This window comes from Quercus robur, chromosome 6 (assembly GCF_932294415.1).
Source record: "Quercus robur chromosome 6, dhQueRobu3.1, whole genome shotgun sequence".
In the NCBI taxonomy this organism is placed as follows: domain Eukaryota; kingdom Viridiplantae; phylum Streptophyta; class Magnoliopsida; order Fagales; family Fagaceae; genus Quercus; species Quercus robur.
This window is the reverse complement of record NC_065539.1, coordinates 23,263,578-23,335,666: the sequence shown is the minus strand read 5'-3', so window position 1 is coordinate 23,335,666 and position 72,089 is coordinate 23,263,578. Positions and strand designations below refer to the sequence as shown.

Here is a 72,089-nt window from a genome sequence, read left to right as displayed (position 1 = left end):
GAAAGCTTCAAGATAAGGATACAATTCATTGTTAGTATAGAATGAAAAAAGTGTTGATTGATTTATGGTTTCCTCGTGATTATTATGATATATTACATTATACCTCTATTGATTATAGATTTGTAAATTCATATGAAGAGGAATATATTCAAAGTATTATAAGTCAACCACAAAATCAAGATTATCACATCTAAGTTCATGTTTCAAGAGAAGATAAAGGTATGGGGGTCGACAATACAACGCCAATTCTAAAGAAAATAAAAAGGCTGGAAAAGATCAAGTTTTACCATAACAAGTTGAAAATTTTTATGAAGATAATTTGCATGAAAATTATTTTAAAGTCAAAGAGGAAATGAGGATTTTCTTGAGAATTTGATAAAGATTACAATGAAGCAAAAAAATAAATAAATAAATAAAAAAAAATGAGGAAAAAATGGTAGAGAAAATTGTCAAAGATCTCAATGAAATCAAATTAGATAATTGCAAAGCTTAAGATTATACTATTTTAGTGGAAGACAACACATCAAATTTTATAGATTTATTAGGGTTGAAAGATTTGGTTAGATGGTCAACTCTTATTTGGTAAATCTTGTTATTTTCATGAAGACCAAGGAAAGAGAAGTTCAAGTTGCTGAATTGATGAATTGCAAATTTGGAAAAAAGACAAAATGCTTGAAGTATTCATAATATTTGTTCATTGGGTATGAAAGGTTTCAAATCTCGAATATTAACTCAAGACAAGTTTTTTTCAAGTGGAGGAGTATGATGTAGAATAGAATTTGCAGTTTAATTTTTGTTATTTATTGATTTTGGCATTTTTATATAATTTTCAGAACTTTAGGTTTAGGGTTATTATTTCCTTGATTTTAGGTGCTTTTAATGATTTTCTAGTTAAATTAGAGTCCTATTATGGTAGGGTATCAAGTAGGATGTATTTTAGAATATTTTTACTTGCTAATCAAGTTTTATGGAGCCTTTAAATTGGCTCTAAAGTATGTAAACAAAAATTGAAGTTCAATATTCGATTTAATAAAGTTTTAGAGTTTTATCTTTTTATTTTATTCTTGTAACTCTCCTAGTGGATTTAAGGTTATTTTTCCTTGAAGCAAACGTGATTTGCTTCTTGTGACTCCCCATTTGCATCAATTTATAAATTCATTAGATCAAACTATCCACCTTTATCCAAACCAAATCAAACACCCAGATCTCTCATTAATCTTTAGATCAAACTAACCATTCTATCATAATCAAGCATCTAACCCAAATAAAGCACTCAAAAGTTTGAAGCGTCAATGTAATTGGGTCAAAAACTTCTTGTGGGTTTGGATATAGGAGAATGAGGACATCGACAGAGGCGGTGACAATGAGTTTGGGGGGGTTCTCATATATGGAAAAATAAGGGTTTTTTTTAACATGATAAATTTTTTTATTAAGGGTATACATGGTATTACACCCCCCCCCCCCCCCCCCCCCCTTAATAAGAGATAATGAGAGTGGGAGAAGTAGGGTTCAAATCACAGATATAGGAAACTACAAACAAGGTGGCTACTACTATTGAATTATCACTTGAACCCGAGATGAGACAAATGATTGATGATTCTAGAATTGGATTAAAATATTTTAGAAGCTAGAAAGTGCAACTTAAATGGAAAGCAAGATAAGAAAGCTGCCCATAGTCTAATAAGACATCCTGCACGTAGATGATGCGTAATTTTGGATCAAGGATGCACCAAACTTCTTGATAGCATAGTTACAATCTAGTAGCAGTTGAATGAATAAAAATCTTCCAATCTTTTCATTTAAAAAAAAAAAAAAAAATCTCTGATTATAAAGAAAAAGTGGTCTTACATGGATTCACTTTAAGATTTCATCCCAAATGCCCGTGCATCTATAAGAAGGGCAACAAATTTTTTCTTGATCATTCTAAGCAGTGTCAAATAATTATCAACTGTAGCAATTAGCACTTGATAAAAATTGATCTTGGAATTTCATATTTTGTAAAGGTGACCAGTAAATTCATCACTTTTTTTTCCCTGAACAACTCACAATCTGATGGATAAGTAAACAGTGATTACAAGTTTACATGACTACTAAACAGAAGCCACATATCCGTATCCCATTGTAAGACGTTTACGCAAGAAGTCATTATTAAATCTTAGCTTAAAATTTACTTTTGCACTAGGACCAAAAAAAAAAAATTTTACTTTTGCACTGTGATTTCTCGCCATATTCATAAACCCATAATTGTTAAATCATAAAAACCCTACTTATAGACCCATTAGCAACGAAATGATGTACTTCTTAGAAGTTCAATGTCGAGCAGAAAGACATATTCGGAAGATTGAAAACCTTCCAGTGGCAGTGCCAAAAAGAGCCTGGTTACTATACTTATTATTGTTAGATATATTATGGCGCAAGTGACTCAAACCAATTGTAGGCCCATATATTTGTAAAACAAGCAATTTAATATTGAATTAGTCTAAAGTTGGTCAATATTCTCTAGTATATAAATATTGATAATTGTAAATTGAAAAGCTAGAATATGTAGTCATGGACTTTACCATCATAGACATAGGCCATTAGATCAAACCACATAAGCTTTTGTGTGTGTTATCTCTTTCATGTTTTTGCCTATCGTTCATTACACACAATCATACAACAACTTTGATGAATATATTTTTTTTTGAAATATTGCATGATCTTCAGTGTATTACAATGACTACAAAAACGATGGTTGGTATATCCATCCAATTTATTATCACTAGTAGTTACTCAATGTTTGTTTATGAGTATTATTTCGACAACTTTAAAGTGTCAATTAAGAAAAGAGTAGCTGCTTTTTTTATCATGGTCTGCTACCCAAATATGGTTTGCCACTAACAGTGCAGGGGACAATCCCACCTTTTAGAAGTTTAGATTATAAAAAATAAAAAATAAAAAATTATTCTGTCATTATTATGACAAAAGTGACCCTTCCCTTTTTTTTTTCTTTTTTTTCTTTTTTTTTTCTTTGGTACACGAAGTGGCCCTTGCCTATAGTGCTATACGGCATGCCACCAAAGGTGACATTTCAAACCAAATAATGCAAACTTTAGATGATCTGGAATTTGTTTAAAAGTTCAAGGTAGATCCTCTTTTCCCATGCTCTCTCTAAATGCCCAAAATATATATTAGGTGCCAACCCTACAGTTCCCAACCAACTGCCCTCCAAGTTCATTGATGTATATAAAAAACATGGTTGTACTTTGACACATGTAAGCACATGCAATAGCTTAAAGGCAGAAGGGAGCTAATATATATATATATATGATCTATATTTCTCCATCAACTTTATGCTACAATGGCATAAAATCTATCGATAAAGGATGCAAGTAATTAAAGGGAAATTGACCCTTCTTAACATTCTTCTTTTTTTTCTTCTTCTTCTTCTTCTTCTTCTCCTCCTCCTCTCTCTCTCTCTCTCTCTCTCTCTCACAGATACATTATAATTTGAAATCTATGATGTCTGCTGATTTTATTCAATAATAATTGTTTTTTATCATTAGGTTAATACATTAATGGTTTCTTCTTTAAGTATGCAAGATTCAAGTCTAAATCATTTATTTCAAAACTAGCATGTAGTCCGTGCTTACGCACGGAAATATTAACAATTGTGATGATAAGATGTTTATCTTAGTAGATTCAATTTCCACATTGAGCATTATGAATGGAAGTAACTTAACACCAACATTTAAAAATCAAATTGGACACATAGCACAAAATTAAACTACAATTAGAAATTAATTTGATTCAATTTGAATTCTAAAATTGAACTTCAACTTAATATAATATATATGATTATATTTTTGTCACTTTTAACAAATTAACAAAATCTTAATCCAGACACAGTAAAAACTATTAAAAAATAAGAACTAATCATTGAGCTTAGAATCTTCTTGGAGGCGCCAATGAAGCGCTAATGTATGAGAGTGTGAAGCAAGGAAGAGTGGGATTGAACATTGTGTTTGAACCCGGCCTTGCTCTAAAAAATCCGTAAGGAGGAGGAGAGGGCAGTGTGTGGATCTAGTTGGTAGAGGTTGAGAGAGGAGGAGACATGGGATGAAGATATGGAATTAGGAGGAGATGATGTTTTACTTTTATAGTCTTTCTCGTTGGACTCCTTGGTTCTGGTTGTGGGATTAGAAGAGCTCCAGACTCTATTGAGATCACCCATAAAAGTGTGCAGGTGAGATGTTCTTGCTTAGGCCAATGAATATTATTATTGTGGTTTTCTTAGCTTCCGTGTTAAATGTTAATGCATCATTTATTTGGGCACAAAAATTAGAAAATTTAGATAAGATACATGACACAAAATTGGAGTCCAATTTATAATCTTCTTGAAAGTGTGCAGGTAAGATGTTTTTGCTTAGGCCAATGAGCATTATTATTGTGGTTTTATTGGCTTCCGTGTTAAATGTTAATGCATTATTTATTTGGGCACAAAAATTAGAAAATTTAGATAAGATACATGACACAAAATTGAAGTCAAATTTATAATCCAATTAAATTTTTTTTTGAGTTTTGGTTAGGACAAGTGGCGCAAAATTGAGAATCCAATTGAAATCTAATTGGATTTTCTCTCTGCTTCACCTATTATTATATATATAGATAAGATATTTTATCAGTTAAGATATATAACTGAAAGTTTTGGAATCCACTCAATATCTTACCTTTCCTCATGGTGAATATATTGACATAGATTATAAATTTAATGGTAAAAAGAAAATTGACTGCAAAATATGAGGTTTTTTATTATTAACTAAAAAAAAAAACTCTTCCAGGCACCAATTTGATGGCTAATTTGGGTTTAAATTTGGTTTCCTAATACCACAACTAACACCGATAAAATTTAGGATAAAAAATTTTGATAAAAAAATTTCTAAAAAGTTTGGATCAATTTCAAACCCCTTGCACCATCAAGTTAGTGTTATTGACCATGAGGTTTTAGTATTTAAAATGGCAAAATTGACACATCCGTCTCACTTTTGTCAGTAATAATATAATCAATAAAAATTATTTAATAATATAATCAATAAAATTAAAATTTTGAATTAAAAACCTACTTTTTTATTTTTATTTTTATTTAGAAACATAACATTTTTTACTAACCAAGAAGAGAAACAGATCAAGAACCAGTTGAGAAAAAAAATAAAACAAGGAAAAAAAAACTATAAAATGTCATGACCAACGGTCTCATAAATAAAAGGAGGAGTTTTTTCTAACTATATCATTTCGGATTTAATAAATTGGGCAGGATGTGGTAGTTTATGGGTGTGGGTGCAAGCGCCTGCAACCGTCCCTTTTGGAGAGTACGCCTTGGCTTAGGGTGAACCATGATGGAGAGTGTAAATGGAGTCGCCGCTTAGTTTAGGTTAGAGGCGGTTTGATGCATTTGGGGGCCTAAAGCGAAACTAACATTGAGGCCTTATATATATATATATATATGACTTTAAAAAATTAAATATTACTTAAACTCTACTATCTTGTTTTATATGCAAAATTATTATTAATTAACATGAACCACATAAAGTCTATAGACACAAAAAATTTGACAAAACTTTTCATACTTATTGATGTGGTCGATTAATAGTGGTAAGTAAAAGAATGATGTTAATGGTGGACTTAAGTGAGAACTAGTAAAAGTTTTCCAACTCAACTATTATGAAAAATGTTGTGAACTTTTTTTTTTTATTGTGTATTTGCTCTCTTTTTCATTTTTTGAGAAGTGCTACCTACATTCATAATATTTTTCACAACAAATTCTAGGGGTTAAATTGTTACTAATTCTAATATGAACCTACAACTAGAATTATTTTTTTCCATCAATAACGGCCTGTAATAATTTGTTACTTAGAATTTTTTGTAAAAATGTTGTGGACGTAACATTTTTCTCTCTTTTTTTCTTGTCTTTCATTTGTTTAAAAAAAATTATTTTATTTGTTAGCTAATATTTGGGCTTAATTCATTAAAAAATAACCCTATTGGTTAAAATTTGGGGGTCTTTTTTCTATTTAGGACCTTAAGCGACCGCATCAACTACATCTACTATAGGGCCAGCATTGGTTTAGGTCTAAGAACCATAAATATAATGCCCTTATGGAAGGATTGATCTTTACTAAAGTATGTGTCTGGAGTTTAGGTATGGAAATGGGAAGGTGTTAAGCACCCAACCTCACCTAACCTGTAAGTTAGCCTCCACTCATTGTGTTCTAAGTCTTAATCTCATTAAAGGCAAATTTAGCACGTTATTCTAACTCATACACACACTAACAAGCATCTAAAAGCAAACAATATAGCATAATCATCCCCAAGCCTAACATTCATCTATCATGGCATTTAAACATACATCACCAAAGGCAGAAAAATTTCAAGGTAGATTTGAACAAAAAAATCTAAACATACAAACATCAAAACTCATGGTATTCAACCAAGCATTTTAGGCAACTTATATTCAACCACTCGAATGCATGTTCATACGTTCTATGCATGACTTACATCGCTTACTTCACTGTAACATAGCACCTATGCATCAATGCATGTTCAGATTGATATGCATGTCCATGGTATTCAAACAATCTAAAACCCTAATAAGCATTAAAAGGATAAAACAAAACAAAACAAAACAAAACAGAAAGATGAATACTTAAAGATATGAAAACTAGGTTAAACAGAGGCTAAACATATAGAAGAAAACAAAGAAAAACCAAATAGAAGTGAATCAAGGTTTCTGGGCATGAGTATGTGTACGCATACATAGGGTATGCGTGCGCATCCCAACTGAATGCGTATGCATGCATAGAGCATGCGCATGCATACACGCCCAAAACCCCAACCCAAAAAACAAACAAACAAACAACAAAGAAAGCAGGGAAATCTAACAACCTAGTATGCTTCTAACATAAACACAAAGTAAACCTATACTAAACAAGCATTTTATAAACGCATAAACATATATACAAACAACAAAAGCAAAGAAAAAAGTGAAGAGCCAATGTTAGAACCTTTATCTCAACACTAGAACTCTTTAAAGCTTGATTTTGACCATTTCCCTTAGTCAATCTATTCACAAACAAATCAAAATAGGTTAGAAAACTTTAGAACTAAGAGATCAAGACCAGAGAATGTCTCAATTAAATAAAACTTGACTTCAGAATGCTTTGTGAAAAACTCCCTCTTTGATTCAGTATTTTCTAGTGAATCTTGGCCTTTTTTTGTCTATTTTTTGCTTGTTTGAAAAAGTATCTTTTATGGCTTTTTATAGTGGTAAAATAGGGTGTGGGGTGACTTTCAAACGATGTGAGATTCGTTCCAAACCAGAATTAAGTGCAAAAAACTTTCCTTACATAGTTTTTGGAACCTTAGCTGCGTACACATGCTCGTGAATGCATGCGCATGTCATAAGCTTTCCAGACAATGTATGATTCATTCCAAACTAGAATTAAGTGCAAAAAGCTTTCTTTACATAATTTTTAAACCCTAGTTGAGTATGCATGCCCGTGCATGCATGCGCATGCAATAAGCATGCGTAGCCATAAGCATGCGTACGCATGGCTTGAGTGTGCGTATACATATGCATGTATGTGTGCGCACATGTAGGGTTTTCTGCAGCCTTTTTTTTTTTTTTTTTCAAATAATAGTTTATTTCTTCCAAAAATAAGTTTATATTTTCCATGAATATTTCCTTAAGTTAATTTTCATCAGATAAGGCCTTAAACTAACCCTCGATCTTAGAGTACTTCCATCATTTGGGTAACGGGGGCCCGAGTTATAAGGGATACAAAATGAGGTGTCTACAATAGGCAGCATGGTTTGCTTCTCACCCTATGTGCGTAAAAGACTATGGCCCTAAGGAAAGTTGCTTCTACTTTCGTATCTTCAATCACTAAATCACTTTCCACTATCACATTGTGAAAACAAGTTTCTGCTGCAAAGCACACTCTTTTTCTCACTACCAAAGCTTCAATGGTGTCCACATCACAGACTTTGGGAGGTATTTCTAAGAGAGCAACCATTACATCCCCATTCAAATCTATAATTACTGATCCAATGCCACCTTGTTGAGGCTCTTTAAAGAGAGTGTCATCCACATTGAGCTTGTACTAGCCTTAGGGAGGAGCCTTCCATTTCCATTCTTTTTTTTTTTTTTGATTTCCTATTAGGGATTTGTTTTTAACTAATTGGAAATCTACCGATTGGTCAAAAGAAATTTATTTCTCTGTTATCTTCATAGCATTTTATTTCTCTTTTACTGTAATACTATTGACCACAATCAGCCTTCACCAAAGACCCATAAACCAACCTACACAATCCATCAAATTCCAAACAATGTTGATACTGAACTGGCCATATCAAAGGCAACATAGCAATCACATCAACCTATACAACTCATTAGTGTTTCAATTAGGCAAACCATAAAACTCGACCCCATTTTGGTTACTTCTATACAATTCCAAGTCTTGTTCAACAACTCTGTGATGTTCGCACCGTGAAGATTCATTGATGGAGATCTCATCGTCCTTGGAAATTTTTGCTCAATCTTTTCTCATACAATTGTGATGCTTAACTCTCTCTCTCTCTCTCTCTCTCTCTCATACACACACACACACACACACACACACACACACACACAACAATAGCTCACTATCTTGATAAAATAGTATATTTATCAAAACCTAGATCAATGAGAGAGAGAAGTTCTCTGTTTGGTTGGTGTTTGGTGCTTATTGATGGTCATTTTCACGAAAGAATTCTACATGTCCAGTGCAAGATAAACCCACCTATTTTTTGTCCGATTTAATGTATTTTGTAACATTTTAGCTTCCAATTAACATTAATTACATCAATTATTCGTTGAATAATTAATGTTTGAAAATCTAATTAATCAGGTGTGTGCAACCTTACCATAAGTTGTAGTCCTAGCCAATTGAATTATGACACGTCATTAATTTCAAATTGATTATGATTATATCCAATCGGAATTAAGTTTTCATAATCACATATAGTTAGAGTTAATTTATGAGAGAGCATTTTGGCCATTAAAAACTTGATTTGGTGATAAATTTCAATCGGATGGTCTGTTAAGGCTTGTGACCAGTCGTTTCAATTATTACAACATTAAGATCACTTTGATGATATGACATTAACGATCTAAGTCATCTAATGGCCCGAATTAAGATGCTATCTCCGAGTGTGAAATTACTCTTTTTCATAATCACATATAGTGAAGCTTAATTTGTGAGAGAGCATATTGGCCATTAAAACTTGATTTGACAATAACTTTCAATTGGATAGTCTGATCAAGGCTCATGATCAGTCGTTTTGATTGTTGTGACATCGAGATCACTTTAATGATATGACATTAACGATCCAACAGCCCGAATTAAGATGTTATCTCTGAGTGTGAAATTACTCTTTTACCCTCTATATGAGGTTAAATATGACTTGTAAAATGGGGTGTCAATACTCAAGTCTCTTTCACTTTTATTTCTCTCCTTTTAGTCCTCAGGATTCTCTCATCTTAATAGTCTCTCCTCTTAACCCTCAACTCCCTTTCTCCTCTCAGATCTCTCTCATCTTAACTCTCTCAAAGACCTATATATATATATATATATATATATATATATAAAGGCTTGTATTTGTTATATCTCTTTCATTCGGTTTCAGACCTTCTGCCACCATTGGGTTTGGGTCTTGAAAACCAATGGGTTGTTTGTGTTGTTGACTCAAGGTTTGGGTTATGGGTTAATTTTTTGTTGATGGTTTGGCTTATGGGTTGATTTTCTGTTCATGGTTTGATTTTGGGATGGGTTTTCCGATGAGTTTGGGCTTATTTTGAAAATACAAAATTATAGTAACTGTGTATATTTAAATGGTTATTGTAACAAAAATCTAAATATACAATGTTAAAGCATTTGCAATGGTGGAGGCAAAATGCTAAAATGTTATTTTTAGCACCATAATATACAAAAAATGTGCTACATTGGTGGTGGTATTGGCAAAAATTTTAACTACTCAGCTACAGTGCACATTCATCTATAGTTATGCATTGTAGCTCAAATGTTAAAACCAAATAATATACTTTATTCTCCCTCCCATTAAAATAATATTTATTTCTTTTCTTTTCTCTTTCTTTTTTTTCCTATTCTCGATTCACTCATTCTCTTCATATTCTCATCCAAGCTCTCTCTTTGATTTGCCATGTTCGTTCCTTCTTGCCGACCCAAGCCGCATTGCCGCTGTCTTTGGTCAGCCATCTTCAGTCAAGCCATCTTCATTCCTTCTTACCGACCCAAGCCATCTTCATTCCTTCTCACCGACACATGTACAAGGCACTGCTAGATGCATCGCGAGACCGATCAAAGAAGGAGCGAGGCAGAGGTGTGTGCACTGTGTAGTGCAGTTAGGTTGGGCGTGGGTTTGTGTGGTTAGGTTGTATTGATTGTGTGGTATGCGTTTTGGCGATGGTTTCCATGGCTATGGTGGTGGTTGTAGTCATTGTTTATTGTAGTGGATATATTATTTTATTATGTTGTTTATATTATTTTAATGTATTGAATGTTAAAATAAAACTATTAATATTAGGTGTTTTGTAAAGTGAAGTGATAAAATAGATAAAATAGTTTTTTATGGTGCCAAAAGTTAAAATTTTTGGCCCCACCAATGCTGATGCTCTTATAGATGGATTGATAAGGGTAGTTTTTGAGAAAAAAAAAAGTGTAAATTTGACACTATTATATTATATACTTACTTATGTGAGTACTCTTATACTCCTGTGACTAAACCAATTTCCTAAAAATGTACTATTGTGACTTGGTTGGGCATTATCGTAAACACCTACTGTGTTAACTATAAACTAGCTGTGAAAAATCTAGATTCGAAACCCCAAGAGCTTGTTAGTAAGAACATTTTTGTTTTTGATTTCAAAACAATGTGAAAACAATTTTTTTAAAATTGGATTGGAAAACTGGTTTTAGGGAACTCATAATGCAAAAATGTATATTTGGCTCCATTTTTCTAAAACAGTTTTTTAAGAATTGAAAACAAAAAATTTGGTGTTTGGTAAGAGGATGAGTATTTAAGAAAAAATTTAAAACCTTCAAAATATTTACCATGGGGTTTTTCAAAATAAATGTTTATAAAAACTATACTTTGGAAAATTTATTGTAAAAATTATATTCTAGAAACACATATTAAACACAAGATTTAAAAGTGAGGCCCACCATTTTCATTTTTTAAAAACAAAAATCAAGAGGTTTAGGGCCTGTTCGATTTGTGTTGAGATTGTATTAATTTTCTATTTTCATTTTCTGGAGTTATTTTATAAACTCAAATCTTGTACTCATTTTTTGTTTGGTATCATTTTCTGCTTTGTCTTTCCCTTCACTTTTTTTTATGACAACCACCAACAAATGTGTACAAGTCAGTGATAATGGGATCCATAGATTTGATTTTTTTATATGAAAATGTCATTGTATTCATTTTCAAGAAAATGAAAACACTAAAAAGTTGCATTCAGTTTTTGTATTCAAATCCTTTTTTTTTTTTTTTTATACTAAAAATGAAAATTGAATACAAATACAAAGTCAAACAAGATTTTTAGTGGTGAGTATTACAAAAAACTGAAAATGAATACAAAATACACCCCTTTTTTGCTCAAACCGCTTTAAAATTCCATTACCCAAATCGCCCAAAGGACTAGCAACCAACAAGAAAACCTACAAGTCCAATACCCAAATTGCCATGAACCACCAATTTCTACCCAAGCCATGTATAATCGCAAGTTTATAACTCTAAGAAAACCACTATATCATACCCAAAACTCACCATAGCCATAGACCATGTCAGTGGCCTCGATGTTGTGATAAAATTTGTGAGATCTTCCCTAAGCAATGTTGTGATCATTGTTGTCAAGTCCAGAACATATCGTTGTTCCCAACCATGTCTCCTCATTCCCTTTGTTAATTTGTGTCTGTGACTCAATCTTAGCATGAACCTTGAAAGGAGAAAAGGAGGGATTTTTTATTCTCATACAAATGGTGTGTGTTTTTTTTTGTTTAATTATGGATAGAGGTAAGTAAAGAGATCATTTTTAAACTATGGTTAGATAAAGTGCAACGAACCACAGAAGAATAACGTGTAATTATCCCAAATTTTAAAAAAAGAATTTAATTATGACTAAAAAACGAAGAAGTTGTTTGTTTTGCCTTCACTTTAAAAAATCTATCCTCACACCATGTTGAACTCTGATCAAATAAAAAAAAATTTTCTATCCTCACACCATTTAAAAAGTATTGGTGCACGAACTCCTATTAAATTATATACTTTAAAAAAAAAAAAAAAAAAAAAATTGTTCTTGATGGTCCCTTTAACATACAACTGTGAAGCAATACGGCAATCATTTTTATTTCTTTTTCCTCTCTAATGTCATAAGAATTCTAATGCTTAAAACTCCAGACCCCATCTTTTTTTCTTTATGGGAATCCAGACCCCATCTTTGTTGGGCAAAGAAGCGTTCCGTTACATACTATAAAGCCGATAACGAATCTTTTGTCTTTAAAGTTTTTCTTGAATGTCATACATTAGTTTAGTCATGATAATTCACAAATTTTAGTTTACTCATTCCAAGTAAGAATACCTAAGAGATATTGCTCGAAAAAAAAAAAAAAAAAGAGATACTGCTAATTAAAATTACATTAGTAGTTATTTAAATTATTTTTCGTATATTTTCTCAAAAAAAAAAATTCGTATATATTTCATTTATACTTTCATTTTATTTTAGGGCAAATTACAACTTACCCACATATGGTTTGGCTGAAATTTAAGTTGCCTATCTGCGGTTTAAAATTTGATACTTTACCCAGCTGAGATTTGACCAAAATTTAAGTTGCCTACTTATAGTTTGAAATCTCATGATGCAAATATTCCGTTGGATTCTTTTTTATCTTATTTGATCTTGTTTTTTTTTTTTTTTTTTTTTTTTTTTTTTTGTGGAGGAGAAAAATATAAAAGTAAAGCAAAATCACATATTTAGCCATATTTTTAATAGATGTGGGTTAAAGAAATCTAACCGAACTAACCTCGATGGTTAAAGTGTAAAATTTCAAACCACAAGTAGACAACTTAAATTTTGGCCAAACCACGAGCGGGTAAATTGTAATTTGCTCTTTATTTTATCATTTAATTTTAATTGATACATCACACAACACATCATTGAGCTTAAGCCCATGACTTTACTGTCTTATTGAGGGAAAGTAAAGTGTCATTTCCTTAATGTAATAGCGGATATCATTCGGGCCATTTTGGGTTAAATGGGTGGATTAAATTAAATGGGTTTTTCTTATTTTTTTTTTTAAAAGAAGAAATTAAATGGGTTAGATGGGTAATGAGTATTTAAGTTATATATTAGCCTCATCATACGCGCTCTGCATGTGCGATGAGGCTCTTTTTTATATTTTAAGTTTAGTGTAATTTTTCAATTTGAATTTATCTACTGTTAGTGAGGTTACAGAGGAAGAGATTTTTAAAAAACTAAAATTTAGGATTTGAAATTGAGTAAACTGTTGGGTTTAGTGTATGCTAGTTTTTAGGAAAAAAAAAGTATTAAATGTGCGTGAGATATATTTAAATAGAGAGTGTGTGAATTTTTAGGAAAAAAGTTTCTTTGGTAGTTTTTGTTTTTTGAATTTTGTTGAATTACAATTTTAACCATATTTTTTATTTTTTAAGAATAAGGATTATCTAATTAAATTAGGAGTATTTTTTACATTTTTTGAAACCGTAACTAACTCTTTGAATCCTCTTAATATATAGACATAAACGGGTCATAAATGAATAACTGTGTAATTATGTACAACTCACCTATTTGCCACCCCTACATTAGAGCTTATTAATAAAAAATTTATTTATTTATAGTATGATGGGATAGTTGTCTCAAAAATTATAGTTGGTTAAGTAAAATGTGATTTTTTTTTTCTTTAAAAAAATCAAATATGATTTTGGTTTATAGTTAATTATGTGCTATATTTTAATTTGTCATTTTTTTTGGGAGAAATATAATAATTTGTCCTTAAAACTATGAATTTAAATTTATACCCTTTTCTGGGATATAAAGGCTGGAAGTTTTGAAAATATCTTAATCTTAACCTGTGGGGCTAGAGAACTTGTGACCCCGGCCCACTTTACGTTAGGGCTCAAGGTCCGAGCCGAGGAGGGATATTGCCGAGGACATATAATGAAAGTCCAAATGGCCTAGAGATATAGCCGAGGATGATTCTATCCTCGGCATCCCAAAGCGCTCCTGGAAAAAAGGGCAAGTATGGTATAGGAACAGTTTAAGGAAAAACTGAACACCTCCGCATTGATGGAGAAAGGACCCTTGAACAGTGGGGCAACGAAGGACAAGGGAAAGACTGCCATTACTACAATTAAATACTCTGCGCTTGACAAAGCAATACTTTTCAGCTTTTGCAACCACCCCCAACCACTTTGGGTATGGGCTGATAGGACAAGTATCAGCCCTAGAAAACTGAACCTACACGTGGACGTTAGAGAGAGGGTAAAAGTTAGTATAAAAAGAGAAAGAAGCAGTCCAGATGGGGGGACTGGGAGGAGGGCCAAGAACTAGAGCCTCCCAGGCCATGCCGAGGAGAAAACCTTCTTAGGGAAGCACGGTTCATCCTTGTGCAATTACCATGAACACCATGACTAACCACCGTCCAATGACTAAGGCCTAGCCTTTCAGCCCACTCTCTACAAATTTTATTGTTTGGGCCTTTAAAGTATGAACCCAATACTAGTTTAGGATCGTTACAAATTGAGTCCTTACATAACCTATTATTCGAATGACAACAAATATTTGTGTACGAATGTTCTAATAAATAAACAGAAGTTTTTTTTTTTGAGAGAGAGAGAGAGAGAATTTCCACTTATGATGTCTGCCCTTAATTATAACTCTTTCTCATTAGACCAAAGTATCAATTGGTTTTTGTTGTAAATAGAGACTGAATTGTAGATCTTTTATTCAACCATTAGAAATTTTACCGGCTAAGCTAACTTATATTACTTTCACAATCACAACAAACAAAAAAGATATAAATTTTATATTATATAAAATAATAAAATAAATGAATCATTATAGTTCTTGGTGTATATTCAACATGTTTCCCATTAATTTTTTTTTTTTTGTTGCATAGTATTGCATTTATTTTAATTTTTAAATTGTTACAATAGTGGGAATTTTTTTTTTTTTTTTAATAAGTAGTGGGGGAGACTTGAACATTAAGATGTCATTTGGTATGGGGTAATATTTTAAGATCCTTGAGAATGTTTAGTTGCAAATTGTACAAGAGAATTAGATGTTTGAAATGGAGTGTATCTAAATTCCCTCTCAATCCAATTTTGTAGGGATGTGGATTTCCTTCAAAACAGGTGGGTACCCACATTCCCCGACCTATAGAAAGTTTATATATATATATATATATATATATATTTATATTTATATTGATAATTTTACATATTCCTTCATACCCTTAACTAATAGGAAAAAACATATTTATCTATTTTTTAAAATAACGATTAAGAATTAAAAAGAAAATAGTTTTTTTATTAACAAAGCATGATGTTGTGATTGCCATGAAAACAATAATTTAAAAAATCATTTTTGTATTATTTGGGTCATTGAAGAATGTTTGAATTCAATTTTAGTGAATAAGCCATGATTTATTGTTTATATTTATATTTTATTTTATTTAGTTGGAAGATGATTAAAAAGAAATGACTTGATATTGTGTTAATAAATATAAAATATGTTAGGAAAAATAAATAATTCTTTTAAAATTCTTAGGAATAAACCTAACATAAGAATGTCATATTCTTGGAAATCTTAGTAGATTCCTAATCAAACCAAACATAAAATTAGTTACATTTCCCGGCATCACATTCTTACAAATCTGAATGCCGAGTGTAATGCAAATTCCTTTGAACCAATTGCCCCCTAATTCTTCTTATAAGTGAGACCAAGCAATGCTACTAAATTACAAAACTCTTAGGAACATAATATGTCATATTGACATTATAAAAATGTGTATGAAAAATGTTTCTGTCATGAGAGCATTCTCATCAAGTTAATTGAATTTGGGTAAAAATAAAAATAAACTCCAACAAAAACATCATGCATTACCCTCAATACTTTAGCATAACAAACAACAAATTAACAATAACTAAATACCTTTATTGGGTTACTATTCATCAACAGGCTAAATAATTTTTAATTTTATCTCTCTCTCTCTCTCTCTCTCTCTCTCTCTAAAACCATGGTTGTGGACCTTGTGGTGGAGGATTAGTGATTGAAGTCCATAAAGCTTGTAGATCGGAGCAATGCCACCATCACCATGATTTTCTTCCTATGTCAATGTCCACAAAGCTCTCTCTCTCTCTCTCTCTCTCTCTCTCTCTCTCTCTCTCTCTCTCTCTCTCTCTCTCTCTCTCTCTCTCTCTCTCTCTCTCTCTAAAAGATTGCAATCCATAGAGCTCAAAGAAATCATGTAGGTTGCCACAACAGAATTATCATTGCTACCCTCTTCTTCCTTCGAAATATCAATGACACCGTGATTTGATGGTTGACTTTAATATTTTATATTAGATTTAATTGGGTTGATTTGGATTTGTGTTTGGGTGTTTTTAGTGTGGTTTTGTTTAGTTGTTTCTAATGGTGGTGATTTTAGCCTTTGTTTAGGAGGAGAGAATGAAATGGAATGGAAATGAATAAAAAGAATAATTTTCGAATATTCTTCCATTCTCTTGTTTGGGAGTTTTTTGGAAGAAATGGAAAGCTCATTCCCTTATTTGGGAGTTTAAGTGGGAGAGAATGGAATGGGTAGGAAGGAACACTCATTCCTCTCTATTCCCTTAAAACCTCAAATTTTCATTCTCCCCGAAATTGGGAGGAATGAGAGGGAATGAAATTAGATTTAATGATTTTTTTATTAAAACTCCCAAAATATCCTATGTATTCAATCCTTTATTTTAAAATAGGGGTCTAATAGTAATATTGTCATAAAATAATTTTATTCAATTCCCTCTATGTTGATCCCAAATAAGATTACTTACATTCCATTCATTTCTATTCCTTTATTTTTAAAACATTCAATCAAGGTTACTTAATTCCATTATAATCCATTCTTTTCATTCCTTTCCCTTCCCTACATACATTTAATTCTATTCCATTTCTTTTCATTCCCTTTTGATCATTCCATTTCACTCCCTTATAAACTCCCAAACGGAGCCTTAATGGAGGAAAAGTTTAAGTGAGAGGGAATAGAATGGGTAGGGGGGAACACTCATTTCTCTTTATTCCCTTAACATCTCAAATTTTCATTCTCTTGAAATTGGGAGGAATGAGAGAGAATAAAATTAAATTTAATGAATTTTTTACTAAAATTCTCAAAATACCCTTTTATATTCAACAATTTATTTTAAATTAAGGGTCTAATAGTAATATTGTCATAAAATGATTTCATTACGTTCCCTCTATATTATTTCCGAATAAGATTACTTATATTCCATTCATTTTAAAACATCTAATCAAGATTATTTAATTCTATTCAATTACAAATAATTAAAGAGAAAGAAAATAATATTTAAATAGAAATAATAAAGTATTGAGTTAATGTAGTTTTTGGTGAATAATAAATGTGTTAAACTATCAACCGTGACTAAATTTGGTTAAATATGCATTGAGTCTTAGGTAAATACTCTAAATGATGGTTTTTTTTTTTTTTTTTTTTTTTTTAAACTAGGGCCTGTCTAGTAGCAATGTTTAAGTATTATTGTTCAGTTTTTAGTGTTGTAAAAATACATATTTGAGTGTTATAGAAATACATGTCAAAAGTGTTATTGTTGTTTAAAAGCAAATACCAATCAGTCCCTAAATAATGGTAGACGATAGTTTGTATAATCATCACAAAAAATGAAGGATAAGGCCAATATCAAAACATTTTTAAATATTGAGGAATTAAATTAAATTATTATAGTTTAGAATTTTCCCTCAAAAGAAAAAAGAAGAAGAAGTTTAGAATGGAACTGAAAATCGAACATTGTGTAGTAACTAGTAACTCAAAACCCGAAATGCAATTTTGAATTTGAAAAAGTTTGAGAGTTTTAGCGGAAAACTCATGGGGTCCACCAAGCCAAGCCGATCAAGCTGCACCTCTCAAAGCTCGGCGCCTGATGTGATAAACTATTTTTTTTACTGTATCTCCTTGCCAAGGACAAGGTGAGTGAGGGAGTGAGTACTGTAGTGACTGAGAGAGTGAAAGAGGAACAAAAATGCTGAACACGACCCGACCCGACCCGAGCGGGCCGCACGTAGTCCCCACTTACACGCCGAAGCTGACGTGGAAAAGATCCTGGGATACAAATCCAACGGCGTAAAATAAAATGAAAAACGTGAAGCTAAAACAAAAACGAAAAAACAATCGAAATGGGATGGGGGGGGGGGGGGGGGGGTGAAAACTTTGAAAGCAAAAGGCTGTCAGCCAGGTCACCCTATCTTTTCTCGTGGTGCAAATGATTCCTCTTTCCTCTTCACTCCTCTCCCTCATTTAAAAAAAATTAAATATTTGGTCCGAAATATTTCATTTCCATTTCAAATTCATCCCTCTCTTACCTATATATATACACTCATTTTCTAGATCAATCCTCCTATTATTCTCATTCTCCAACAATTTTCACATCTCACCCTCTCTCTCTCTGTCTGCTCTCAACTCTTCACACTCTCTCACACACGGAGAAAGCCTAGCCTTCGACTTCGGAGGTTGGCTTGCTCTTCTTCGATCTTCGATTTCCTCTCTCTCCGTCGTCGTTCTTGGTTATCTAAGGTGAGTTTGCTCCGATCCGAAGTGTTATTTTTGTTTTCACTCTTGTTATCTTGTTAGATTTAGTTTTGTTTATGGATTACGACCGTTCGATCTGATTTTGACCTCGATCGGTTTATGTACGATTTGATTTTTGTGTGTTGAAGTTTGGTGTTTCTTAGATTGTGTGAATAGATCGGTTTGTTTGCTGAAATTGAGTTAGATTGCTGTGGATTTGTTACTGATCTAGGGTTTTAGTGTAGTTTTTTGTGCTTGTTGACTTGAGATCTAACAGTATGGAAAGCTTGCGATTCCATTTTTGGTTGAAATTGAAATATAGCCTCTTGTATGGATCGACTATTTCTCCGATCGATGCATTTTGGTAGTGTTGCTTGGTTTGACTGTCTGATCTGGTTTTTACCGGTCTAGATCTCTGTACGTTTTGATCATCAAGATTGATTTTAATCTGACTCTTCATTCAATAGTTAAGTTGTATTTTGTTTCAACTGCAATTTCGTTAAGTGATGGAAAAACAAACAATAATTTTGATGATTTTTGAAACAAGGAAGCAAAATGTGAGCATCTTTTTCACCGTTTTTGCCAATATTTTTCAACTAAGAGGTTTAGATCTATTGGATTTTAGTTGTGTATATATTCAACTAAAAGTCTAGGAAGTTTCTAGTAAGAAAGGTAAGTAAGAATGCTAAGTAAGTGGCTTCCTTTTGTTTTTCACTGAGTGATTTGTAATCTCTTGTTTGCTTAAAATGTATAGCACTGTAGGTGTTGTTTCTGATATTGGATAAGATGTTTTGTATCTGAATGGAAATGAATATTTTTGGATGCAATGGCAGATTTTTTTTTGTGTGGCTATGTACAGTGTGCTGGTAGTTGAGTATCTATGGATTGTCATTATTATGTTGTACTTTATGATAATTGTAACTGTTTGCATTACATGTAGGTTTGTAAAAAATGGCCGATGCTGAGGATATCCAGCCCCTCGTTTGCGACAATGGAACTGGAATGGTGAAGGTTAGTCAATCCATTTCGTACTTCTTACATGGGCCAAGATTTGTTATTATTATTTTTTAAGTATTTGGGAAATCTTCTAATGCATGCTTGGTTTACAGGCTGGATTTGCTGGTGATGATGCTCCCAGGGCAGTGTTCCCCAGTATTGTGGGCCGACCCCGACACACTGGTGTCATGGTTGGTATGGGGCAGAAGGATGCCTATGTGGGTGATGAAGCCCAATCCAAGAGGGGTATTCTTACTTTGAAATATCCTATTGAGCACGGTATTGTCAGTAATTGGGATGACATGGAAAAGATCTGGCATCACACATTCTACAATGAGCTTCGTGTTGCTCCTGAAGAGCACCCAGTGCTTCTCACTGAGGCTCCTCTTAACCCCAAGGCCAACAGGGAAAAGATGACTCAAATCATGTTCGAGACCTTCAATGTGCCTGCAATGTATGTTGCTATCCAGGCTGTTCTCTCTCTGTATGCCAGTGGTCGTACAACTGGTTAGTATCAATCACTATTTCAACCTGAATTTTATACACTTGTCATCATATTAGACCAACCCTAAATTGGCTTCTCTTTGTAACAGGTATTGTGCTGGACTCTGGTGATGGTGTGAGTCACACTGTGCCTATCTACGAAGGGTATGCCCTCCCACATGCCATCCTCCGTCTGGACCTTGCTGGTCGTGATCTCACTGATGCTTTGATGAAGATTCTCACCGAGAGAGGGTACATGTTCACCACCACTGCTGAGCGGGAAATTGTCCGTGACATGAAGGAGAAGCTTGCATATGTTGCCCTTGACTATGAGCAGGAACTTGAGACTGCCAAGAGCAGCTCCTCCGTAGAGAAGAACTACGAGCTGCCTGATGGGCAAGTCATCACAATTGGAGCTGAGAGATTCCGATGCCCAGAAGTCCTCTTCCAGCCATCTCTCATCGGAATGGAAGCTGCTGGAATTCACGAGACCACCTACAACTCTATCATGAAGTGTGATGTGGATATCAGAAAGGATCTTTATGGAAACATTGTTCTTAGTGGTGGTTCAACCATGTTCCCTGGTATTGCTGACCGGATGAGCAAGGAGATCACTGCACTTGCCCCAAGCAGCATGAAGATTAAGGTTGTGGCACCACCAGAGAGGAAGTACAGTGTCTGGATCGGAGGATCAATCCTTGCATCCCTCAGCACCTTCCAGCAGGTGAATTGCCTTTCACCATTGTTAGTTTCATTTTTGCATATTGTTTCGTTCAAGACTGACATGCTTTGTTCTGTGTTGAATTAGATGTGGATTTCCAAGGGTGAGTACGACGAGAGTGGTCCATCCATTGTTCACAGGAAGTGCTTCTAAATTCTACAACAGTGCTTTGATGGTGAGTTTTATTTCCATTTAGTTGGCTTTTCGTGTCATGTGTCATGTGAACTCGATTTGGTTGACGTGGAGAAGTGTTGGGGTAGTATCACTGAAGGAGGGTATGATATTTTGATCTTGATGTATCGAATCAAAGCTTTTCATCTGCGCGTGAGAGGCTTTTAATTGTCCTCTGGATGTGGTTCGCACAAAATTGGTCCTCAAAGTCCTTGCTCACCTTGCATTATCTGTGGTTCAACCATGTCCTTTAGTAGGATGTTTGTAGCAGGAGAGTGATTGTGCTGCTTTTTTCCCTTTTAATTTTTTTTTTCCTCTTTCCATATTTGACGGTTTTTTTTCCCTGGGAACATTAATGTTAATAGCTATTGTATGAGAAAATTTTTATGCTAGTGTCAGTTTGCGGTCATAAACTTTCTATGAAAATTATATTTAATTACTGGCTTGAAAGCTTGTGAAGTATCTTTCGCACTCTGTGCGCATTTGGCATGTTTGTTGTATTTTTGTTCTCGGTAAGTGTAATTTTTATCTTGGCATGCTTGTCTGCTTCAAAATAGTTGGCAATCAAACCTTATGCCATTTTAAAATTGCCCCTCATTTAATTTGCTAATAAGTAGTATATATATATATATATATATATAAACAATAGGCCATTTCTATCACTTTTGTAAAAAAAAAAAAGAATAGGCCGTTGCTTTGTATCATTGGAGCTGGAGGAATATCAATAGTTAAAAAGGATCTAAACTTTGAAATTCGCATATATATATATATATATATATACATACTGGTATCTACTGTCTTGTTGGGTTTATTATTTTTGAACGGGTGCTTTAGTGAAGGTTGCATTTTAAATTGCTTCCGTCGTGGTAGTTGGTACTTTTCAGTGGCAAGTCTGATAGGAAATTTTTTGTCCCTGGTGTCTGGTCCTGTTCGACAAAGTCCTAAATTCCGTAAATGTTGGTAGTTTCTGAAGAGATTTTAAATTCAGTTAGTAGTTGATAACATCGCAAGGGGCTGGTAAAAATGATATTTTGTTGAACAACGAATTTACATCTGTGGAGTTAGTAGGTTTATATGAATATGAAAAATTATTGACTCTCAAAAGAGCCAATCACTGACACTAATTATTCATCATTAATAACACACAAATCAGATATGTGAAATTTATTGCCAATTTAGGTGTATTTGATATATTGGTAAAAATGCATTTTTCATTATATATTATAATGTAACTGAAAAAAGAGGGGGTGTGAGAGACGGTTTTATGTATTCTCTCTCTGTGGGCTGGCATGGTGCGGTGGCTTAAAGCTTTGAAATAAGCCACCTAACGCTTAGGTAAAAGGGGGATGAAAATTTGAATCATGCGACATGTTTGCCAACTGTGGCTTTTGAATGAAAGTGCTAATAATTAATATATCAGGGAAGCAAAAAAAAAAAGGCATCAATAAAAAGATGAGTAGGTGTTGATTAAAGTTAATACAGCCTCAAGCCAAATGGCTTGAGCATGTCCAGTGAATTGGTCAAAAATGGCAGAATCCTAAGGTGATAAGAATTAAGAAAACTTTGTATTATAAATTAAACACTGACATGACCCTTAAATTCACAATAATTTGAGCTACTTAGGTCACTGGTAAAGCGAAAGGGGAGGAAAGCTAAAAAGAAGAATAAAAAAAGAAAGGAAAAGTCAAGTGTTGCAAGTTGCGTAACTTTTAAATGCATATTCTTAGGATCGAAGTAAAGAGATGGGGTCATATGTCATAACTGCCGGCTGCTGCGGTTTTACGATTGGAGGTCTCCTCGGTGACTTTTGGATGATCATTCATTCAAGCAACTTAATGTATTCGCAACTATCATTGTCCAATTGAAAAAAATGAGCAATATGCAAATTTTTACTCTCCACGAACCTGGGTAAGAAATACACTAGGGAGTAAAAGTAATTCTTTAGTGGAAAGACCCATAGATCTGGAGATTATGTCTTGCACAAGGTTGTGACTTATATAACTCTATATAAATGAAATAAGTTGGCGAGGTCTTATTAATCACCAGTTCTTCAGATTTAGATGTTCCATCAAAAATAGAATAGAAAATTTTCTAATGCGTTTTCAAGGGGAAAAACAAGCCACCATGAGATATTCTTTGAGTTTGATCAAATTTCAATTATTTTGGCGGTGCGCATTACATAGGAATTAATGTATAACCCCGTGAGTATGTATGGATATAATTAAAAATAATTACAATTATACTGTTCAAATTATATATATATATATATATATGATTTAGAATTTAATTGGTTTTAGACTCTTTGATATTTTGCATCCAATATTTCATTTGCTACAAAAATTAAAAACTTATATGAACACATGGTAGAAATTAGACTCCAATTGAAATCAAATTTATAATCTAATTGGATTTGAATTCTTTGATTTTTACATTCAATAATTCACTTACAAAATTAAAAATTAAATGGGACAAATGAGACGAAATTGAGAATTTAATTAAAATCTAATTGGATTTTCTTTAAGATTTGGTTATTAATCTATATATAGATTTGGGATAGGAGTTGCTAGCTTATTAGAATTAAAAAAAATTTGGTTGTTTGGTTGTTCATATCAAAAAAAAAAAAAAAAAAAAAATGGTTGTTTATTTTACAAAATTATCAAGAATTACAATTCAAATGAGAATCTCAATTCCCATTAAACGGGATAATTCAAACTCCTTCCTTTTAGGTCAGAAATATCACATCTTGTTTATATATATATATATATATATATATATATATATATACACACACACATTACTTATACTTTTTTATTTTATTTTATTTTTTATTTTTATTTTTTTGAGAATCAAGACTGCAAGGGTATATTATTAACTAGGAAAATCATCAAGAACACAATGTAAAATGTTTGGTGGGACATCCTCCATCCAAACATCCAAACTAGTAAAGGAAAAGAAAAACGAGCTCTCCATGCTAAGGCATGAGCAACTTATCACATTTTCTTTTTTAAAACTAAGTACATAGAGTTAATATTACTATATTTAAAAAATATTCATCACACAAATAAATTTTTTATAAATTTATCAAGAGGATTTTGTTACTGGGGTTTAAGTGATAACATAGTGGTAATTGTATCATTTGTGAGGTCTCCCGTGTTTTTGGTTTAAACCCTACAATTCCCCATCTCCCTATATTCATATTTTTGGTTTGAATCCTAAAATTCAACTTCTAAGTATACCAAACAACATTAATGTCAACTTTCAAGAATTTATCATTTTCAAAATTTGAAATTCCTAACATGAAATTCACCGAAATGTCAACACTCAAGAATTTACAATTATTTTTGATATATATATAATAGCTTTGAATTTATGTCATCTGTTTTGGTGATAATTGTTCTTTCATTCATCAGGTTAAGACACCAAATAGTTTTGATTTAGACATGATTCAAACCTAAGTTCCTTATTTGGTAAGAAATGACTTTACAATTTGAGCTAACTGGAACATGTGATTAAGGGTGTCCACGGATTGGTTTAGGTCGGGTTTGTGCCCTACTTGCAACTGAACTGATTAGATCAAGTGGAGAAGAACTAGATTTGCCATTGACTAGTAAAGAGATTGGATCAGATGGATTAGATAATCATTAGGTATCGGTTGAATTAGGGTGAAACTGGAGATTCAAAAAATATTGCAAATCCGGTGAGATAAGGGTGGAAAATAGTGAAAATCTAGTGAGATCACGTTGAAAAGAGGCAGAAAATGGCAAAGATTCGATGAGATCTCACTAGATTTGGTGGAAATATCACCAGATTAGATGAGATCTCTTGTTGGGTCATTGGTTGGATTGAGTTGCTCGAGCTTTGGAGGAGAGAACCCAGGACTCAACATACTGAAGTTGGATTTTGAAGGTGGAGACTCGTGCTGACAGCCCCTGGAATGAATGAGTTCGGTTTGGGTCCAGTTAGATCCCTCAGGTGGGTTGGGTTAGCGGGTCTCTTGGACACCCATACATATAACAATTAATATTTGAAATCTTCAGGAACTAAATATTACTAAAATAATACGTACTCCTATAACATTATTTTAAACCATTAAAATTTTTATAATATATAATTTCAAATTTTAAGTATATATCAATTTTCAATAATTTATAATTATGGAGAGTTGAAGTTCTCAAAAATGGAACTTGCACCGGAGGTTAAATTGCATGAAATTCCGAAGTATGTATCTACCCTTGGGGAAAGGACTTCCCAAAAATGATTTAGGTATGCAAACTCGTGGCAAAATAACACATTTACGGAGTTTGTAACGCTGGGATCTAACCTTTGGCATTTACTTCTTCAACAGTATTTTTCCAGAATGCTTACTGACATCAATGAATGAATCCATGTTGCATTGATTTCTTATATAAACATGGGGTGTGCATCTTTCAACGTGTCCAAACTATACGCTTTGAAGCTTTGAAGGGTGGGTTCGCGGCAGGGGCTGCACTTGCACACTTGCACGAGGCCAGAGATATACCAATTTTGTCTGTAGCGCTCAAATTAGTAGAACTGATATAGTGAAGTTTTGACTAGGCCAAGAGCCTTGAAATTATCCGCCCAAAAATAAAGCCTTGAAATTAAGATGTCATTTTTGGTCTTATAATTAAGTGGTTTTGTTTGGTCTTTATAAAGCGAATCAAGTTCCAATTATAACTTTCTCAAAGAAAAAAAAAGTTCAAATTATAAGATCAGGGTCAATATAATTTGGGGTCTTAGAGAATAGGGACAACCTTAGGATTTCAAGTTAGGGGATTGGAGTATAAGAAAAAAAAATAAAATAAAAAACTCTAAATAAGCATTTACATGGTGTAAAAAACTAAGTTATCTCACTCGTACATCCATGTAGGTGGCAAACGAGTTGATTGACGGACGAGTAGCTCTTAGGTGCTTCAGTCGTTCACTTGATGTACATTTCGGATGAGTAGGCCATGTTGGTTGAGTGGTAGGTGTCGGACGAGTGGATGTCTGATGAGTGCTGTTGAAATATTCCCCATCAATATTAATATAGGTGGGTTGTGTTAAATTACCGCTTGTCCCAGAAGTTTAAATTAATGAAAAATGGTAAATTTAATTATTTAACCACATATTTCTAACACTCCCCCTCACATGTGGGCCGAAACTATCTTTAATAGATGAGGTCCAACACGTGAGAATTTAAATGGGAGGTAGAGTGGAGGAGATAAGGATTAAACTTAGGATTTCTTGCTTGATATCGTGTTAAATTACTGATTGCCTCCAAAAGCTTAAACTAATGAAATATGATAAATTTAATCATTTAACCATATACTTCAAACAAGTCGGGTTGAGTTAGATGAATTTGTGAATTTCTTAACTTGACTTGAACTTGACCAACCTGTGGCCAAAAAAAAAAAAAAACAGAAGGCAACCCACCCCAACCTGCCGGGTTGGGGCGGTTTTGGCTGGTCAGTGGTTGGCTGCACAACCCAAGTACCCAACCGGTGCCTTTGAATTGCTATAATTTAAAAGCTAAGCTCCACCAATAAATCGTCTTACATAACCTCAAATTTCATCAATTTCTACAAAATTTCCCTCTTTTGTGATTCATTCATATAATCATCATCATTAGTTAGAATTTTGCTCCTCCGTCACCCCCCAACTTTAGCTGAATTGTTATTTGAGTGCAAATTTGTGACGCACTAGTAGCCTTTGTTACCTCATTTGTTGATGTCTGCTGGCTCGACTTCCTTAAAACAAATTCGATCGGGTCAAAAAAAACGAGTCACTCAAAGTTTGATACATGGCAATTGAAAAAAGAACCTCAACTAGTTGCTTTATAGTTTATATGGTTTAAAAATTTAGTAAACCAAGTGAAAATTAAGATAAGAGTGAAGCTAGGTTACCATGTAAAAGTTACTCCAAAACTTTAGAGAAGTGTTACGTTTATAATATTTTCACAATAAATCATAAATGATAAGTTGTTATTGGTTCTAATTAGAACCCACCATTGAAATTACTTTTTTTTCCCGCCAATAATAACCAGTAACAACCTGCCATTTAAAATTTGTAGTGAAAGTATTGTAAAAATGTTGTGAACATAACATTTTTTGAAATTTTAAAGTGGATTATGCCAAAAAAATAAAAATCCCTCGATAAAGTTTCTTTATATGGCTTAAAAATTTGGTAAACTCAATAACAATTTTGAAAGATTTATTTATTTATTTTTGATAATCTATATATATATATATATATATATATTGATATGAAAAACTGAGAGAAAATCTAATTAGATTTCAAATTAGAATTCAATTAGAGTCTAATTTTGCTCCATGTGTCTCATCTAATCTAAAATTTTAAATTTTTGTGCCAAGTGAGTTAATAATAATAATAATAATAATAATAATAATAATAATAATAATAATAATAATAATAGGTGAAATTGAGAGAAATTAAAATTAAAATTCCAAATTATAGTTCCAATTTTGCTCTATGTGTCTTAAATTATTTATTTTTAAAGAGTTTTATTTCTAAATTTTAGAATCAAATGTGGGACCATATCATAAATATTCATCAAAGTGAGTTATTAATTACAAAAACCAAAGAGTCTAAAATAAATGAATCATAAAAAAAAGTGTTTCACAATAATAATAAAAAATGGACGATTTACATTTTATACCTAATAATATCCTTACAATTTTTTTTAAATAGTTAATAAAATATAAAAATGACTATCAATAGTATTTAAATCATATATAAGAATTATATTATACATCTTATTGTATATCTTTAATTGTATCCATACATATGTATAGGGTTACAAGCTAGTTTAGTGTAAAAATTAGATTTCAATTAGAATTTAATTTTGTGCCATGTGTCCCATCTAATCAATATATATATATATATATATATATTTTTTTTAATTTTTTTGCCAAGTGAGTTAATTTAGAGTAGAAAACGAGGAGTCCAATATAAATAAACCTAGGTAATATATATATATATATATATTAATAGCCAAAACTCAGAGAAAATTTAATTAGATTTTAATTTGATTTTCAATTTTGCGTCACGTGTTCTATTTAATTTTTAATTTTGTGCCAAGTGAATTACCAATATATCTATATAATAGGTGAAGCAAAGAGAAACTCAAATTACAATTCCAAATTCGAGTTCCAATTTTGTGCTTTGTGTCCTAAATTATTGATTCTTGTGGAGCATTATTTTTTAATTTTAGAATCAAACATGTGATCACATCATAAATATTCATCCAAGTGAGTTATTAAGTACAAAAACTAAAGAGTCTAGAATAAATGAGTCGAAAAAAAAAAGTGCTTTACAATAATTTAAAAAAAAAACATGGACAATTTTATACCTAATAATATCCTTACAATTTGTTTTAAAAAGTTAACAAAATATAAAAATGACTATCAATAGTATTTAAATTATATATATAAGAATTATATTATGCATTTTATTATATATCTTTAAGTGTATCCATGCATATGCATGGGATTACATGCTAGTTGAGTGTAAAAATCAAAGAGTCCAAATTCAATTATATTCTAAATTGGATTTCAATTAGAGTCTAATTTTTTGTCACGTATCTATCTAAGTCTTTAATTTTTATAGTAAGTGAATTATTGGGTGTAAAAACCAAAAAATTTAAAACCAATTAAATTCTAAAATATATATATATATATATATATTAATAAATAAAGTTTAGAGAAAATCCAATTAGATTTTAAATGAATTCTCAATTTTGCACTATGTATCTCATTTAATTTTTACTTTTTTGCCAAGTGAATTATTGAGTGTAAAAATCGAAGAGTCCAAATCCAATTAAATTCTAAATTTTCTTTCAATTGGAGTTTAATTTTTGGCCATGGGTCCATCTAAGTTTTTCATTTTTGTGGCAAGTAAATTATAATTGGGTGCAAAAATTGAAGAGTTTAAAACTAATTAAATTCTCAATCTTATAAATATATATATATATATATATATATATAAAATGAGAAACTATTACATATTTTAAAAATGTATGGTTTTAAAAAAATGTAAGTTAATACCATGTATAATTTGAACCTCTTCTAAAAAAAGGTATAATTTGAAGCATATAATTGTAATTTTTTTTAATTATACCCGTGCATATGCATGGGGCTACACACTAGTATATATTAATAGGCAAAGTTGAGAATCTGATTAGATTTCAAATTAGAATTCAATTAGAGCATAATTTTGTGCTATCTGTCTCATCTAATGTAAGTTTTTAAATTTTTGTATCAAGTGAGTTAATTTAGTCTAAAAGTTGGATTTCAGTTAGAGTTTAATTTTGCATCACGTGTCCCATATAAGCTAATTTTTTAAAATTTTTGTACCAAGTGAGTTAGTTTAGTGTAGAAAATGAGGAGTACAATATAATAAACCTAGGTAATATATATATATATATATATATATATATTTATATATATAATCAAAGATTAAAGAAAATTTGATTAGAATCAAAATTAGATTTTGTTAGCTTTTAATACAAATTAAATTGTTTAGATTTTTGTTGTTATTTTTTTTTTCTTGAACTAATGAGTATATTTTTTATACTATTTCTATCTAGATATTTTGTATGTGAAGATTTTGAACATAAAAAACTATAATTGAGCTAAACGATCTCATGCACTTATCCCCATTCAATTTAGGAGATATTATTGAACTAATTTATTCTTTTATTTTGTGTTTTATTTAGTAGAATTTCACGAACAGTGATAGTGAATTGATACTGTATATGTAGGGTCTAATAGTGATTTTCAAAATTATATATATCATAGCAGTGTGTAAGGTTGAATTTATTCAACCATCTAATTGGCTTTATTCCGTGCCAAATTTGCTTGTAATTCAGCATTTAGTAACCCTGTATTTAGGTGGGTTTGTTGTAAGGGTAGTGAGTGAGATAGAGTGAAGATTGCTCAAGAGTGTGCAAGAAAACAGAGACTCGCGGCTGGGACTTGCGGGTGACTCGCGGCTGCAAGCCGCCAGAAGCAGCACACGTGCCAAGCATGCTGGAAGATGAACAGTCATGCTAGCTGGAGCACTACAGGACAAAACAGGACAATTGGCCATACGGTTAACTCGCGACTGGATCTCGCGACTTAGTCAAGCCGCGAGGTCAAGCCGCGAGCCACCCCTGTTTTGTAAAACCTGACGTTTCATATTCCTCTCCCACTCCAGTATAAATACCCCTTTTACCCACGATTGAAAGAGGGCTTCCAGAGAGAATTTTGAGAGAGAAACCCTAAAGAAAAACAAGATTGTTTCACCCACAATCTATACCTTACAGTCTCTTCAAATTCCTCTACTTTCTTCCTCTCCATTGTCAAATCCTTGAGAGGCATTATACCAAACCTGGTTCTCACCATCATTATCACTGTGAGACAGTTGTTTGGATTTCTGGGAAGCAGTTAGGAAGGAACCAATCTTCATTGGTTGATGCTACGGTCCAGTAGCGGAATCCGGGAAGCTAGAAAAGAAAAAGGTTCGGCGCAACCTCGTTGGAGCAAGAAGCTTGGAGGGCTTAGGTGCACTGGGTAGATTAGGCTTGGAGGGTCTATTGCTGTCCTTGTATCCCAACTGTATTTTCTAGTGGATTGTTTACCGCTTGGAGGGCAGCGGAGAGGTTTTTTGCCGAGGACTTCGGTTTCCTCTTCGATAACACATCGCGTGTTGTCTTTGTGTTTGCATCTTCCTTCCTCTCTATCTTTGCCTTTTTATTATCTGCTGTGGTTTTATTTTGTTATGGCTTAGATAGTCTTTAACCAATTTCGTATTATAGCATGTGTTAAGTTTCCGCACACTAGTTGTTTGACATATTGCTTGTATTGGTTAAGTTGTATTTTGGGGGTCTAAACGTTCAAAGGTGTTTTGTACACGTTTTTGAACTTTCATTTGGTATCAGAGCGGGTACACTGCTATTGGTTTCATTACCATTGTGTGATCCTTGACTTCCTTTTGAGATGGATAGGTCTCAATCCCTAAATGCACCTCCATATTTTGATGGTAGTAATTATGCTTTTTGGAAGGTTCGCATGAGAGCTTTTCTGTGTTCTATTGATGAATCCATTTGGGATGCTGTTGAGATTGGTTGGACCAAACCTGAGGCAGCCAAATCCACATGGGATAAGGCAGCACTTGCTGCATCTAATGCTAACAGTAAAGCACTCGATGCTATTTTCTGTGGTGTGTCTCCAGATGAATTTCACAGGATTTCTCATATTACCGTTGACAAAGAAGCATGGGAGATTTTGGAAACCACCTATGAAGGCACGAAGAAAGTGAAAGACACCAAGTTGCAAATGCTGACCACTCGGTTTGAGGAGCTCAAAATGAGTGAGGATGAGTCTTTTGACTCTTTCTATGGGAAGCTAAATGAGGTGGTGGTCAGTAAGTTCAACTTGGGGGAGAAAACGGAGGACTCAAAGATTGTAAGGAAGATCCTTCGATCATTGTCGGAAATTTTTCGTGCTAAAGTGACAGCAATTGAAGAGAGCAAAGACCTTGATGACATCAAAGTACAGGAGCTGGTTGGTTCTCTGCAGACTTATGAGATGTCGCTGCCCAATCAACGAAAGAGTAAATCTCTTGCTCTAAAGACCATTAATGAGAAGGTGGAAGATCAAGACTCATCGGGAGAAGATGTGGTTGACAAAGATGTTGCATACCTTGTCAAAAATTTCAGAAAGTTCTTGAAATTCAAAAATAATGGAAAATTTGATGATAAAAGAAAATTCCAAAGTTCTGGAAGGGAGAAGAGGGAATTCAAAAAGAAAGATGGAAAAGAATCCCAACCCACACAAGGTGTCACTTGTTTCGAATGTAACGGGCATGGACACTTTAAGAAGGAATGTCCGAATTATCTGAAATCGAAAGGTAAAGTGTATGCCACGACCTTGAGTGACTCGGATTCGTCTGACTCAGAATCTGAAGAGAGCTGTGATGGAGAGGGGAACTATTCGGCTTTTATGACTATTGCTCATGTTGAGTCTTCAGATGAGTTGAATCTGCTTGTACGAGACCTTGGAGAACATAGTGATGATGAATCACTAGGAATTGTTGAAGAATCAGATGCTGAAGAAGATGAAAGCATAGCAAATCTTCAAGAGAACTATAACTCACTCTTGGAGAAGTCGGGTGAGTACACAAGGGTGGCCAAGTCTGCTGTGAGAAAAATGAAGAAGGCTGAGGAGGACTACAAAAGTCTCCTAATTCGATATAGGGAGGCCAAATGTGAGATAGAAACATTGAATGGTGAGTTGTCCGAAGCTTACACAAAAGTGAGATTTCTTGAGAATGAGGTTGTGCAAGCGAATGCTAAAATAGAGAGGGTCACTACCAAGAAGCTAGATGATGTTATATCATCTCAAAAGAGCTTTTCAGACAAATCCGAATTGGGATATACCGGAGGAAGTAGTTCATCTGGAAATGTCACTAAAGAAGTGAAGTTTGTAAAGGCCAAAGATCCAGTTGTAGCTGACCTTACTGGTGAGAAGCTCAAGGTGGAGGAGAAGAAGAATGTGGTGAACCAACGGATGCTGAATCCCCGTAATCAGTCTGTGGGCAGGTCTGAATCTCGTGCCAAGTCACGTCCACGACCACAAAGAGGTCCTAGAGGAACTTATGTGTGCCATTATCGCGGACTTCAAGGGCATACTCGACCAAATTGCCAAAAGCTGAGAGCAAAGAACAGTGCAACTCCTCAAAGGTCAGGAGGACCCAGAAATGATAGGAGAACTTGGGCAGGTGATCAATCTAGAGATCAAAATGGAGATCCCGGAATGATGAACGTGATGAAGATGATTGGTGCATTCACCAACTACTTGGAAAGCTTCTCACGAAGGTTTGAAAGCCCTCACTCCCGTACCCAATCCTATAAGGAAATCACCCCAGTCCATGCATTAATACTTCCTATGCTTTGTGACAATGTTTGTTTGGTTTGCTTGCTGTTTTTGATGTTGGTTGTTTGGGTACTCATGCATAAGCATTACAACATGTCCATGCATTAATACTTCCTATGCTTTGTGACAATGTTTGTTTGGTTTGCTTGCTATTTTTGATGTTGGTTGTTTGCTTGTCTACTTGTGAATATTTTTAATTTTTTTTTATCAATCTTTTTGTTTCTTGTGTCAAAAATCCAAAAATTACATAAAAAATTAGAAAATCAAAAAGCTTGATTGACTTTGTTGAGTTTTGTCTCAAAACTTGTTTTGTCTTGTACCTTTGTGCTAATGGCTTTGTGCATTTTCGAGCATTGCTTGTTTTCATGCACTTATATCACTGTTGGAAAAATCTTGAAATCTATGTGATTGTTGTAAATAGATCTTCAAACTTGTCATGAATGATTAGTGAATGGTTATGTTTGAAAGTTCAAAAACGTGTACAAAACATCTTTGAACGTTTAGACCCCCAAAATACAACTTAACCAATTCAAGCAATATGTCAAACAACTAGTGTGCGGAAACTTAACACATGCTACAATATGAAATTGATTATAAACTATCTAAGCCATAACAAAATAAAATCCACAGCAGATAATTAAAAGGCAAAGATAGAGAGGAAGGAAGATGCAAACACAAAGACAACACGCGATGTGTTATCAAAGAGGAAACCGAAGTCCTCGGCGAAAAACCTCTCCGCCGCCCTCCAAGCGGTAATCAATCCACTAGAAAATACAGTTGGGATATAAGGACAGCAATAGACCCTCCAAGCCTAATCTACCTAGTGCACCTAAGCCCTCCAAACTTCTTGCTCCAACGAGGTTGCGCCGAACCTTTTTCTTTTCTAGCTTCCCGGATTCCGCTACTAGACCATAGCATCAACCAATGAAGATTGGCTCCTTCCTAACTGCTTCCCAGAAATCCAAACAACTGTCTCACAAAGATGATAATGGTGAGAACCAGGTTTGGTAGAATGCCTCTCAAGGTTTTGACAATGGAGAGGAAGAGAGTAGGGGAATTTGAAGAGACTCTAAGGTATAGATTGTGGGTGAAACAATCTTGTTTTTCTTTAGGGTTTCTCTCTCAAAATTCTCTCTGGAAGCTCTCTTTCAATCGTGGGCAAAAGGGGTATTTATACTGGAGTGGGAGAGGAATGTGAAACGTCAGGTTTTACAAAACAGGGGTGGCTCGCGGCTTGACCTCGCGGCTTGACCAAGTCGCGAGATCCAGTCGCGAGTTAACCTTATGGCCAGTTGTCCTGTTTTGTCCTGTAGTGCTCCAGCTAGCATGACTGTTCATCTTCCAGCATGCTTGGCACGTGTGCTGCTTCTGGTGGCTTGCAGCCGCGAGTTCACCCGCGAGTCCCAGCCGCGAGTCTCTGTTTTCTTGCACACTCTTGAGCAAACTTCACTCTATCTCACTCACTACCCTTACAACAAACCCACCTAAATACAGGGTTACTAAATGCTGAATTACAAGCAAATTTGGCACGGAATAAAGCCAATTAGATGGTTGAATAAATTCAACCTTACAATGTTGATCTTGAGACATGCATAGACTTGTGTTTATATATCTTCCCACTCTTTATTTTTGTTTTGCTAAAAAGAGCTCACCAAATGAAAAGAGATATTGAGCTGCAAAAGCCTGTCGCACATTCTAGTATTCGACTAGGAAAAAGGGTAAGCGACCTTATATTAAAGTGAATGTTTATTCAAAAAGCCAAAGGCTTGTTCATTAAAGTGAAATGTCAAATATCACTCTCACAATGAGAGGTGATTGTCTTAAAAGATCAAATGTTATGATTAAAAGTGGAGTAAAATGTAAAGCTCCAAGTCATGTTATCAAGTTTTGTGGGAGGTCATATATACATATTTCTATAATTGAGATAGGTCACATGATCTAGTGCTAATTGTGTATGCCTTGGTTGAATCGATCATTGAAGCTTCACATTAGACGAAGGACTATCTCATTGTTGATATCCACACACAACACACAAGTTTATGTTCAATAAATGCCATATTCATTTGTTTGATTGTACTTGATGAAATGTGTTTTCACATGCTCAATCTTTGTTAATTCAAGCACAAAAAGATTTTTGAGTGTTTTAGGTGTTTTTGGAAAGTATTTTGTTTGAAAAATCTGAAAATTTCAAAAATCCAGTTTTGCCTTGTTTTGGCAGCTCAGTCGCGGGTATGTCAAGTCGCGTGCCTCAGTCGCGTCTTCGCTGGTCATTTTTGGCGACTTGTTCGCGAGTGGAAGGTCCAGTCGCGAGATTCACTCAGAGATTTTCGCGGCTCAGCTCGCGACTCACTCGCGGGTAGACTTTCCAGTTGCGAAAAACACTTAGAAAAATTTTCAAATTTTTGTTCTTGAGTGCTTTGTCGGCTTGAGCTGGCGACTGTGTGGCGACTTAATCAAGTCGCGAAAATCGCGTGTTTGGCAGAAACAGGAGCAGTTTTTAAACCTCTTTTCAGTTTTCTCTCGAACTTTTGTGACTGTTCATCTTCTCTCTAAACTATCTTCCTTCCAAACACTTCGTGAATCCATTTTCAAACCTCATTGGTGCTTCATTTCTTATCCAAATCATCAAGAAAAGGTATGGGTTTTGCTTTCTCAATCTCATTTTCCTTTTTTCCTGCATATTTTTGTTACCGTTTGGACTGATATTGTGTTCGAAATACTTCTCTCTTTGTGTAATGGGTATGGCGTGTCTTGTTTGATATTGTTCTCACCTGTTTTCATGCTGAGCGGTCACAATGTGTTTTTCATTGTTCTGATATTTGCCTATTATTGAGTCTGAAAATCTTTTCTTAAATGGATTTGGTGTCTATTTGACTTACTCATTTCACTTGCTTAAGTATTGATGTTGGTGTTCGGTATTGGTTACTGAGTTTTTATGATAAAATAATGTATGTCTCTCAACCATGTGCTCTAGTGTGGATGATTGGTTTCTTCATGTTGAAATATTTTCCCCTTGTTTATATCTCTAGTGGAGTGATTTATGTTATCTGCTCTAAATGTTCGAATGCTGTATCTGTTTGCATATCATGGTCATGATAACCTGTCTCATTGACAGTTTTGTCAGTTGTGTTGTCTATCTATGTCTTGGTGCACTATCACCATTTTGCTGCACCTGTTATTTTATGCTTCTTTGTATTGTTGGAAGTTTGGTTAGGTCTGCACTATCTTCAGTTTGTGTTTATATATTGAAATTTTGTTTACACTGAATCTTGTTGACAATTATCTTGTGTGGTATTGTTGTTTGGTTCTTTGCTGTGGGCCTGTTCTCTTGCAGATGTCTCGTCGATCTTCCAGGGGTAAAGACATTGTTGCTGACAAACCAGCAAACCAGCAACACCAGTTGCTAAAAGGACTCGACTATCATCTCAGGCATCTCAAGATCCCAATAAGGATAGGTTCAGACTTCCGCTTAACTCACACGTCTACTCAAACGTGTTTGACAAGTCAACCACTATAGTGGAACGGGTGGTAGAGTTCAACACCTTAGGGACCACTTTCATCCCTCGAATCTTTGAGAAACGAGATTGGGCAAACTTGTTCGGGAACTTTGATGATCCAATGGATGAGCTGGTCAAAGAATGCTTCTCCAATGCAACTGATCTTGGACCTGAACTCATTTTCTGGGTCAGAGGAACAGAGTTTAGTGTTACCCCAGATTCCATCGCAGATCTTCTCGGCATCACCAGACCTCAGAATGTGAATATAACTCCTTACGATGAACGAAATCCAGAAGTTGGAGAAATTTTACAAATCCTAGGATACGATCATGAAGTATCCAGTGCAGGAACATCCATCAGCACCGCAAAGTTTGCACCTGAGCTGACCACACTGAAGTTGATCATGTTCACCAATCTCTACCCACTGTCCAACACTACATTCATCAATCTTGGGAGAGCTCTATTTCTTTGTGACCTTATTACAGGAGCCCCCATTGATATATGTGCTCACATCTACTACACCTTGAGGAAGACCGCGTGTCGATCTGCAGCTCGAGGAGTTATTCCATTTTGCAGTCTCATCATGAAGCTCATTCTTCGTGAAGGCATTATTCCTCCTGCAGATGGAAAAATGTTGACTCGTCAACGTCCCATTTCCTTGTTCACTCTTCAAGCTAGCAGAAGTCACTCCTCTAAATCACCAAGGAGTGCTCACGTCTCTTCGGTTACTCCATCTGCCCCTGACTCAGAAACACCTGCACATACCACATCTACATCACTTGCTGTTCCTGAAGCTTCACCGGCTAGTATTCCGCAAGCACAGACTGCTCCTCATACTGATAGAGTCGGCAGTGTACTTGAGCATATTCAGAAACGCGTTGATGAGCTTGTGGCACTTCTCTACTCCACAAACAACCATGTCCAAATGCGTCTCGAGACTATGGAGAATCAGCTAGATGATATTCAACGAAAGTTGGACGAGAGCCTTTAGCTATTCGTGACAAAAAGGGGGAGAGCATTCAGTAAGGGGGAGAAAAGTTCAAAGGGAAGTGTGCATAGTGATAGGGGGAGTACACACATACTTTTGTCATACTTTTGTTTTTAGTCTTATCCTCTAAACTTATGGTTTTAGGTTTATGTTTGTTGGGTACTATTTAATGTTTTTATGGGTTTGATACACTGTGTTTTGGTGTATAGCCGTTTCTAACTCTTAACCTATACTCTTGGTTTAAACTTTAATATATTTCGATGATGGTATTCAGGATGTTTTTGTGTTTGTACCCATGCGCTTTTGTAAGCTTTTAGGGTTAATGTTTTATGCATAGTTTGTAGGCTTTATGGTATGTACCTTGCTTAATGCAGCCTTTATGCTATGTTGAAATCAGTACTTTAATCTAAATGTTCTGCATTTTGGTTTATGTACTGTCACTCTTGTACCCTTGTAGGATTGTTCCTAGATGCATATGCCTTGTGTGTTATGCATTGGTTGAGTGTTGAGCATACAAGTGTCTTGCCTTGTGCTTGTTAACTTGTATGTCCTTGTGTTCATTCCAAGTGTGAATGAGCACTGTGATCACTACCTTGTGGTGTTCACTTGGTTTATCAAGCTATGGTTTGTTTCTTAACTCCATCTTTGCTTGATCACATATTGCCTGTTTCATATGCATTTATAATTTTCTGCTTACAATGATCATGGTGTATTGTTGTGTTTCAGGAGTATTATGTTCATATGATTCAAGTGCTTCACAGCTTCTAGAGTTAGGTGTGAGTGAGTTTTGTTCAACTGTTCCCAACTCACATGTTAAGTCTAGAGTCTGTTTTAGGGTTTTGTCACGGAATAGCCAAAGGGGGAGATTGTAAGGTTGAATTTATTCAACCATCTAATTGGCTTTATTCCGTGCCAAATTTGCTTGTAATTCAGCATTTAGTAACCCTGTATTTAGGTGGGTTTGTTGTAAGGGTAGTGAGTGAGATAGAGTGAAGATTGCTCAAGAGTGTGCAAGAAAACAGAGACTCGCGGCTGGGACTCGCGGGTGACTCGCGGCTGCAAGCCGCTAGAAGCAGCACACGTGCCAAGCATGCTGGAAGATGAACAGTCATGCTAGCTGGAGCACTACAGGACAAAACAGGACAACTGGCCATACGGTTAACTCGCGACTGGATCTCGCGACTTAGTCAAGCCGCGAGGTCAAGCCGTGAGCCACCCCTGTTTTGTAAAACCTGACGTTTCACATTCCTCTCCCACTCCAGTATAAATACCCCTTTTACCTACGATTGAAAGAGGGCTTCCAGAGAGAATTTTGAGAGAGAAACCCTAAAGAAAAACAAGATTGTTTCACCCACAATCTATACCTTAGAGTCTCTTCAAATTCCTCTACTCTCTTCCTCTCCATTGTCAAATCCTTGAGAGGCATTATACCAAACCTGGTTCTCACCATCATCATCACTGTGAGACAGTTGTTTGGATTTCTGGGAAGCAGTTAGGAAGGAACCAATCTTCATTGGTTGATGCTACGGTCTAGTAGCGGAATCCGGGAAGCTAGAAAAGAAAAAGGTTCGGCGCAACCTCGTTGGAGCAAGAAGCTTGGAGGGCTTAGGTGCACTGGGTAGATTAGGCTTGGAGGGTCTATTGCTGTCCTTGTATCCCAACTGTATTTTCTAGTGGATTGTTTACCGCTTGGAGGGCGGCGGAGAGGTTTTTTGCCGAGGACTTCGGTTTCCTCTTCGATAACACATCGCGTGTTGTCTTTGTGTTTGCATCTTCCTTCCTCTCTATCTTTGCCTTTTTATTATCTGCTGTGGTTTTATTTTGTTATGGCTTAGATAGTCTTTAACCAATTTCGTATTATAGCATGTGTTAAGTTTCCGCACACTAGTTGTTTGACATATTGCTTGTATTGATTAAGTTGTATTTTGGGGGTCTAAACGTTCAAAGGTGTTTTGTACACGTTTTTGAACTTTCACAGTGTAATGAGAAACTAAACTGGTGTAACTAATATCATTAAAATTGTAAGGAAAAATCATTTATTACCTCCAAATGTCATAGTCAAACTAATGTCCTATATATTTAATAACCCAAACTAACATTAATAACACTACTATAATTCATCATTCTTGTATGTAAGCACAAGTTACATACTATGTTGGGTTAAGATAGCTTGACCTTGATTAATTAATTCAATTATCCAAGTTGATTAATTAGGTCAAGTTACTTGCAAATTGTAGAGGCACCAATAAATCACCAAAATATACTAATATGCAGTGGAAAATAAATTAACTTGGTGATTTGTTGACAAATGAAGAAAATCTCTTGCAAGGCAAAAATTCCATAGGGTGAATTTAATGTCACCACTCTCAAGAATTTACTAATCAATAATCAAATGGTTATAAGTATGAGGAATCTTATCACTATTGTAGCTTATCCCAAAATACCAACCTACAGTTGATCCTTCGCTCCAATACTCAATTGGACTTGATCTTGTAGTAGATTTCTTTCCTTTGATGCACAACTCTCCAATATGTGATTAACTCTTTTGCACGGATCCCAGTACGTGACTAACTCCAGCAATTTGAACGATTGTTGTTGGCTGCAAAGTTCTTCACTTCATAGATGATGAAGATCAAGAAGCACTTGGTTACAAAACTCTATGGCATATGAATGTAGTAGCTTCTCACAGAGAAAAATAAATTCTTGGTCTCTGTATTCGTGTGTAACAGCTCTTAATATAAGAGCCATATATATATGTCTAGGGTTGTGAGAAAAAAAAAACCCTAAACAAATACATCAACATGGGCCGAAATTCAGATATGGAAATTCCGAATTCGTAAAGCTTGATAGATCAAGCTTGTGTCAAGTTGCCTAGTAAATCTTGATAGTAGCTTTTTGTTGAACTATCTGTCGAGTTTCAGTAAAATAGTTTTTCTTCACTTGTTTCTTGGATCAATCTTCATGTCTTTAATACAATTATTTGATATGTATCAAACCCAATTTAGATCTATCAAATTTACAAGTAAAATGCATTTTGTCAAAGAATTAGCCAATTACATAAAAAATATGACCCTAACATACTAGTTACTATAATAAATGATGAAATTTAAATATTGAAGGCATCCATTGAAAATATTATGAATTGTTAATTAACTTGAGCCATAAGGTTATTGGGAAAAGTAGATATTTTTTGTTACAAGAAAATTATGAAAGATTCTGGCCTGATGCGGACCAGCTGGAACACTCACCAAATGATCTTCTTCAGTTGTATAGCCGCTGTTGGTAAACATCACCAAACGATAACTTCTACCGACTTCTTTACAATGTGTTAGTTGAATCCAGCTAACTACATTTACGCTCGATTACTTGTCAGTCATGGCATATTCTCTTATGCATTGTAAAAAGAGTTTAAAATTTTGACTTAAAAAGATGAAAATAAAAATACTAATAGAAAAATTCTGGTGCTACACCCAAAACCATAACTTTGCTCACAATTCGCTCATGTGGTGAGTTGTGAACAAAGTTCTGGTTTTGGGTATGACATCAGAATTACTCATAATAATAGCATGTGAGGGAGATTGTCACTTAATGATGGAGTTCAGACAGTGAGACAATTATCCCGTATCAGGAAATTAATTAATATTAAAGTAATCAGGGTTTTCATGATATGCACATGCGGAATGGCCCAACTTGCTTATCTATGGTTTAAGTTTAACATAGTTTAGATTTAAAATATGTTATTTAGACTTTATTTTATATTTTATATAGGTATGATGTTATTCAGACTTTATTTTTTATTTTTTATATAGGTATGAGTATGATAGAATTTTTACCTATTATGTCGGATCCATGATTATTTGTCTTTATCATTATGCCAAAATATCAATAAATTTTTGGTATAAGTTGAGATTAAAGTCCAAGTCATTTTTTCGATAACAAGAGATTTTATCGGTTAAACTAGCTAGAACTCTCAATAAGATAATTATACAGATATTAGGACAAATCATCCAATCGTTTGATGATGAGTTAATTATTTATTCTAAAACCCTATCAGGTTCACAACTCAATATAGATTTTCATTATAAACCTCATAAAATATTTTAAACAGATTTTTATTATGAGAAATAAAAAATAGTAATCTAAACTTATATATTTTAACTAATTTATTTTCCACAATGCATTTACCAAGCAAAACACTTTTTTTTTTTTGGTTTAAGGAGAGAATTAAAGGTTCCATGTTCCTTAAACAATAATGATATTCCAAGGAATGGAAGGAGAGGAGATTCTAGAAGCAAATTAATTCACGCTAAGATTTGTTCTCAGCCATATATCATCTAGACTCTAGAGGCCTGAGTTGGAAAAAGGATCGGATGTTGATCTTTGTCCAGGTCAGGAAATCCAAAATCTCTGAGGTCGTGAAGAGTTGTTTCAACGTGGACAAAAAGATTCGAACCCATTTTGGGTGTGAGCTGGTAGGTAGTTCTTTTAAGGATAAGAGCAAATTCTCCTCTCATTCACCTACATTACAAAATTCAAGTAATAGTGATAATGTGACAACTGCACAACACGGTTTAGCAGTTGCTGATAAGTAATAAGGATAAATAGTAAATACAGAGCCTTCAATCGCGCGTATCATGTTTACGCTGAAAATACAAATCAATTTACATTTGTAGTTTTACAGTAGTCGATCTTGGTAGCATTTCCGTATGAAAATTTGGATTTTATGTCCACATGGAATCTTCATATCCAGTTCCAAGAGCTAGGATTTACAACAATGTCTTTTATTCTTATATATATATATATATATATATATATATAATAGCCATGGAGAAAATCCAATTAGATTTTAATCGGATTTCAATTAGAGTCCGATTTTTTGCCACGAGTCTATCTAAGTTCAAAAATACTTTCATTAATGAAGGATAACTTCTTTTAGAAATAGGATCATAAATATCAAATAACAAATTTTATTTTGGATTAAAAAAGAGAACTCTTAAAATTTAAGATTTTTTTCCCCTTCAAGTTTAAAAAAGAAATTATAGTTACGACTTATTTTTAAAGTTTATTATTTTTAATGTAAGCTGATATCATATATAATTTAAACCTCTTCTATAAAAACATGTATTCTTATAATATGAACCAAATAATTATGATTATTTTTAATTGTACCCTTATATATGCATAGAGCTACACACTAGTATAAAAAAGGAATGACTTTCTAATTCATCGTAACGGTGAACCCATGTTGGAAGGCCAAATTAATTAAATGATCTTGTTGAGAAGAAATTAAGGCAATAGGAATGCCTAAAATAGTTTCCTTAATATCACATGCATGGGATTGTCATAGAAGTTCTTCTAAGTTTCACCTATACCCTCCTGAAAATTAGAAGAGTCTATGGTTCGAGAAAATTCAGTCTCTGGTAGTGGTCCGAAGAGGTCCAGTAGCTAACCATCATTCCATACTTAAATCTGACTACCATTTCCTACAATCCACTGCAAACCATTAAGCACAGAATAGCTTTCCAAGTGAGTGATGTGTTTCTAGAAGATTCACAGTTAAGGAAGCTTGAGAGGTGAAAATATTTAGCTTGAAGAAGTAATTTAGCCCATACTCACCACGCTTGATTTTCCCATAGTCGAGTGGAGACAATTCCTAAGCCTCCAGCCGCTTTTGGGCGAGAGATATGCGTTCCCAAGATATGGTAAGGCATGACCGACGTTGACTAGTATCTGAGGATGGTTGTCCTTGCTTAGTTGATTTGCATTTTTATTTTTTGAGTTTCAACAGTCACATGGACGTGGAGTGTGGTGCCCCGCACCAATTAAGATCTTTTAAATAAAACTAGGAGGCTCTAAGGTTGGTAATGGAGGGTTAAAATTGTAATTAGCACGAACCATTAAACTAAGATTGTTTCTTATTTATATAAGCAAAGTAACCAGTGATCATAGATTAAATTAAACCAAAAGCTAAGTTTTGATTGATGTGCACGATATTTATATATATATATATATATACCTTTTTTATTTTTTTATTTTTTTAGAGAAGACTAAAACTTTATTAATTAGCAATAAATGAAAGCACATCATGGAGCAAAACTAGTTTGAATAATCAACAATGCCTTTAACATGTTTAGCTAAAAAGGTGTGCCGGCCTATTTCTTTGATGCCCTCACATGTGAGAAAGAAATCTGATGAAATTCTCCACAAAAGGACTGCAAGCCTTTCACCACAGAATCCACAAAAGTTGGAGGTAGTGACAAACCCACCAGTGCACGACAAATGGTAAGCGAGTCCCCTTCCAAAATGAGATGTTGAATGCCTATGTCCTTTCCGAACTGCAGCCCAACTTCAAATGCCTTCGCTTCAATCTTAACTGCCCCTAAAGGTGCTTGAATCTTCTTGCTTAACGCCGCTATGACCCGTCCTTGATCATCCAGAATTAGTACCCCGACCCCAGCAGCCTTCTGCTTCGCAAAAGTTGCACCGTCCACATTGACCTTGAAATAATGTGTTGTTGGAGGGACCCAAGCTAGGAATTGTGCCTCTGGAACTGGTGTACTCACAGGTAATTCCGTTGCTGCAATAAATTCCTCCATATACTGCATTGCCCTCTTTATCAGGTCAGCCCCTATTTTCCTTGCACCACTAACCCGAACCTCGTTCTGGTTGTTCCAAAGACTCCATGCACCGGTGATCACCTTTGCTGCAACTTCTATCCGAGATGCATCCCCCATAAGCAATCTCCATATTAGATCTTTGAATGACAGGCATTCGTCCCTTTTGAAAGGGATGACCAGCTTTGAGCACGCCCACATTTCCCGAGCCCTCAGACAGGACCAAAACAAGTGACCTGTAGTTTCTGTTGTCAACCCACATTCCTTGCACGTACTGTCCTGTAATAACTTCCGGAGCATTAGATTAGGCTTTGTGGGCAGAACATCCCGACATGCTCTCCATGAAAAGTGTCAGTTTATGGGGCACTGGGGGGCTCTACAGAAGCTTCCAAAACCTTCTTTCATGGCTGACATCTGAGCAACTACCACTGCATTCAGACCGAGACAACTCTATTGCCCCCTAACACGCACTCTTCACGCTAAATAAGCCTTTTGGATCAAAGGCCCAAACCTGCTTATCTTCAGGTAGACGTGAACTGATTGGTATACCTTTAACTATCACGGCTTCATGGGGAATAAGCAGACTATCAACTACCTCAGACTTCCAGCATTAGGGCCGCCTGAATGGTGGAGCAAGAAATGCGGTCGCTTAAGGCCCCAAGTAAAAACAAGGCTTCCAAATTTTAACCAATAAGGTTATTTATAATCAATAAATAAAATAATTTTTTTTCCAGATGAAAAACAAATAAAAAATAGAGAAAAATGCAACGTTCACAATATTTTTCACAATATTTTTACAATTAATGTTAAGTAGCAAGTTGTTACAGTCTATTATTGATGGCAAAAAAATAATTATAGTGATATTTTCAAACAGAAAACAAAAGGCAGTTTAAAATCTAGGATTTGTTGTAAAAAATATTGTGAATGCTGCACTTCTAAAAAAAAAAGAATAATAATAAGAGTTTAATTATTAAACTTTTACTAGTTTTCATCTAAATCTACCACTAACACCACTGTTTTACTTACCACTATTAATCTACCACATCAACAAGTATGAAAAATTTGAATTTTTCTGTCTATAAAATTTCTAAAAAAAGAAAACATTCTTCGTAGTTCATTTTAATTAGTAGTAATTTTGCATCTAAAACAAGATGATCAATTTTCGCCTTAGGCCCCCAAATGCATCAAGCCGCCCTTGCCAGCAAGCCTCCTCTTTGTTGATCAGCTCACCTACCTGAGTATCAGGACTCAAGAATAACCTTGGCGACGACACTTTATACGTTAATGGTGTCAGTAACCACTTGTCACCCTAAACCCGTACACTATCACTGTAAGTGGAACTAGTGAATCTACAAACGAAGAAGAAGAGACGTCAAAACAATGACGTTTGTCTAAATGATAAATGGCATCATTTCTCATTTATATCCGGCGTGGCTTATTCAAGGCTGTAAACGGTGTCACTTTATGGAGCTATTCTTCCTCACTGAGCATAGCCTTGACTTGCTCCGTTTCAACTGACTTTGCTTCAAATATTTGTATAGACTTTGTTTTAGATATTTTGTATAGAGTGAGATATTTTTATATACAGCTGTCATTAGGTTGTTAGAGTTTGTTAGATTGGATCTTTCTAGAAACTGTGTAAGCTATATATTGCGTTGTATGTGCATTTAATTTATTAAGCTTGTAATACAAAGTCTAGAGAGTTTTTTTTCTCAACTTCTCTCTCTGTTTCGTATTTCCTCCATTGTTGAAGCTTCAAGCTTTTCCTAATTCTTACATGGTATCAGAGCCACAATCTATGGCGTCCTCTACTCCACCACCACAAACTACCACAACAGTCACTCCTACTCAGTCTCCTTCACCACTATTACTTCTTTCCAATATGTCAAACCTAATGTCCATAAAACTTGACTACACCAATTATATTCCATGGAAGCACCAGTTGATCACAATTCTGGAAGCTTATTCGTTGATTGAGCATATAGATGGCTCATCCATTCAACCTTGTCAATATCTCCTTGATGTTCAAGGAAGCTTGACTAGAAATGTGAATCCAGACTTTCTGACTTGGAGAATCAAGGATAAAGCATTGTTATCCTTGATCAATTCTACTCTCACTCCACAAGTGTTTTCACTTGTAGTTGGAATTACCACTTTTAGAGAAGTATGGAATACTCTAGAACAGAGGTTCACATCAACCTCAAGGGCAAACATTCTGAACTTGAAACTTGAGCCATAAAGCCTCAAGAAAGACTCCTACTCAGTCTCCTTCACCACTATTACTTCTTTCCAATATGTCAAACCTAATGTCCATAAAACTTGACTACACCAATTATATTCCATGGAAGCACCAGTTGATCACAATTCTGGAAGCTTATTCGTTGATTGAGCATATAGATGGCTCATCCATTCAACCTTGTCAATATCTCCTTGATGTTCAAGGAAGCTTGACTACAAATGTGAATCCAGACTTTCTGACTTGGAGAATCAAGGATAAAGCATTGTTATCCTTGATCAATTCTACTCTCACTCCACAAGTGTTTTCACTTGTGGTTGGAATTACCACTTTTAGAGAAGTATGGAATACTCTAGAACAGAGGTTCACATCAACCTCAAGGGCAAACATTCTGAACTTGAAACTTGAGCCACAAAGCCTCAAGAAAGGATCTGATTCAGTCAATGGCTTATTGCAAAAGATCAAGATTGCACGAGATAAACTCCTTATTGTTGGAGTTGTTGTTGATAATGAAGAACTTATCTGTATTGTTTTTCGTGGTTTGCCTAAAGAATTTGCTCACTTTTTCTCTGTAATTTGCACCAGGAGTGATCCAATTACCTATGAACAACTTTCTATCATGTTACAGAGTGAAGAACAGGCTATGGCAGAGAATTCATATAATTTCTCTCATTCTCTAGCCATGTATGCTTCTGGTAATAAGCATTCTAACAATTCTCAGTTTCAATCACAGAATCATGGTGGATCTAACTGAGGAAGAGGTAAAAACAATAATAACAGAGGTCGAGGTGGAGGAAGGTACACCAACAATGGTGGTGGAGGTCAACAACAACAGTTCTACTCACCTCAACAACAACAGCAGTTTTACACACCACATTTTTATCAGCAGAATTACTCTCCTGCTCAGACCTCTCAGTTTGGTGGTAAAAACTTCAAGGGTGATAGACCTATTTGCCAAATTTGTGGAAAGGCAGGTCATCAAGCCCTTGACTGTTATCACAGAATGGATTTTGCCTATCAAGGCAAGAATCCACCAACCAAACTTGCTGCAATGGCTCAAGCTTCTCATGTAGCTTTGAAAAACAATCAAGATCCTTGGCTAGTTGATTCTGGTACCTCAGATCATCTCATTCCAATCTTGGTAATCTTTCTGTTCAGTCACAGTAGGCAATGGTCAAACTCTTTCTATCAACCATATTGATAATGCTTCCCTTTCTACGAAAGATCATAACTTTGTTCTCAAAAACATCTTACATGTCCCTAGAATAGCCATGAACCTTCTGTCTGTTCATAAATTTTGTTTGGATAATAATTGTTCTTGTCATTTTGATGCTTGTTAGGTTCTAAATGTTTAGAACAATTGGCAAATCGTGAGCACAAACTTGTCTAGACATAGATCTTTGAGTCTATAGGTTTTATTAGACAATGCTCAAGGTGATTCAAGTCAAGATTCAAGAACATACAAGCTGCAGGAAGAAGACTTCATATTCTGCCTGGTTCGATCGATCGAAGAACAGGCTTGATCAATCGAAAATCGTATTTGCAGAATTTTAAGTCGGCCCAAATAGCAGCTTAAGCCCATTAAGGATTAGGGTTTCAGATCTACTTCTCCCACTATATAAAGGAAACCCTAAGCCACGTTTTTGAGAGAGAGAGAGAGAGAGAGAGAGAGAGAGAGATTAGAGTGCCTCTTTTGGTTTTAGGGTTTTGTACCCAAACCTCTCTAAAGTCTTGGTTGCTTGAGAGTTGTAGTGTTGCTCATATTGCTGTTTGTGTAAATCTCTTGTGAGATCTAGATGAGCTTTCATTTACACAAATTTAGGGTTTTCAAGGAGGAGATATTATCTACACCTTGATGATAAACTCAGTTGCTGCCATTGAAGCTTAAAGAAACACAAGCGGGTGTGCTTGTATCTGGTGGTGAATCCAAGAAAGAAGGAGTCTGTGGATTCGGAGCTTGCTCGTGGTTGTGTTAGTAAGTTCTATTGGTGGGTAGCAATAAGAAGTCGAGCGTGGGGGCTTTTAAGTCTTATTGTATGAACTTCGATTCTTTCAAGATAGTGGATTCAAGTTTACCTTGAGGATAGCTAGGTTAAATCCTCCTCAGGTTTTTATCGGTTTAGTTTCTTGGGTGATCATATCTTTTGTGTTATTTATTTTTCCGCTGCTATGCATGATATGATTGTTGTGATTGTGATAACCTAGTTTATTTAAATTGGACTAAGTAACAACTTGGCTAATTACCTAGGTTAATCCAATTGTGTTTTTAAGGGGTCTAAAAGCTATCAAGTGGTATCAGAGCGGGTTGCTCTCTTGTTGTTGATCTTTTGATCTAAGAGCTGATCCTTGACCCCTGTTGTCATGGATAATTTGAAGTGTCTTTCTGATCATGTTTCTGCTCATGCTTCTGATGATTTTATTGATGCTTGTGAAACTCTTCGTAAGGAATTATTGAAATCTATGAAAATTGCTAAGAAATTCAAGGAAGAGTTAAAATTGGCTAATCTTGAAAAAGAGGAATTGATTGTTAGATTAGATGAATCTAATAAAAATAATGAATTTTTGAGAAATCAAATTTCCTCTCAAGATGAGAAGATGAAAAGCTTGGAACAAGAGTTAGTTGAATCTAAAGCTAAAATTGAAAATTTGATGCCAAGCTTGCTGTTGATAACATAAGTGTTTCTGTTTCTCTTAAGCCTAAAATTGAGAAAGTTTATATCCCTCCTTTTAAGAGGAATAATAAAGAAAAGACTTATTTTGTTAAGTTAGACAAAGGTAAAAGTTCTGATGTAGACACTGAAGTTTCTAAACCTAAGTCTAAACCTACTATTAGAGAGCATAATAAATCTGTTTTTGTGCCTACTTGTCACCTTTGTGGTGTTGTTGGTCATATTAGACCAAACTGTTCTTTGTTGAGGCAAGAACCAAAGCCTGTGACCGGAAACCCCACTAGGAATATTGATGTTCCTAAATTTGTTCCTGTCTGTCATTATTGTGGTGTCCATGGTCTCATTCGTCCTAATTGTCATAAACTGAAATTTAAGCATTTTGTGTTTCAATCTAGGATATGTGATGATATTTCTCCTGCCATAAGTCCATATAAATTGTTTCATATTCTTTTGAAAAATTTGAGCTTATTGGCTTGTAAAAGGAATTTGCAGGATTTCAGTATTTCTCAGAAGATTGGTGTAATCCCTCAAATACACCCTGCGTCACATGGATTTTCACCTACAAAGCCGAAGACTCGTGCTAGATGGGTGAGAAAAGATTCTCTAAGGTGAGTGTTGCTAACATGTCCCTGATTTAATTCTTTCAATTATTTGTGGACATGTTTTGTTTTTGTTTTTGGTTGTTTTTTTTTTTTAAATAAAAAAAATCCAAAAACATTGAAAAATTTCAAAAAGAAAAAAATATTTTATTTTGAGTCTTGTTTTATTTTTCTTGAGGATTACATGAATTATAATATCTCTCTCTGGATTTAGAACATGCTTGACATTGTGGAGAAACTTGAACAGTATGTATTATATAAGTGCTAAGCTATTTCTGATTTTGTGTGAGTATGTACTAATTTGTACATGTACTCAAGGGTTAATTAAGAAATTGATATTTCTTGTTTTTGTACCCTTTATAGCTTAGTTAAGCACTATCATGCATTGCATTTGCATTGTTCATTTAGCATAATGTGTGCCTTTTATTTTTGGTCATAATTAAAAAAAAAAAAAAAAAGAGAAGATTTTTGTGTTTTGTATTTCACATCTTGGATTTATAATCAAGGATTTCCATTTTATTTTTACATAACATGTTTATGTACCTTGTTTAGCTTGGATGAGCATCTTTTATTGCACTTTACTAGTTTGAGCTTTGTAGTGCAAGTTGTGTGAGAGATGTTTATAGTTTTTGATCATTTTGTCTTGATCTTGAAGTTACATGTCTTTGACTGTTGGACTTGAACCTTTTGAGAAAGGCATAAATAACCATCTCACCACTGTTTACTAGCCAATCATGAACACCTTAGTGCATATCGTAAGATTTTGTGCTCAAGAAAGTGTAGCACATGCACAAAAAGAACATAAGGTATAGCCTCGGTTTAAATGTTAAAATTGGTGTGCACATTATTGGACTTAATGTTAAATCAATCAAATAAAATTGGTGTGTACATTATACCGGCTATTTTAATAAGTTTCTGCTCAAATAAAATTGGTGTGTATATTATGAGGCAAATCAAGAAACTTACATGATTGCAAGCTTGTTTTCTAGGAGATGTGGGAGTTATATGATGTAACTCTTTAGGTGATAGTCTCTTTCAAATTCTATGTGATGAATTTTGTAGACTTTGTAATTGATTTCTATTTACATATCACATCACATGTATCTCAAGTTTTTGCTAGTTGCACACATTACACAAGTTACTCTTTGTTAAACTTGGTACATTATATTGTGTGTGATCTTGTTGTGGCCGTCCAAGATTAAAGTTCCTTGATTTTGATGCAAAATATCTTTAATGTTTGAGTTTTGGAGACAAATTGGTTGAAAAACTTGTTTTTGGAAGATCTTAGTTGAATTCTAGCATTTTTGAAAAACTTTTAATCTCATACTATGCATTTCATTCATGAAACACTATGCTTTGAGGAGTTTTTGCATTAAATTGCTCTGTTTTTCAAAAAATTTGATTTTTTTAGATCTTCGGTTTTGGACCAAATTTTTTTTCATGCATCATTTATCTTCTCTACTCATGCAACTGTTTATGGGTCACATAGTGTCATGTTTGCATTTATTGAAAGAGAGAATATTTTTTCTTCATGTGTATCCTCAATTTAGTTTTTTTTTTTAAGTTTGGTTTGTGTCTTTTTATTTTCCCCACTTCCAAAATTTTCCCCAAAACTGTTTTCCCCAAAACTTGTTGTGTTTTTCCTATTTTTATAGGGGGAGAAGCTTGTTTTTAACCTTTGTTCTTCATAGGGGGAGTTGTCTCTATTTTATATAGAGTTGAATTGTTTTGTGTTCTCTTGATTCTCTTTTTTCTCTTATCCTTTGTTGCGTATGTTTACTCTTTATTGAGTTGTCTTTGTCAATACATGACAAAAAGGGGGAGATTTAGATGAAATGTGGGAATATGTGTGGACAATACAAGAATGTTCTGTTTAGGGGGAGTTAACATTGTTTTTGATGTATCTAACTTAGGGGGAGAGTTAGATTGAATATTTGTTGATTTACTGTTTTTGTTTTTCTGTCACACATGCGTTTATGCGTTTTGTTTAGTGTTTCAGGAAATATACAAGTTGATTCAATTGAGCTGCTGTCTACACTTGCAACTGATGGATAGTAGTTAGGTTGAATTTGTTGTAATGGGCATTTTATTGTATTGGGTTGTTCTTGTATTTGAGCATTTCATTTTGTATGAAAGTTTTGTCATGAATTGCCAAAGGGGGAGTTTGTTAGGTTCTAAATGTTTAGAACAATTGGCAAATCGTGAACAAAAACTTGTCTAGATATAGATCTTTGAGTCTATAGGTTTTATTAGACAATGCTCAAGGTAATTCAAGTCAAGATTCAAGAACATACAAGCTGCAGGAAGAAGACTTCATATTCTGCCTGGTTCGATTGATTGAAGAACAGGCTCGATCAATCGAAAATTGTATCAGCAGAATTTTAAGTCTGCCCAAACAGCAGCTTAAGCTCATTAAGGATTAGCGTTTCAGATCTACTTCTCCCACTATATAAAGGAAACCCTAAGCCACGTTTTTGAGAAAAAGAGAGAGAGAGATTAGAGTGCCTCTTGTGCCTCTTTTGGTTTTATGGTTTTGTACCCAAACCTCTCTAAAGTCTTGGTTTCTTGAGAGTTGTAGTGTTGCTCATATTGCTGTTTGTGTAAATCTCTTGTGAGATCTAGAGGAGCTTTCCTTTACACAAACTTAGGGTTTTCAAGGAGGAGATATTATCTACACCTTGATGATCAACTCAGTTGCTGTCATTGAAGCTTAAAGAAACACAAGCAGGTGTGCTTGTATTTGGTGGTGAATCCAAGAAAGAACGAGTTCGTTGATTTGGAGCTTGCTCGTGGTCGTGTCAATAAGTCCTACTGGTGGGTAGCGATAAGAAATCGAGCGTGGGGGCTTGTAAGTCTTATTGTATGAACTTTGATTCTTTCAAGATAGTGGATTCAAGTTTACCTTGAGGATAGTTAGGTTAAATTCTCCCCAGGTTTTTACCGGTTTGATTTCCTGGGTGATCATATCTTTGTGTTATTTATCTTTCTGCTGCTATGCATGATATGATTGTTGTGATTGTGATAACCTAGTTTTGTTAAATTGGACTAAGTAACAATTTGGCTAATTACCTAGGTTAATCTAATTGTGTTTTTGAGGGATCTAAAAACTATCAATGCTCATGAACTTAAAATCCAGGATGTTCCTACGGGGAGAAGCCTCTACAGGGGCTTGAGTGAGAATGGAGTTTATCCAATCTACTCAAAGAATTTCATCAAGCATCATCAACCTGTAAAGCATCATCCCCATTTTACTACTACATGTTCACAGTCACATAAACCTATCTCGTCTTCTTTTCACACTCAGAAATCCAATAAGTGGTTGTTGTGGCACCACAGACTAGGTCATCCTAGTGATAGTATTCTTAGGACAGCTCTCTCTTCTTGTAATAATTCAGTGAATTGTAATGATTCCATTTCAAATTCTGTATCTCATTGTAAACATTGTCTCAGTGGGAAAATGCATAAATTTCCTTTTAAGAAGTCTGTTTTTCTTGCTTCTAAACCTCTTGAATTAGTTCATAGTGATGTTTGGGGTCCAGCTCCCATTACTTCTATAAATGATTTCAGATACTATCTTGTATTCATTGATGAATTTTCCAAATTCACTTGGGTATATCTGCTACAACATAAATCTAATGTGTTTGATGTTTTTAAGTACTTCAAAGCATATATTGAAACTCAATTGAACACACAGAATCAGATCTTAAGAACTGATGGTGGTGGTGAATACACTTCTAATGCCTTTAATCATTTTTGCTCTAGTTCTGGCATTATCCACCAAACCTCATGTCCTCATACCCCTCAGTAGAATGGCACTGCTAAGAGGAAACATGGACATCTTATTGAATGCTCTCTCACAATGTTGTCTCACTCAAACCTTCCTTTGTCCTATTGGTCTTATGTAGTCTCTACTGCTACTCATCTCATTATTAGGCTTCCCATTCCTATTCTTCATAACAAATCACCTTGGGAAGTCCTATTCAACACTAAAGTAGATCTCCTACACCTTAGAACTTTTGGTTGTACCTGCTTCCCTCTTCTCAGACCCTATAATAAACATGAGCTTCAGCCACACACAACACCCTGCATCTTTCTTGGTTATCCAGCTTACTCTAAAGACTATATTTGTTTAGACCCTACTACCCTTCGGATTTATATATCAAGGCATGTCTTATTCAATGAATCTGAGTTTTTGACTTTACAAACCACTTCTTTACCTGCTGGTCCATCATCTGATACATCCTCCTCGTCTTCTGTTGCCCACTGGTTGTCATTTCTTTCCCATTTTTCTGCTGACAATACATCACAGTCTGTTGTCCTTCTTGAGGTTAGCCCTACTGCACATGTCTCTTCCTCTGCACCTAGTCCTTCTCATCATCCCTCTTTACTTATTTCTCCACCACTTTTTCTTGGCTCACTTCCTTCTTCATCTTAATCTCCTACATCATCTTCCTTTCCTGCATCTCCTTTGGTTGAGTCCTTGCCATCCATTACTATGACTTCTATGCCTGTGTCTATGCCTACTCAGAACATCCACCCCATGATCACCAGATCCAAAGATGGCATTTTTAAGCCTAAGGCTCTTGCAGTCTCAGTCTCCAAGCTTGCATCCAAGCCTCGGATTGATTATACCTTTACTGAGCCTCCCACTTATAAAATTGCTTCTCAATTTCCACAATGGTGCTCAGCTATGGATGAGGAGCTTGCTGCCCTCACTAGACAGAAAACTTGGATCTTGGTACCACCTTCACCCACTCAGAATGTTGTAGGGTGCAAATGGGTGTACAAGCTGAAACATAACAGTGATGGGAGTATAAGCAGGTATAAAGCTAGGTTGGTGGCAAAGGGGTTTCACCAATAGTTTGGTATTGATTTTGATGAAACTTTCAGCCCTGTGGTAAAGCCTCCTACTGTCATAATTATCCTCTCACTTGCTGTTCAGTTTAATTGGCCTTTAAAGCAATTGGATGTCCGAAATGCTTTCTTACATGGTTTCTTAAAGGAGGAGGTTTTTATGGTCCAACCTCCTGGCTATGTGGATCCTGCCCTTCCTAATCATGTGTGCCTCTTACAGAAATCTCTTTATGGTCTCAAACAAGCCCCTTGGGCCTGGTTTGAGCGGTTCTCTACTCGTTTGCTTCACTTGGGGTTTTAGGCTTCCTTAGTTGATTCATCCTTGTTTATTCTGAGGCATGGAAAGTACTTTGTGTTTCTTCTGGTGTATGTAGATGACATTGTTCTCACTGGCAATTGTCTCTCTTTCTTGCAATCACTAATTTAGCAACTCAGTTCTGAATTTGAACTTAAGGATCTTGGCAATCTCCATTACTTTCTTGGGTTGCAAATCACTCGTACTTCCAAAGGACTGTTTCTGAATCAATCTAAGTATGCTCATGATTTGCTTCTTAAGCATAACATGGTCTCTGCTAAGGCTGCTAAAACCCCTTGTGCTCCTAACTTGAGATTAGTTCCTGCTGAAGGCTCTCTTCTTGCCAATCCTCATGTTTATAGGAGTATGGTGGGTTCCCTTCACTATCTGACTTTTACACGTCCTAACCTTAGCTTTGTCGTTCATTAGGTTTGTCAATTCATGTCCACTCTAGGTGAAGCCCACTTAATTGCAACCAAATGGATTTGGAGATATGTTTCTGGCACTCTTAATTTTGGGATTTTCTTTCAACATGGACCTTTGTCTCTCTCAGTCTTTTTAGACTCAGATTGGGCGGGAGACCCTTTTGATTGTAGATCCACTACTGGCTATTTGGTTTATCTTGGCTTGAATCCTATCACATGGAGTGCTAAGAAACAAGACACTGTGTCTCACTCCTCCACTGAATCAGAGTACAAGGCTCTTGCCATTGCTGTCGCTGAGCTATGTTGGATTTGTCAAGTATTGCGAGATCTTGGCATCTTCCTTTCCTTTCCACCAAAGCTTTGGTGTGACAATGTTTTTGCCCTTGCCATTGCTTCCAATCCTGTCTTTCATGCCTGTACCAGGCATGTAGAAGTAGATTACCACTTTGTTCATGAACGTGTTCTTCATCGTGACCTTCAAGTTCGCTACATTGCAACTGGTGATCAGTTGGCAGACATTTTTACTAAAAGTCTCTCTTCTTCTCGTTTTTAGTTTCTGTGTTCCAAAACCATGGTGTCCCTTGTCCCCTTGGCTTTGAGGGGGGATGTAAGTGGAACTAGTGAATCTACAAATGAAGAAGAAGAGACGTGAAAATGATGACGTTTGTCTAAATGATAAATGACATCGTTTCTCATTTATATCTGGTGTGGCTTATTCAAGGCCGTAAACAGTGTCACTTTATGGAGCTATTCTTCCTCATCGAGCACAGCCTTGACTTGCTCTGTTTCAATCGACTTTGCTTCAGATATTTGTATAGACTTTGTTTAGATATTTTGTATAGAGTGAGATATTTTTATATATAGCTGTAATTATGTTGTTAGAGTTTGTTAGATTGGATCTTTCTAGAAACTGTGTAAGCTATATATTGCGTTGTATGTGCATGGAATTTATTAAGCTTGAAATACAAAGTTCAGAGAGTTTTTCTTCTCAACTTTTCTCTCTGTTTCATATTTCCTCCATTGTTGAAGCTTCAAGCTTTTCCTAATTCTTACAATCACCATTACCAATCCTCCATTTCAACCCGAATTTCACTAACTTTTGTGCTGCCCATATACTCCGCCAGGTGAATGATGGACTGTTTCCCAAAGGTGCTTGTATATATTCACATCTTGGGAAATACTTTGCTTTTAGCACTCTGTATGCTAGTGAATCTTGCTACATTTGGAGTCGCCACCCTTGCTTTGCCAATAAGGCCAAATTGAATTGTTTCAGCTGTTTAAATCCTATGCCACCCTTTGCCTTTGGTTCACAAAGTTTGTCCCAGCTAAGCCATGCCATTTTCTTCTCCTCTCTTTTTTGACCCCACCAAAAATTCCTAATCACCCTAATCAATTCCTCACAGAGGGAGTCAGGAATTTTAAAGCAACTCATAGTGTAGGTCGGGATCGCTTGTGCCATTGTCTTAATTAAGATCTCCTTGCCTGCTTTAGATAATAGTTTCTCTTCCCATCCAGCTAATTTCTTGCCCAACTTCTCTTTAATATCATTGAAGGTATTCCGTTTCTTCTGCCCTACCAATGAAGGTAACCCTAAATATTTTTCATGCTGTTTAATCACCTGAGCACCAAATTTGGTTTTAATCTCCTCTTTGATCTCTATTGAGGTATTGCTACTAAAGAATAGAGAAGTTTTTGTCTGGTTTAGCTACTCCCCCGAAGCCTTTTCATAAATAAGCAAAACTCGTTGCAAGGAATTGCACTCCTCAATAGTAGCTTTGTAGAAAATTATATTATCATCAGCAAAGAAAAGATGAGATAATTTGGGGCCACTACGACCCCTACTGCACCCATCAGCCCCTTGGCTACAACAGAGAGGCCTTTAGCACATATCAGGAAGAGATAGGGAGACAAGGGGTCTCCTTGGCATAATCCTCTGCTTGGCACAATATGTCCATTTGGCTTCCCATTTATTCTCATAGAATAGGTAACCGAATTGATACATTTCATCATCAACTCCCTCCATTTGGCCTCAAAACCCAATTAATCCGTAATCTTCTCTAGGCAAGCCCACTCAACCTTGTCATATGCTTTGCTCATATCCAGTTTTAGAGCCATCTCACCTGTTCTCCCCACTTTTTTCTGACTAATATGATGCATAACTTCAAAAGTTACAAGAACATTATCAGTAATCAACCTGCCGTGCACAAAGGCACTTTGGGTATCACTAATAATAGAGGGTAAGAACTTTTTAACCTATTAGCAATTGACTTAGAAGCAATCTTATAGACTACATTGCATAAACAAATAGGCCTATAAGCCATAATTCTTTTTGGCTCTTTACATTTTGGAATAAGCACAATATGGGTGTCGTGAAAATTTGGAGGGGATATACTTGAATTTAGGAAGTCAAGGACTGTTTTGGTTACCACATCTCCCATAGTTGACCAAAAATGCTAGAAGAATAAGGGGGGCATGCCATCTAGACCTGGTGCCTTTAACGGGTACATCTGCTTCAGGGCTATTCTAACTTCATCAATAGTGAAATCCTTGGTTAATGCCAAGTTCATTTCTGGAGCGACTTTTGGTTGGACCACTTGAATGATCTCATCAAAATCCACCGGGTTACTAGAGGTAAAGAGATTTTGATAGTAATCCACCACAATTTCTTCAACTTTACTATCCTCTTCCTACCATACATCATCAGAGTCAAGCAAGCCTTCAATAAGATTTTTGTTGCGCAGAGCTAATGCCTTAGCATGGAAAAATTTAGTGTTCCTATCCCCGGATTGAAACCAATCAACATGAGGCCTTTGCAACCATATAGCATCCTCTTTCTCTAACCACTCATTTAATTCAAGCCTTGTATTCTTCATATCCCTGATCATTGTTGGGGATGCAAGTTGAAGCTCTAACCATTCCAAGTGCTTCTGTAACTCAGCTATCTTTTTTCTACATGGCCAAACTCAGTCTTGTTCCAAGCCTCCAAATGTGAACGACAAACCTTTAAATAGTTGTTGAATACATCTTCTTGACTTGTTGCTACACTGACTTGCCACGCATTCCGCACCACATCCTCAGATCTTGGGTCTTTCAACCACATAGATTCAAAGTGAAATACCTTGCTTGTATTCCTTTTATTTTTCAGTATTAACTGGAAAGAGATTGGGGAATGATTAGATGCCATCGATGTTAGATGAACCAGTTTTGCCCCTGAAAATTTCAAGCTCCAATTCTGTGAGGCTAGGCTCTATCTAGCTTCTCCCGTATCTAAAACCCATTTGCCCTCTGATATATCCAGGTAAATTTTGGTCCCATGAATCCGATATCTTTAAGTCCACACCAATTTACAAACTCTACAAGCCTTTCCATCTGTGGTCTAAGCCAAAAGCTGCCTTCTTCCTTTTCAGATAACCCCATGATCTCATTGAAGTCGTCAATTACTAGCCAAGGGAGAGTAGATGTACCACGTAAGTGTTTAAGCTTTGCCCATTGTAGACACTCGATTTTGTACCCATGATTTAATCAAGGAAGATGACTGGAGTGACTATCCATGTACCCAAAAAAAAAAGTCATTCTTGCATCACATGCATCATTTTATTCTTGCATCACATTCATCATTTTGCCTTTGCATTACATGCATTAATTCATTCATTGCATATCATAAAAATGATCTTGAGATTCTAACAGTCGCAACGGTGTTTCCGGTTTCCGAGTCGGACCATTGGATCGAAAGATATCGCATGATCAAGTTTGCACGGTCAGCATGCATTGTGTCTAGGTAGAATCGACCACACATGATCAATTTAAACTAATTTTGATTGGTTAAACAATTGAAATTAATTAAATAATTTTGTGATTGGTTGATAATTAGTGTTTAAAATAGGGATGCATGCATGGGAATAAAATGGATGATTGGATAACAACAAAATTAGGGATAATCTATACATTAGCAAGATTTATTTTAAAGGATTTATCCACAAGAGAATTGATCAAGATAATTGTTCTTAAAAAATCCTGAATTATCCAGAACAGAGATAAAAAAATCATAAACGGAGGTTGGAAACACCTCTAGGTACAAGGGCCAACCAAAAAACCCTAGAAGGAAAGGCCAAATGGCACCCGAACACAAAAGTGCGTTCGGCCTCCAAAAGCCAATTTGGCACTTTTGGAGTGTCGAATGGCACATTTTAAGTGCCAAACGGCACTCTAAAAGTGCCGAATTGCCATTATGTGGGCTTTGGCCCAATGGCCTTCGGGTGACGATAAGGCACACCATTTTCTACCTTTTCGCAAAAGGATGCGTCCGGATTTAAACCCTAATCATCTGTACCTATTTTTTAGAGTCTTCTAGCCTCTATAAATAGAGACTGAACCTCATAATTTAACACCTTTTTTTTTACGCTCTGAGAGGCATACGTTTTTGAATTTTAAACCACACATTTTCTGATCCTTTCTTTGAGTGTTGCTACAAAATTAGTGTTTTTAGGTTTCAAAGAGAATTGAACAAATTTCTTTGAACCAACATCATCTCAAGAACAAAGTGTGCTCATGCAAGAGGTTGTTTCCTTCACCCTTCTCTTGTGATGTGATGATGCATATTATATCTCTTTCTTTGTCAAATATCTATAAATTGTTAATTGTCCTTTTGTTTAAAGCATGATATTTTCTATATGATTATTATATTTTTTTTTCTTGAATGTCAATAAATTTACATGTGAACAATTATTTTTCGTAAAACAAAACAAATTTGCATCTTTATAAGATGTAGATTTGAATTTTTCTTAAAACAAAACAGATCTGCATATTTATAGGATGTAGATCTGAATTTTTCTCAATATAAAAACAGATTTGCATCTTTATAAGATGTAAATCTAAATTTTTCTTAAAACAAAATAGATTTGCATCTTTATAAGATGTAGATTTGAATTTTTTTCTCAAAACAAAATAGGTCTGCATCTTTATAAGATGTAGATCTGAATTTTTTCTCAATATAAAAATAGATTTACATCTTCCTTAGATGTACATCTGAGTTTTCTCAAACAAAAAGAGATCTGCATCTTTATGAGATGTAGATCTAAATTTTTCTCAAATATAATTTTCTTAATACATGCAAATTGTTGAAATAAAGAAAGAGATTATGTATTACTGTGTTTGTGTTTATTTTAATTCATGATTGCATAAATTTAGATTATGAGTGAAATTCTCTTTTTAGAAAATATTTTTTAAAATATATAGCAAAATAGATCTGAATTTTTGTCATAAAAAATCACTTATTTTAATATAACAAAACAGATATGAATTTTTGTCATCACAAAATCTTTTTTTACATCCCATGAAATAGATTTGATATTTTGGCAAATCAAAATCATTTTTTTAACAATAAAAACAGATCTGATTTTTTTAACAAAAAGAAGAGATTTCATCCATACATAAATTTGTGTGATTTAATTTTTCATTCACGTGTTCAACATATCATGCATGACATGCATAGCATAGTACATTGATCATAAGAGTCTAGAGGGCCAGACTTTGTCTGGGCGAAATTGGTACCTAACACCTTCCCATTCTGTAACCTAGCCTCTGGATTTAGGTTTTTGGTTTAGTAGATCTAGCCTTATCTTCATTTGTTTTGGGTAGAATGTAACTAGGACAACAAGCCATGTAAATATTTGGTAGATTGTAACTAGGACCCAAAGCTATGTAACTTTTTAATTTTCTTTCAGATATGTAATTTTATTCAATCAATGAATGGAACTATTCTGTCATGTATTTTGTAATTACTAATTTTTTTTTTTTGTATAAAGAAAAATAAGTGGCGACTCCATACCACTTACCCAAAAAGAGAGGTGCCCAAAAAAGGTACCCGAATCTTTTTTTTTTTGAGGGAGACGTCTCTCACACCCATGATGCTGGTCTATTTGCTATATTCGGATCACTGCAGAAACCAGTCAAATGCCACTAACCAATCTCAGGGCCCCTGTCCACCAGGGCATCAATGTGCGTTTGAGAATAAGTCCGCACGTCCACTTTAGTTCCTTCCTTCCAATACAATGCTAAGCCCCCACTTTTACCTCTACTTGGAACCATTAAGTCATTCTTGAAGTTACATTTATCATGAACCTTCACCATCCCTTCTAGATTTGATTTTGTCTCAATGAGGAAGACAATTATGGGCTCTTCTTGTTTTATCACCTTTTCCAAGGCTTTAACTGTCTAGAGGTTTCTAAGCCCCCGGCAGTTCCAACTTAACAGACTCATTGCTCCCAGTGGGGTTGCACAGCAACCTCCATCGCTCCCACATGTGTAGCCAACAGATGACTAAGTTTCTTTTTTTCCTCCTCAAGATTGAACCTTTTAGATTGTTCTTCATTGTTCCCCTTCGCATTCTGTAAGACTTCGCACTTTCTCTTTGGCCCACAATCCGCATTAGATTGTTCCATGATCATTGGACTCATAGACCTATCCATTAATCTCTTCCACGTTCCACTCCTTTGTTTTGTCTGATTTTCCGTACTAGCTTTTACCTTCTCCTTATTTCTACTCCTACTTTTACTACCCTCTTTCCTTGTGGCAACTCCCATAGTTAAACTACCCTTCGAATCGGGCGTACTAAACTTATCCAGATTCCTATTATTTAATCCCATTATCCTTCCATCTTTATCCTTCTCTTTCGAAACAACCTTCTTATATAGGATCACCTTATCAACTACATCTCCCTCCAAATTTCCCATCGGGTTAGGGAACTCCTTATTTGAATTAAAAACACCAAGATTTTTCGTAATTGCCTCATCAACCCCCTGGATAATCTCCTCAAATTCTAGCATGGATTGATTTTGAAAAATATTCTTTGCGGGCACTGGCGTTAGTAACAGCTCCTTTACTGAGTTAGTTCCTCCCTTCGATCTGTATCCTTCTTGCGTAACTAGTTGTTGTTGATAAGCCATAGCTCCTTCCTCGGTCGAGTCTGCCACCACCGTCATTAGACCTGACACATTAGCTCTTATGTTGACGCGACTACTTGAGCATGACCCTTCGAAACCAGGCACTGTGATCGTTACCTTTTTTGATGGATTATGCTGGTTTGTCATTATCAAAGCTCCATATTGTTGATCCTTCATAGCTAGCAAACCTTTACTTTGAAGCCACACCATGCAATCCTTGTCGTCATGAGCTAAATGAACACACCAGTGACAAATATTCGGTAGGTGCTCATACTTGAACGAAATCCAGCCCTTTGATGATTGGTCCCACGTGACACGCCTCCCTTTACTTAGTGGCCTCATAATATCCACGGCCACCCCCACTTGCATGAATTTATGATCTCTCATCTCGTTTTTATCTTTAAGTTTTGAAACAACACCTAGAGATTTACCAAGACTAAGGGCAGTTTCTACATTCAAGTAAGAGAATGGTAGGTGAAGGTGTAAAAAACAGCATGATGAACCTTTGCTACATTGGGCCTGACGGATCCTAGCCCATGGGCCGGCAATAGGTGAGAGCCCAGGGCCTAGCATGACTTAAAATACTTGTTACCCACGTTTGAAGTCCGAGAGAATCCCAAAGAAAATCAGAATCCTAGTGCAAGGATAATTCTAGAAGATATGCGCTCAATGAAAGACCCACTCTACAAGGAAATGTTTTGCCCATCACGTTTGGGATTGCTCAAGTAGAGTCCTATAAGGAAAAGACTTTTACATCAAGGAAGAGAGACCAACCTTCTACTACTATAAAAGCCCCAATACCTTCACAAATCAAGGTATGCGTAATTTACCCTTTCTAGCACTCTAGAGTTGTGAGAATAATTCTAACTTGACTTTCGGAGGGTATTTGGCTGGCACCACACCGGTGCTCTCTGTGAGGTCTTCTATTATTTTGTTGTGCAAGTCTACTTTGATTGTGCGAGTGCTGTGTGACCTATTGGTGATTTTTTCGGCATCATCAGTTGGCACCGTTTGTGGGGAAAAAGCGTTTAAGCCACATTATTGCTTCCTGGACAAAAGAGTTGCATGGTGCTCACTCGCTCAATGGTGACCACTAACGACGTTCAAGAAGAAGAACCCCCCACGACCGCACTTGAGAAGCAGGTTAAGACTCTCGCCGCAGTCGTGGAGTGCCTCACCAAACAAAACCGCGACCTGGAGGAGCAGCTGAACCAGAAAAATGCAGCACCAAATAACCAAGGAGCAGATCAAGAAGGAACTAGCGTCGAAAGGAGGAATCAAGAGGGACCACTGGCTAGTAACGTCCCAAGCAGACCGAAGCGACAAAACATGAGCCTTCCCTCCCTTGTGGATACGGCTCCGCCATCTATTATCGCTGAGATGCAGGTAATGAAGGAACAGATGGAAGTAATGATGAACACTCTCAAAGGACGAGTGTCCAGCGACCTTGACGACCTTGTTAACCGGACTGACTCGCCATTCACCACCTCCGTCAACTCCTTCCTCCTGCCGAGTAAGTTCCGCATGTCACATATGGATAGTTATGATAGGGTCAAGGACCCTCTAGACCACCTAGAGACCTTTAAAACCTTGATGCATCTTCAAGGAGTAGCAGATGCAATTATCACGGAGGTGACTATTGGTCTGTCCCAAATGACAATTAGGGTCTTGTGGCTCTCATGTATATAGGGAGTCCGTCTCAGCTTGCTTCTCGTCCTTGGGTTAAAGGGCACCCTCATCCACCAAGGGTGGATTGCTCTCAATATCAAATTGATTAAAGGATATTGGATTGGGGGGTTTCCTCTCCCCACAGATCAATGGAAATTTACCACATGAATCCTTGCAAGCTACGGAGTTGTTTCCCATACTAAACAACTACTTTAATGCCCCAACTTGGTTACAAGCTTACATTACTAAGCTCAACCCTTGGAGCAACCATGAGTGTACCACTACTACGCATCTCTAGCCATGAGTGGGACTAGGGCTTATAAACCATGAGTGGGGCGCATCTCTAACCATGAGTGGGACTAGGGCTTATAAACCATGAGTGGGGCGCATCTCTAACCGATGTGGGACTAGGGTGTCAAGCCAATATCGGTCAAAGCACCCCAAAAATCCCAAAGACCACACTCGGGGCCGAGAACAAAACCGTGCGGGCTTGGCTCCCCAAAGCGGACAAATAGCTTGTGCGGGAAAATCCCCACACAAAAGGCGGTTTTGAGGGCAGTGCTCATCTTAAGTATTGTCCGCTTTGGGGCAAGGGTGGGATTGGCTTGGCCATATTTGACACCCTAGTCTCACATCGGCAAGAGATGCGCCCCACTCATGGTTTATAAGCCCTTGGAGCGACCATGAGTGTACCACTACTACACATGCGTAGTAGTGGTACACCATGCCTTTGCTCAAGAGCTTATAAGGCATGCGTGGGGCGCATCTCTAACCGATTTGGGACAAAGGGTGTCACAGGGTCAAAACACCCCAAAAATCCCAAAGACCATACTCGGGGCCGAGAACAAAACCGTGCGGGCTTGGCTCCCCAAAGCGGACAAATAGCTTGTGCGGGAAAATCCCCACACAAAAAGGCGCTTTTGAGGGCAGTGCTCATCTTAAGTATTGTCCGCTTTGGGGCAAGGGTGGGATTGACTTGGCCATGTCTGACACTCTAGTCCCACATAGGCAAGAGATTCGCCCCACTCATGGTTTATAAGCCCTTGGAGCGACCATGAGTGTACCACTACTACACATGGATTTGAACCCAGAATGAAGTCGTATCAAACCTCAACTCACCAACTGGGATAGAGCCATCATAGCGCTCCAACTAGGAATGACAAATTTGCCCCGCCCCTCCCCGCTTCGCCCTGCACGGGTTTTCCTTGCCCCGCAAAGGTGGTGGGGCAGGGATGGGGCAAGATTTTAGCCTTGCACCACGAGGTGGGGCGGGGATGGGTTTAGACTTTTTGGACCCACCCCGCCTTGCGTTATTAAGGGTTATAACTATTTTTCATACCCTAAAACCCTACTATTTAAACAAACATATTAATATTAGCTTATTTTATTCTACCAATGTGGTTCTTTACCTTTATTTTGTTATGTGTTATAATATGAGTTTTTTTTTTTTTTTTTTTTTTTGTGTGTGTGATTGTTTTGTTAAACACTTGGATATATTATTCAATATTTCTAAAAAATTGATTTGATTGGATAGGATAAATTTAGTTGTAATTTCAAGTATATTTTTATTAATGAAATAAGTTTCATTAAAAAAATTATACTAATTGTAGGGCAAATTAATAAAAAGTAGAATTTTACGGGGTGTGATGGGGCTTCACGGGGCCCCAAGGGGCGGGGATGGGGTGAGAAAGTTTTCTCTGTCATGCAGGGCGGGACGGAGATGGGGCAAGACAAAACCATGCGGAATGGGGATGAAGACCCCATCCTTCGGCCCCGCCCCGCCCCATTGCCATCCCTAGCTCCAACACAACTATATGTCTATCAAATGACCATGGTTCTCCCATTAAGACTTTCTCCACATCTGCTTCTAGCATAAAATCAAACAAAACTACGTTGTTTCCGGCATCACTCACTTCGAACTCTCTTCTTGTTCTCCACAATGGACGAAAAGTCTGAGCCACGGCTTCGATGTTCACTATTCTTCAAGTAAGAAACTTCACTGCCAAAACCCATTTCCCCACCTTCTTGTTACGTGTTTAGTCCACATTCCCATCTTTCTCCTCAGACAATGACAGCTTTTTTCAACTTTGTGCGAGATCATCCATCTTGCAAACTACCAGTACCTCAAACCCAAGCCCTACTAGTAACTAAGTTACTATAGGGGACGTGCCTTCCTTCTCAATGGGAGAAGGGAAACCTTATGCTACAGCAAAGAGAGAGAGGAGGGCCGCTCGCTTTGCTGAGAACAATAGATAGAAGATATTTATTTATATATAATAAATACGCACTGTTAGAAATACAGAATTAATTGTATTGTATTTCATAAATAAAATAATATACATCACTGCCTTTATATAGGAGGCATATGTGTGCAGTACAAGTAGAATGTAGTACAAGTACAAGTATGCTATACAAGTAACCTAATTGGGCCTAAAGCCCATAACATAATATACATTAACAGCCCCCCTCAAACTCAAGGTGGATGTGAGATCAACTTGAGGTTGTCAACCAAATCACGAGTGCGTCCCTTAGGAAGTGACTTGGTGAAGATATCTGCAAGTTGATCTTTGGAGGAGACGGAGAAAAGCTTAAGAGCACCATGGACAAGATGATAACGGATAAAATGACAATCAATCTCGATGTGTTTAGTCCGTTCATGAAAGACATCATTATGAGCAATATGAATGGCACTCTGGTTGTCACAATAAAGGGGAGTAGCAGAGGAGGTGGACACACCCAAATCCTTAAGAAGCTATCGTAACCAAAGGAGCTCAGATGTGGTATCAGCAAGAGCACGATACTCTGCTTCAGTACTGGAGCAGGCCACAAAAGTTTGTTTCTTACTTCGCCAAGAAATCAAAGAAGAACCAAGGAGGAAACAGTAACCTGTAGTAGACTTGCGATCAGTAGGATCTCCTGCCCAATCAGCATCAGAGAATGCATGGAATACAAGAGGAGACTGAGCTGAGTAGAAAAGACCATGAAAGAGGGTGCCCTTCAAGTATCGAAGAATGCGCAGAACAACAGCATAGTGAGTTGATCGTGGAGCAGACAGATACTGGCTCACCTGATGAACAGCATAGGAGATGTCTGGACGAGTAACTGTGAGATAAACTAGGCTGCCAACCAATCGTCTGTAAAGAGAAGGATTAGACAATGGTTTCCCCCCTGAGGGAGTCAGATGCGCATTAAGCTCAACTGGAGTGTCAACAGTCTTGCTATCAGTGAGTCCAGCTCGAGACAAGAGTTCAGAAGCATATTTAGCTTGAGTAAGATAAAGTCCATCAGTAGAATGAGTGATTTCAAGACCCAAGAAGTAGCTGAGATGTCCAAGATCTTTCATCTCAAATTGCTGACTGAGAAAATTCTTGAGTTCTTGAATGCCACTGAGGTCATCACCAGTTATGATCATATCATCCACATACAGGAGAAGTAAAATAGTGCCTTTGTCAGTGCGACGAAGAAATAAGGCAGAATCATAATGACTGGCCATGTAACCCAAATGAGAGATAGTAGAGCTGAATTTGGCAAACCAAGCTCGTGGAGCTTGTTTAAGGCCATAAAGTGCACGTCGAAGGTAACAAACCTTATTTGAGTCAACAGAGAGACCAGGAGGAGGTTGCATATAAACTTCTTCATGTAAATCCCCATTAAGGAATGCATTTTTGACATCCATCTGAAAAAGATCCCGTTTACGGGTAGCAGCAACAGCTAAGAGGGCACGGACAGATGAGATACGAGCAACCGGAGCAAAGGTCTCTTCATAATCAATCCCATACTCCTGTGTAAAACCTTTTGCAACAAGACGAGCTTTGTAGCGCTCAATGGACCCATCAGAGTAAGTCTTAATCTTGTAGATCCACTTACAATCAACCAAAGATTTCCCGGGAGGGAGTGTCACCAAATCCCAAGTATGGTTTTTAGATAATGCATCAAGTTCCTCTTTCATTGCAATCTGCCATAAAGGGTCAGTGGAAGCCTCACGATAGGTGTGAGGCTCATGTAATGTAGCAAGAGCAGTGTAACAATGATAGTCAAGTAAATGTGTAGGAATAGATCTTACTCGAGTTGAGTGACGAGGTGGAATGTCTTGTGCAAGATCTTCAGGCAGAGCAGGAGCAGGGGACCCAAGCTCAGGGTTGGGGTTGGGTAGCTCGTCTTCAACCTGTTCATCTTCCACCTGTTCATTAAAGGGTGAACTAGGAAAGGGATCAGTGATATCTGGTGGTTGGACAGAGAAGTCTACAAGAGAATCAGGAGCAACTACAGGAGGATCAGGAGTAGCTACAGAAGGAATATGTGCCTCATCTGGAAAAAGATCTAAAACAGAGGAAGAAGATAGGGAGGCACGAAAGTGAGAGAGCTCGACAAAGAGGTGATGTTCCCAAAAGACAACATTGCGGGAAACACGAAGACGATGAGAGACAGGGTCATAACACCGATACCCCTTTTGAGTTTCGCCATAGCCAAGAAAACAACAAAGCCTTGACCGAGGCTCAAGTTTGTTATGCTCATGTGGCTGAAGAAGAACGAAACAAGCAGAACCAAAGGAGCGAAGGTGGTGATAGTCTGTAGATGACCCAAAAAGGCGCTCATATGGAGTTTGATTTTGGATAACCGGACTCGGAATGCAATTAATAGTATGAACAGCATGAAGAGCAGCTTCGCCCCAAAAAGGAGCAGGAACTTTGGCAGAGAGAAGAAGAGCACGAACAGTGTCAAGAATATGACGAAATTTCCGTTCGGCTCTACCATTTTGCTGAGAGGTACCTGGACAAGTTAGTTGATGAACAGTGCCATAGGAATGCAAAACAGCTTGGAAAGCATATTGAGTATATTCAAGAGCATTATCAGATCGAAAAATTTTGATGCGTTTGGAAAACTGAGTTTCAACCATTTTTGCAAAATTAGAATATACTTGCAATCATTCAGAACGATGTTTCATATTAAAAATCCAGCTATAGCTAGAGTAATCATCAACAAAGACAACAAAATATCGAGACCCACCAATACTAGAGACAGAAGAAGGGCCCCAAACATCAGAATGAATAAGGTCAAAGATATCAGTGGATATTGATTCACTAGTATTGAAAGGCAAAGCTGGTTGTTTTCCTAATTGGTACGAAACACAATCAAAATTTTTTGTAGACACTGAACCTAACAAACCTCTAGAAGCTAATTGTTGTACCCGAGAAGAGGATGCATAACCAAGTCGAGCATGCCAAAGTGCAAGGGAAGGAATTGAAGAAGCTGTAGCAGCTGTAGCAACAGAAACAGGAGCAATAAGTGGAAGACGAAGGTTGTCCACGGGAAACATACGCCCAACTCTGGGACCAGTCCCAAGCTCCTGTCCTGTCCTCGGATCCTGCACAATACACCCAGAATAATCAAAGATAATGCGATAACCCAACTCAGCTAATTGTCCAACAGAAAATAAATTATAAGAAAGGTCAGGAATATTAAAGACTCCAGGAACCGAGAGATTGGAGGTCATAACGGAACCTATATTATGACCAGACATTGTGGAACCATTTGCTGTGCGAATATTAAGAGGGTGCGGTGCAGGTTTAAGGTCAGAAAATAAGGACGAGTGAGGTGTCATGTGATTGCAACAAGCAGAATCCATAAGCCAAGAGGTAGGAGACATACCAGATAAAGTTGAGAGAGAAGAGGAATAAGATGCATTACCAACCGTACGAATGACATTGGCGATGATATTTATAAGGTCATCTCTGGAAATGGTGAAAGTGGATCCAGAAGACTGAGACTTTGCAGAGACGGGAGCCATAGGTTGGACACTCTCAGTGTTAGCAACAGTAGCAGCAGAAATGGAAACAGCTGATTTGTTGCGTTGATAGCAAGTCTCAATATTATGGCCAAAACGTTTGCAAAAATTGCAAAAACGTTTGTTGGATTGTCGGCGACGATTGTTGCAAGAGGTAGAAGACTTGTCCTTATTCTTCATTTGAAGCAAAATATGCAAAAATGGAGTGCAAAAATGAAATCTACGCGAAAAACTGGGTAAGGAGGACCCGGACTACAAAAAGTCAACTCTGGTTAAAAGTCAACGGTCAACCTGGTCAAAAGTCAACGGTCAACGGTCGGTCAACGTCAGCAGATGACGTCACAGGATGACGTGGCGATGACGTCAGCAGATCAGTGGATGCTGACGCAGCTAGGGCTGACGTGGCACAGGTGATGACGTCAGTGGACGGATCCGACGCGTGGCAGCGCGTGACAGAGACTGGCGGCGCGTGGCGGCGCGTGGCAGCGCGTGGCTGTGACGCCGAGAATTCTGGAGGCGCGTGGGGGCGCGTGGGAGGTCCGATGAAGACGAAATTTCACAGAAAGGCAGATCGGAGAGACTACTTTCCAATGATGCTATCTGTGGTCTGATCGGAGAAGCGGAAGCAGTGGTGGCGGCAAGGCAGTGGTCGTTGATGTACTGGAGTCGCGGTGAAGGCAGCGGTGCTACTCACAAAAATGGCTACAGAGGACACCTAAGAAGACAAGACTGCTTAAGAGCGGCACACCAAAGGATCAGAGCAGTGGCTCTGATACCGTGTTAGAAATACAGAATTAATTGTATTGTATTTCATAAATAAAATAATATACATCACTGCCTTTATATAGGAGGCATATGTGTGCAGTACAAGTAGAATGTAGAACAAGTACAAGTGTGCTATACAAGTAACCTAATTGGGCCTAAAGCCCATAACATAATATACATTAACACGCACAAAACAATATATGCTACTATATTGAGTGGTTAAGTTACTATATATATATATATTTATTTATATGTTTTGTAATTAGGTACTTAAGAGAAGGACAATTTAGTAACTTCCTACACACATGGATCAATAAGCATAAGACTTGGCCCAATCCTTGAGAGAACACTTGTTCTCCTTTCCATACAACCCACCCAGCCCCCCTACCCCTACTAGGCGGCCATGCATTTCTTCTTATTTTCTCTCAGAAAAGCCTAGAACACTCTTGAGCTCTCTCCCTCCTCAACTTACAGTTCCAGCAGCTCTAAAGGGGGGAAAATGTCTATTTCTTCTCAAAGTTCTCAAAGACTCAAGCTAAAGTGATTCTAGCTCCATTCCTCCAAGAAACTAGCCTAGGGTAAGGAAAAATCAAAGTCTTTAATTCAATAGAACATGTGAAGTTTGGGTAAATGCTAGTTTTGGCTTAAGGGTATGAGAAATCACATGTACGAGCCAGTAATGTAATGAATTTTTGCTATGGATTGAAGTATGTATGTGAAATTGCATGTGGATAAAAAGGGTTTCTAAAGGACATGGCTTTGTGTGTAAGATTTGAGTGGACACCTTGTTCGGATGTGTATAGATTGAAGATGAGCTTTATTAAACAGGTTTGTTATTTCAAGGTCATATGATGTTTCCAGAAAGGTTTTGAAACTGAAGTATAACATGTATAGTATATGTATAAAATATCCCAAAATGAAAATAAGACCATTTGCAATTATTTTATGATTTTATGTGAAAATTTGCTAAAACTGCCACTATAACAGATTGTGTGTTCGCACATGAAAAATTATGTAATAAATTGTATACAGTGAATTAGGATGCCTAGGGTAGTTCCTATGAAAGCTAAGACACATATGATTGTAATGTAATTAGTCTTATAACAATTAGATGAATATAAAAATGATGGTGTTAAGTTGTTATGGGTTCTAATATAGATCCATTATTGAAGTTGAGCAAGACTTAGGTACAGTACTTAGGTGTTGTTCCTTATATTCCTCTTTTAAGATTTTGCCATATGGGTTTTTTCTCATGGGATGGAAGTGTATTTTTTAGTTAAGTAGCCACATGACTGAATTCTAAGAGGAGAACTTAAAGAATAACATCTAAGATACTGTAACTAAGTTTTGTCCATTAAAGTTACTCTTTTACTTACTAGTCACAACGTACTACTTAGGATTTGTTATAAATTTTTGTATACGTAATAGTTCTCTTAATTTATTTGATAGTATTTAGGGGATTACAATTGCAATTACAATTTCGATGAAACAACAAACAAGATGCAAATGGAATACTTATGTATTTTTGTCAATAGTTG

General features: G+C 36.0%; 2 protein-coding genes across 2 annotated transcripts; one reads left to right on the top strand and one right to left on the bottom strand.

The window, feature by feature from the left end:
• The first annotated feature begins 18,716 nt into the window (after window positions 1-18,716).
• LOC126733307 (actin-7) lies at window positions 18,717-21,741 on the top strand. The gene is made up of 5 exons (XM_050436545.1): window positions 18,717-18,914; window positions 19,849-19,919; window positions 20,018-20,411; window positions 20,498-21,111; window positions 21,196-21,741. The coding sequence occupies exons 2-5, from the start codon at window positions 19,860-19,862 to the stop codon at window positions 21,259-21,261; spliced, it is 1,134 nt and encodes a 377-aa protein (XP_050292502.1). The 5' UTR covers window positions 18,717-18,914; window positions 19,849-19,859; the 3' UTR covers window positions 21,262-21,741.
• Window positions 21,742-43,852: 22,111 nt separating this feature from the next.
• Window positions 43,853-44,515, bottom strand: LOC126690008 (uncharacterized). Its single transcript, XM_050385155.1, has one exon. It carries the CDS (start codon window positions 44,513-44,515, stop codon window positions 43,853-43,855), a length of 663 nt encoding a protein of 220 aa, XP_050241112.1.
• Window positions 44,516-72,089: the final 27,574 nt, after the last annotated feature.

Excerpts from the sequence above, each read along its gene's own strand:
- LOC126733307 (XM_050436545.1), top strand. The coding sequence starts at position 19,860 with ATGGCCGATGCTGAGGATATCCAGCCCCTCGTTTGCGACAATGGAACT. Across the intron at positions 19,920-20,017 it reads ATGGAACTGGAATGGTGAAG|GCTGGATTTGCTGGTGATGA; the intron begins GTTAGTCAATCC and ends CTTGGTTTACAG. Across the intron at positions 20,412-20,497 it reads TGCCAGTGGTCGTACAACTG|GTATTGTGCTGGACTCTGGT; the intron begins GTTAGTATCAAT and ends TCTTTGTAACAG.
- LOC126690008 (XM_050385155.1), bottom strand. The coding sequence starts at position 44,515 with ATGTGGGCGTGCTCAAAGCTGGTCATCCCTTTCAAAAGGGACGAATGC.